The following is a 71,644-nucleotide window of genomic DNA, read 5'->3' on the forward strand; positions in this document are numbered from 1 at the left end:
CCAAACACACACACACAAAGAGTGCTGGCTTTACTTTGGAGCCCACCACTGAAATATATCAGAAGACTGAAGAAAAATGTTGAAAAGTTTGGCAAATCACCTCTACAAGGAGGGCTAAAGGGACTGAGTTTATTTAGCCCCTATGAGGTTGAGGGGAAATGTACTCTATCGTAAATGAAAACCCACTGAATAAGTTGTGGTAAGCAGCTATTCGGCTTCCACTGAAGCTACAAGATACTAGAAGGAAGGGGGCTAAATTTAGGTTCAAATTAGGAAAAAACCTTTTGCTGCTACATCTGATGAAATGCATGCATCTTGGTTGAAAGTGCTAGTCTATGTTTCTGGGATGTTTAACTGCAGTCCTCGCTTAAGAAAAGGGTATGGACTAAATAGCCTTTCAAGTGGTCTTCTGGTCTTTTTAACTGTCTTAAAAGGGGAAACTTAGGAATCTGGACCCAAAAACACAACTAGTCAGCTGTGAGAGCACAATTTAACCTCTTCCATAATTTCATTTTTCTGCTGTGAATGAAGTTTACCTGGGGATTTTTCTTGAATTTCCAAGACAGGTTGTTAAACTGGAGTCTAAACTCTAAAGACTTTAAAATCATCTTAGAAATCTTCTATCAAGCCAACACAAATGTGAGAATAGCTCCCATAGATCAGTATTCACATATTTTTGATATGGGGATGGGTTCTTTCTAGAAGGAAGGGAGGACAGGGAATATATTGGAGGGAAATAAGGTGGTGGGGAAAGAAAGGCAGCATTTCTATTGATGCGTATAAGCTCTAATTCCTCTTTTGTAGTTCCTTTCAGTAGTAGTAGCATAGTATCTATCTATTAAGTAGCTTCTTGTGTACAAAGCACTGTAATGAACACTGGGAAGTAATACACCGGTGAGAATTAGATACCAGCACAGACTTCCAAGGGATTCCCAAAGAATAAAGAGGGGAAAGAGGACTTTTTAATAGTATTTGTTAAAGTGCTTACTATGGGCCAGGTACCGTATTAAGCAAATCTGATTGGTTACGGTCCACGTCCTACATAGGGTTTATGGTCTTAATCCCCATTTTATAGATGAGGCAACTGAAGCACAGAGAAGTTAAGGCACTCGCCCAAGGCCACAAAGCAGACAAGTGATGGAGCCAGAATTAGAACCCAAGTCCTTCTGACTCTCAGGCCTGTGTTCTATCCCCTAAGTCACGCTGTTTCTCAGTGACTGACTACAGACACCTAGGAGATGAAGCAAACACAAAATCAATGTAAAATACAAGGATAAAGACAGAAGAAAAGCAATTGGGAATGGTGGCTAAAGGAACAGGTTCAGGCCCTTCAAAGATGAGAGTCCATTGTCACAAAAGCTCCACAAGCAGCAGCAGCTACGACCATGATTTCCCCCAAATTCTGAAAGTTGAGAAGGCCTCACTGCTTATTTCTCATTCTACCCAAATTAGGGCAGGGGTTGATGGAAAGTCCTGATAGAGGGGAGGCATCTAGAACACTTACTGTGCATGGTGTGTCCAACTTCAACTTGTTCCCCGAGAGTTGCTGGGATCTGGCGTGTTACCATGAAATATATTTTTTGAAGGGGAGAGGGTTATGGAAGAGAGAGACAACACTGGAGTCCTGGTTTGGAAGAGACTTAGGAACTGAATGAATTTTTCCAAAATCTCTAAGGAAAAAAGTAGGCCAAATCCAAGACATATTTTGACATATATGTCTAAGATATATCTAAGACAAGAATTTACCCCAGTGGTAAACTCAAGAAGTGTTATTCATTTTCATTTGCTCTTTTTCATAATTGTGTTATAGGTAGAAATTAGGAATCTCCCAGATCCTGAAAGTAGTTTAATCCTTTAGGAATGATGCCCATGTGTCAGTTTGGGGCATAAATCATACTCTTATTAGCAGCTATTCAACAGACTTTATATTCATTTTTTGGACATAGAATTTATGACATCTGCTTTAAACATATAACTGAAAATTCTTTAATGTCAGAAAGTATAAATAAGAGAAGGAACACTTGTCAAATTGCCTGGCACTTTGAATTTTTATCCCAAGTCTCCAGTTCTGGAAAGAATGCCAAGAATTCTATATTGTGCTTCTAACATTTCAAAAATCTGCCTCATTTAGTTGAGAAGTTCTGAAGAGTGTGTTTTCCTGAATGCTAGTCAGAACTTGTGACTCTAAGCCACTTTGTATCGGTTGCCCCATTACACTGTAAATTCCTCGAAGGCCAAGAGAGTGTTTTCAACTTCCCAAGACTTATTCTTAGTTCTCTATGCACAGCAGATGTTCAATAAATACTACTGACTAAAGGCTTAAAGAAGAAATTTTTCACCAGACGGCACAGAGCCCTCACAGTTGCGAAAGTACTTGTTCCAAAGCAAGCAAGCAAGAGAGAATTATAAAAGGAAATACTTGCATACTTTGAATAAGTTAGATATTTAATATTTTGAATAAGTAGCTATTATACATGTTTTATACCTGGATTTCAGAGCAAATAAGCCCATATTTATGCCTCTATTTTAGCATTTCAAATATATTAACAAGACTCCTTAAGTTATGCCTTTCATTTTTCCCTTTCAAATAGATATTTCAGGTACCTACATTTCCTTTCCAATTTGATTAATTTCATTTAGAAAGGATTTGTAGAAGAATATATTGAGGCACCAAATCAGAGGGCAGATCATGTTACTTATTTATTCATATTAATGCCCATCTCTCGCTCACCTTTAATTGTTATGGGCAGGAAATGTCTACTTCTGTTGTGTTGTAACTTTCCCAAGCACTTAGTACAGTGCTCTGCACATAGTAAGCACTCAGTAAATAACATTGATTTGTGATGCTTCCAGGTTCTACGTGACAGAAGAATCAGAGAAGAGGCATAGGTGATCAGAAATTTTTAAAAAAACCAAAACACAAAACTGGTGGAGGGAGAGGATATAGATTATACCTGGAACCTCACATCAGAGGAGAAAGTAGAACTTTAAAGAGACTCAAATATATTTTGAGTTGTTTCAATTTAAAAAATCAATAATACTTGATTGTTTACCGTGGGCAGAAAGCACTGTTCTAAGGGTTTGGGAGAGTACAACAAAGTAGACACAGTCCCTGCCCTCAAAGACCTTACAAGACACCGATTTCAACTTTACAACTGCAACACAATGTCTTGAGACACAGGCGGTGAGGGAGGCACATGAGAGTTGCAGAGAATTGGAGAAACCATTTAAAAATATGTGCCAGTGTCAGAAAAGGAGAAAAATTTAAAGAGGATGGGCAAGACAGAGTGAGAGAGGCTAGGGTAAGTGTCACTAAGTCTATTTCACTTCTGATTAAGTAAAAATCTGCTGCCCCATTGTGGAACCTCTCTGATCTCATGGAAAATCTTTAATGCAGCTATCTTATCTATAATTGCCCGAGTATATAATGCAAGATAATTTTTGTAAAAAATGATTTATCTGACTTTGGTCCAAGAACCGATCCCCACTTTCTAGAGCTTTAGTTCTTGGAAGAATTAGTTCTGATTTATAACTTGACCTTGGGCAAATAACTTCACTTCGCTGGGCCTCACTTACCTCATCTGTAAAATGGGGATCGAGACTGTGAGCTCCTTATGGCACAGGGACTGTGTCCAACTCAATTTGTTTGCATCCACCCCACCCCTTAGTACAGTGCCTGGCACACAGTAAGTGCTTAACAAATACCATAATAATAATATAATAATAATAATGTTGGTATTTGTTAAGTGCTTACTATGTGCAGGGCACTGTTCTAAGGGCTGGGGTAGATACAAGGTAATGAGATTGTCCCACGTGAGGCTCACAGTTAATCCCCATTTTACAGATGAGGTAACTGAGGCACAGAGAAGTTAAGTGACTTGCCCATATTCACACAGCTGACAAGTGGCAGAGCCGGGATTTGAACACTTGACCCTTTACTCCCAAGCCCGGGCTCTTTCCACTGAGCCACGCTGCGTCTCTAAACACAGTTTTCAGGGAACAATAGTGTTATAAATTCTGTAAATTAGCCCAGAGTCATGGAAAATAATAGATTGGGTATGAGTATGAAAAAAGCATTTTTTATGTTCATGTCATTTGTATATCCTCACTCTACACTCTAAGCTCAATGGGGGCAGGGAACATGTCTACCAACTCTGTTGTACTGTACTCTCCCAAGCACTCGGTTCAGTGTTCTGCACATAGTAAACACTCAAAGAGAAGCAGCATGGCGCAGTGGATAGAGCACGGGCTTTGGAGTCAGGGCTCATGAGTTCGAATCCCAGCTCTGCCACTTGTCAGCTGTGTGACTGTGGGCGAGTCACTTAACTTCTCTGTGCCTCAGTTCCCTCATCTGTAAAATGGGGATGAAGACTGTGAGCCCCACGTGGGACAACCTGATTCCCCTGTGTTTACCCCAGCGCTTAGAACAGTGCTCTGCACATAGTAAGCGCTTAACAAATACCAACATTATTATTAAACACTCAATAAATACCACTGATTGACTTACATACATACACACCTATATACAGCTTACATAGTCACCCTTACAGAAGAACAAGTATTACCCCCAGTTCCCCAACGACATATGCTTTCATTATACATCTTAGATATATATGCAATGGAAGAATTAAGGAACAGTCTTCCTCAAACATGAGTCTGCTCTAACGTAATAATGCCCACAAGTTGGTGCAAGTAGATTTTGCATAAGAAGAAATGGGCCTTGTGGGCATTTTTGTCATTTATTTTCATGTCTCCCCATCTAGAATGTAACTCCTTGTGAGCCAGGAACATGTCTGCGAACTCTGAGCCCAGTGCTCTGCACACAGTTAGTGCTCAATAAATAGAACTGATTGACGTAAAATGTAAAATTTATAGGAGTAAACTGCAAAATGAGTGGCGAGAGTGTAAATCACTTTACTACTGGTGGACATAATATACGCATTTGTATTAAAAATGTCAGTCCTGGTGTTGTCTTGGAATGACTGAATCAGTGGCTACTATGATTTTCCCATTCTTCAAAGTTCCTCAGGACTGTGTTATAGAACACCATCTATTTATTTTAACTTTCAGGGAAACTTCCTGCTGCCATAACAACTTCATGTTTGCAGAGCTATTGCCCCTGGAAAAGAAGAAAATGGAACCCACTTTGGCTCTTAAACTGTGGAATAGTGTTTTTAGTGAGAGAAATAATACAAAATGTGAATATGAGGTCACCCACACCAAATAAATTCACAAGACAAACAAATGACAGGGAGGCCAAATTTAGAAAAGGTCCTAAAATGTGCGTTTTATTTCATATCATTATACAATGTTTACATAGTTATATAATTTTTAAAAACTGCGCAAGAGTGTGTAAAATAAAGTGAGGCAAATATCAATTTTTTTTCTTCTCCCCCAAACAAACATTTTAAATTTTACCCTGCTTATGTAGTGCCCTAAATGGGTTGAATCTTTCATTTTAACATGAAAAACTGAATCAAGTGGATACTCATCTTGAAATGCTGTCCTACAATTTGTAATGAGCTGCAGGTGTGCTGTTAGAAAATGACTGAAGTCATAAAATAGCCGTGTCGCGTACAAATCCTTTTTTCCCTCGAATCAGGGCACAGAAAGTCCAAATTTCTCAATAAAACTCAGATAAAATAAATTACTGTGCTGGAAAGAGTTTTAAGTTGTACAGTAGCAAACAAAAGACAACATCAGTACCTTTTGTTCAGAGTAGCACCAGTCCACACCTGATTGTGTTTCTAACATTAATCTTCTCATTCACTATAGAGTTGGCACTTAAAGTGGAAATCCTTCTGCTTCAGTGAAGTATTCTGGACTGACTAAGCCTTCTGCATTGCTAAACTCTCTACAAAGTGTAGGCAACATTACACAGGGAAATGGCACATTTAAACCATCACCGCCCTAACCCGTGTACGGCTTTTGCCGGTTTTTGGTGGCTCCCCAACCCCTGTTCGGAATATTGCCAATGTTTCCTGTGACAGTGGTGAAACTAAATAAAAAACAAGATTGAAGGGGCTTCATGGCAAGGAGGTGTTTAAAAAAAAAAAAGTGATCGCAGCTAAGGAGGGTTTCACATGTTGTTTAACTCCAGTAAAGTCTGATCCAGCATCTGATGCATACTAAGGTTTTCTTCTTTGGCATGTGCCACTTTCTCTGTTACGGGATTAGAAAATTAAGACATGAATAGTAGCTCTTTAGACACAACTTTTGTCTATATGCTAAAGCATGCAACACCACTCAAACACAAGAAACATTTACATGATTAGCATCAGTCATGCGACCCAAGACATTCATTTATTTATATTTTCCATCTCCCCTTCTAGATTGTAAGTTTATTGTGAGCAGAGAATGTGTCTACCAACTCTGTTGCATTGTACTCTCCCAAGTGCATGCTTAGTACAGTGCTGTGCACACAGTAAGTGCTCAATAAATACCACCGGTCGATTGACACGATTACTTTCCAAATCTGACACGGCCTTAAGAAAGGGCATAGCAACGTTGGGTAGGGATTGTCTCTATTTGTTGTCGATTTGTACTTTCCAAGTGCTTAGTACAGTGCTCTGCACACAGTAAGCGCTCAATAAATACGATTCAATGAACGTCAATAAAAAGAAACTTCGGGCAAAGCAAGTGCTATACGTTGCATCTCCATTTGCAAGACCGAATACGTATAGGTCGATATATTTAAGGATCAGTAATCAAATGCCGTGGGAATCGGAAAACCTACCAACCCAAACCACTGCCAATCCATCACCCCAAATAAAACGGAGACAATGTTAATAATGAGGTACTCGTCTGTTAGCATTTTGCAATTGGCATTAAAACTTAGAACTCAATCTTGCAGAAAACGAGAATGAAATTCACATGACATTTCAAATAAACCATCTCTGCAGTTAAATCTTAAGCAGTTTATCCCCAGTGAAAGAGTTTTATGTTGCATGCAGCCTTATATGACATTCACTTAATACTCAGAGGAAGCACATTACGTAAGCCTGGCATTCTTGGTTTGACACCACCCAATTCCAACGACACTGTAACGCTGAAGCAAACGTTATCGTCAATCAACCAGGGATTTACACCCGGGCTCCGGTTTCCAGGGCTGCTTTATTCTAACCTGGGCCCGTTGTATCAGAACTCTAACAAGGGCACCCGGATCCCAGATATGAACTAACTGGGAATCCCCTGTACTTTTGGCTTCGGTGTTCGGGTGCCGAGAACCCGGCTCTCCTCCTGCAATTACTCCTATAAATTTCGGATCCCAGTTATGGCATCCCTTCAATTAGAGGACTACCTACAATGAGAAGGTGTCCTCAATTCAATTTGGATTATTGTTAGCAAGACTCTACATTTAAAATCGTAGTGAGAGGTTTTTAACGCTCCAAGAGACACCGGAAAAGACAGATAAGACCTGCCTTTTAGCCTCATTTCTCTCACTTTTGTTGCTCCAGAACTGGTCAACTCAACCTCTAATGAAGGTGCCTTATCAAGAATTAATCAGAAAATCAACTAATAGGTTTCTTGCGATTAACACATGGGGCTCCGTTTCTACAATTCAACCTTCGTGGATTGTAGAGTTAAGCTAGAAAGACTAAGCTGTTCATTCCCGCTAGAGTTTAATCCTCATTCAGGGCCAGCTTTAGTTCGTTAGTTAGACGGCGGTTTTGCTCAAGTTGTTGGTAGAGCTGGTCTGCACGGTCAGCAAGCCGTTTAGAGGAAAGAGAGAGGCAGAAGGAACAGAGATTAGCCAGAGAAACAGTTCAGCAGGTGTTAATATAGACAAAGCCATCATACTGCAGACACTTCTGTAGCTAGAAATCCCCAATGGCACCCGTTGTGTGGCTGATGACTAAAAGCCCTACAAAAATCCTTAAGAAGAGTGGGGATGACAAGCTGGAACTAGGCAGAGGGTTAGGACACTGTTTTTCTTTTTGGGGTGTGTGTGTGTGTGTGTGAAACAGGCCAGAAGAATGAACATTCCTTACAGTATCTTAGCAAACCGACTGTACAAGACCAGACAAAGTAATGTTCAGATTCTACAGACATTCCTCTGCTCGCCCAGGTCTCTGCTTTCTCCTCTTTAAGCAGTTTCAGGGAGGTGGAGGTATTCTAATCAGGCCTCTTGGGTTTCCTGTCACTCCTCTAGTTCTTCATCTGCTTAACTCGTCTACTCTCTCAACCTCTCTCCCCTGCTCACTGGGACCACCTCCAGTCCAAGAAGGGCGGACGGGTAGGGGGGTGAGTTGGAGTGGAGGGCAAGAATTATTTGGCTTGGGCTGTCGCATGGGAACCCGAGAGAAGACGGCCCCTCCGACCTTATCTTCCTGAATAATAATTAATAATGGAAATAATTGTGGCCTGTGTTAAATGGCTTACTATGTGCCAGGCACTGTACTGAATGCTGGAGTGGATACAAGCAAATTGGGTTAGACAGAGTCCCTGTACCACATGGGGCTCCCAGCCTCAATCCCCATTTTACAGATGAGGAAGGGAAATGACTTGCCCAAAGTCACACAGCAGACAAGTGGCGGAACCATGATTAGAACTCATGACCTTCTAACTCCCAGGTGCAGGATCTGACCACTAAGCCATGCTGCTTCTCTAAGCTGAAGAAGCAGCTTAGACTGTTGAAGGTTGGCTCACCCACCAGGTAATTATGGCTGTGTGTGACAAAGTCTGGCCCCAAAGCTCATAAGACCATCTACTAGTGGGGGGTGACTGGAAACGACATCAGTTATTCTCCATCCCTCGAAAGACAAATTTAGTTAGAAGCCAATTTTAGTGCTCAATGAATACAGGTAAAACACTGCTGGCAATTCATTGGCTTGAACTGGGGAAGCAGTGTAGCCTAGTGGAAAGAGCACAGACCAGAGAGCCAGAGGGCCTGGTTTCCAACTGCAGCATTGCCATTTGTCTGCTATGTGATCCTGGGCAAGTTACTTAGCTTCTCTGTTGCTTCAGTTCCGTCATTTGTAAAATGAAGATTCAACACCCGATCTTCCTCTTACACAGGCTGTGAGCCCCATGTTGGACAGTGACTACGTCCAACCTGATTATCTGGAATCTACCCCAGTGCTTAGCACAATGTGTGGCACATAAAAGGCACTTATATACCACAATTATTATTATTATTGTTAAAATTAAAGAGGGATTTGGGGGCTCTGGGGATTCTAAAACTGAACATCACAGGGACTTGTAAAGTCTCAAAGAATGCCTCAATAGTAAGATGCAGTAAGCACTCTAAATTCTTCCCAACTGTCTGACTTGAGAATGGGATTTTCTTTACACACCTGAAAAATAAACAAGTTCAAATTCCTGGAACACTCCGAGCTGGTCACTCCCTTTCTGAAATACCTTGCGTTCCCCTCTCCTAAGAACTTATGTATTTGAGTGGGAGTTAAAGGTTGGATAAGGAAGGAGCAGTGACCTTGGCAACAACGGTCAGGCTGAGGTAAGTCTGCCAGAGGTTCAAAGGTCGGCCCCTGAGAGGAGTTCCCGTGCCTGAGAACTGACTCTGCTTTTTGCGCATGAACTCTGAATGCCACTCAATTCCGGAATTTAGTTTTTTTTCCTTACCTACAGTTAGAGATCTCCGAAATTAGTTGTGCCAGTTTTCGGGAAATTTTTAGTCATGAAAATTAGGCTCTCCCTTTTCAAGTGAAAAAATGAAACTTGTTTGCATGAATGGGAGTCCCTCTAGACTGTAAGCTCTTTGTGGGCAGGGAATGCTTCTGTCATTCTGTACTCTCCCAAGCACTTAGTAAACAGCTCTTCACACCTTAAGCACTCAATAAATATGATTGACTGAGCCCGTAGCCTGGCTGTGGGTGTTGGTGGTCTCTGCAATGCTGTTGATCTCTGTACCTTGTGAGTCCAGGGGTCAGGAGAGGTAACAAAAGAGGGTCAGAATTCACTTTCGGCTCCTAGGTGTCCATGAGGGAGGCAACAGAACATCAGGATAAATAGATGCAAATTCCTGACCTGTCACTGGCATCCTATGTGACCGTGGGCAATGGCTTAACCTCTCTGTGATTATAAGCCTCATATGGGACAGGGTCTGATCATCTTGTATCTATCCCAGTGCTGGGTGATCTTATTAAATACCGTAATAAAATCCACCAGAAGTGAGCTCAGTCCAAGCTCAGAGTGGATTCAGCAGCTCCTCCCGGGGAGAAGAATCCACATGGCCTTCTCTGGACACCCTCTGTGAACAGTTACCGTGGCAAGGAAAGGTTCGATATGGTCATCTGTTCATGGCTTCCCAGAAAAATCTGAAATGCCTGTTCTTGTCCAGAGGGACCCTTGGAAACCTACAGTTTCTAAGTGCTTTGGGCAAACTGAACAGCAAGAGTCTTCGGGAACTGTTCTACTTTCTGCTGCCTCAGACTCTGTCTTCACCCCTCAACCTGGAATTTTGGTCCCCAGGAAGTCTGAAGCGTAATGGCAGATAGGGGTGGGTATGGTAGAGGAGTTAAGAAATCCTAAGGAGGGTCCTCTTATTTTTGACAATATTGGGGGCTTGGCACCCAAAAAGAGCTACCCTCTGCTCACTCTAGCAGAGGTACTCAATTAGCTGGTTTAGATTGCTCCTCCGGGCATGGATACAAGGAGCGGACGCCTGGACTGTTCCTCTCCAGGGGGCTGATGCCAAGCCAGGAAAACAATTCAACGTGCTATTTTGGGCTCCACTCATTCTTGGGCTGCCCCCCACATTGGCCACTTCAACTCTTTAGCCTTGCCTCCCCTCCTGGATGCTGAATACTAGAGAACGCTAAGGAGTCTGGGGATCAGCTTCCTAAAAACAGATGCACCCAAGGGCCAGCCTTGACTAAGAGAGACAGCATTCAGGGGATCACGCACAGAGCGTTGGCTAGGGAAGGGTACCATTTACTGACGAGAGGCCCAAAATGGGTTGCTAGAGGTCTAACTGGGGACGCAGGGGGGTAAAGTTAGGGATATCAGATGGTCCCACTGGAAGGGACGCCAGGGAGGAGAACTATCATACCATTCCCCCAAGCATCCAATTGCCACTGTTAGAGACAGAAGAGTGCACTTGGTAGACCACTGTCCCAAGTTAACAACAACGTGGCCTTGTGGAAAGAGCATGGGCCTGGGAGTCAGAGGACCTGGGTTCTAATCCCAACTCCATTTCTTGCCCACTGTGTGACCTTGGGCAAGACACTTGACTTCTCTGTGCTTCAATTTCATCATCTGTAAAATGAGGAGAAAGTAGCTGTTCTCCCTTACCTAAGGCTGTGAGTCCCATATGGGAAAGGGCTGTGTCCAACCTTGATTATCTTGAACCTCTTACTTAATCAATACCATAAGCATTATTACATTGCATAAGGTTGAACATTGTGTGTTGAGAAACTAAATTTTCCTGAACAGATCGCCTTTAAAATTAATATTTGGGGCCCCTAAATTTGAAAAGATATAAAAGCTCTGGATAAAAATGTACTGATTCTACAATTAATAAAAACCTGCAAGAGTATTTTTACACAAATGACTACAAGTTACACTTACAATTCTATAAGGTTTTGCACTTTATCGTCAGCTACCTCATGGATTTCCAAAATTATGCTGCTATTAATGAATTAAAGTAGGATGGAAAGGGATATTTAGATTCATGAAAAAGACAGAAGATTTTTAAAAAGAGTTTTGTTCATGGCAACAGCCTTCTAAAAACAAGTTGGGAAAGAGTTATACTTAGCGGGGTGAGGAAAATTGAAACAGTCGACAATTAATAAGAAGTTTCTTTTTCAAACTGCTAAATTTAATGCGCTGGAAGTTGGGGCAAAAAGATAAAGGAGGATAAGAGTGACTCAACAGTTGCTCATGACGGGGGCGGGGAGGGACATGACAATTTTGTCCCATCTATTTTAATGAGTTTCAATCTAAAAAGTGAGAATCTGGTGTCAATACTTTGAAAAATGCCAAAGTTTGAAATAATGCTAGAGTGAATGTGACCTCCGTTTGAAGACAAAATTCATACTGTATCATCAGTACTGCAGATATCCGCTTAAAATTAATCTTTCTTTTAAGTCAATAACTACATATTTAGAAAAATCAAAGAGTAGGCTCAGTGAGAATATATCCAGCTGCATTTCTCCAACAGTTTTTTTTTTTGCTTTTAAGGAGGAAAAAAAGTTTTTAATTTTTAGGAGAAAAAAATAAATAAATCAGCGTCTAGCCTTGGCCATTGAATTCCTTTGTTGGGACTACTCAAACCTTTGAAGCATGCATTCTTAAACTTTTAGATTTACAGAAAAAGTGGGGCAATGAGCATGCCAGTCACAAACTCTGAGTTTGTGTGAGTTCACCTCTAACTCTGTTGGAGAGTTCCGTGCACCATGTTGAATATAGCCTCCATACTGCTGTTTTTATTCCAAACAAGTTCTGTCTGCTTTCCAGCTCCATACTGGACCACTCCCATCAGCACCGTAATAGTTATGCTCATCCAGATTTTTGTATTTTTGAGGGTTAAATCAAAATGTTCAGGAAAGGGGAAAAAGAAAGCTGGCAGCCAAAAATAAACCCCTTGTAGCAAGAAGCAGATACGTAAATTTATTCAATGTTTCAAATGGTTACTTCAATAAATAGGAGGTAAAGGAATAGCAAAACAGATACAGCTTACACACCAGGGTGTTTATTTTACATCCAGAGAAAGAGCTTCTGTACAATAGAAGGCACGATTAGAGCCAGGCCCTGAGATGGGGTTGCTAAAAGGGGAAAAGGATCAAGGTCAGTCGAAGGACAGGACAATGAACCCAAGAAAAACTGCAGAGCTCAAAAAGGTGGAACACATCCAGCTTGATGAAGGTATCTTGGGAGAGGTGAAGCAAAGAAATTTATCTGCATGAAGATAAAAGGTGGAAAAAAGGAAAGTGGCACAATGGAAAAATATACAGAAGCAGCTACAGCAGCAAAAGAACTCAGCATGCACAATTACTACCAGGCAAATCACCTGCCACTCCTGTGACAGGATTTACATAAATGCCCTAAACCACACCGCCCTTTAGTACAGGGACAGAAGTCGGAAGATCCGTGGAGTTGTTTAATTCCATTCACACAGGACCCACGCCCTGGCTTTTCCAGGTTGATTTTAGAATAAGTGATAAACATAATCAAAACGGACATAATCATTTGACACCGTCATAGAAACATCAACTAGAATAGGTAGGTCCTGTTCCAAATTCTATGGTACTTATAAAGGTAAGGAGCTTATAAAGCACTATGTTATGGTATTGTTAGCCATGATAAGCCTTGGTATTGCTGAAATAAACGTTAAGTACCATAAAACATTGTTAAATCACAGCAAGCCATTGTAGGAATTCCATGAAAATTTGTTAGTAAAAATGAAAACTACTTCTGACTGGCGGCTTTACTCCTCCCCTAAAGAAATAAATACAATCCACATTGGAGGCTCTAACAAAATATGCAAAAGGGGAACAAAAATAGCCCCTTCCAGCAAAACCTCACTGAGGCTGTCATCTAGATGGGGGAGGGAAAGAGAGTTCCTCCAACATCCGAACATCTGACACAAAAAATAGACATGCACAAAAAATAGAATTACAGGAGGCCGGGTGGCTGCAGGTCGATCACTGTCTAGAAATTTTAGTTTACTGAACAGTCGGTCCATAAATTTGTAGCATCACAAGCAAAATCATGTCAGATGATGGCACATCTTTTGCCTCTCGGCAACCTGGCTTTTAACTGACTTCTCTGTTTAGAAGTAGGATTTTTTGTATAGTTTCAGTCTTTAAGAAAGCACCTGCTGATTTGAGATCAGCTTAACCGCTTTAAAAAGATTGTGTTCAAAATGCTAACATCTCCCTTCTGAGGGGGTGAAGAGGTGGGACTAATTGGATCAGTGGCTGTAAAAAATTCCACAGGGAGGAAAATAAATATACGTATAATACATGCATTATAATATTTGTATAATATATGTATCCTAAGATAATATAATATACGTAGGAGATGATATACGTATCCTAAGATAGCAGTTCATCAGCTTTACTGTCTTCTAGACAGTAAGCTCACTGTGGGCAGGGAATGTGTCTGTTAATTGTTGTATTGTACTCTCCCATGCGCTCAGTCCAGTGCTCTGCACACAAAAAGCATTCAATAAATATGACTGACTGACAGGCTTTACTTTTATGGCTAAGGGAGTCGAAAAATCTAACAAGCGGTCTTGCTATGTAAACCAAAGTGATAAAAAGGGTGAAAACTACAAGTACAGTTAGAGGCATCGAGGGATTAAAGCAAACCAGCTGCAGAGTTGGGGAGGAAGGAGAGAGGGGGCCGGGTTTTGTGGATGAGAGGTAAGAGAGCGCGGTGTGTTTATTTGGCAATTTAAAAAGGGCACACAAAGCAAGCAGGCGGAATAGGAGAAGATTTACATTGAAGTCATATCGTTGAGAGCGTGGTCCAGCTCCTCGCTGATGGCTTTGTACTTCAGTTTCTGAGCGTACAACTCATCTGCGACCGTGAAGGAGCCAGAGGCAGGAGTGCATAGGCATGGAGAATGATCAGGAGATGGAGGATGTAGAGGGAGGCATGGATGCCATCCGGAAACAGCAGCAAGAAAGGGAAAATGCAGGAAGTAAATGGAGCAGGTAGCCAGCGCAGATGGAAGAGGAAGTTTATAAACAATAAAACAAACACCAATTAAAGAGAACAAAGAGAGAGAGGAAAATAACTCGGTGTGGAAAAATCATAAATACGGAGTCAGCGAAGCAGGTCAAACCCCAAATGAAAACCAAGGAAAACAGTGTTTTGGGCACCTATGATAGAATTACCCTGAATAAGTCAGAATCCTGCAGCCAGAAGGACCGGTAAAAAGAGAATTCTTAGTCTTATAAGAACTCTTCTAAATGAGGCAGGAAGCTGAATATCTGAATAATAATTGAATGACCAGTTATCAGAATGAAAGCTTAAATAATTGAACAGGCACCTGAGATGTATTTTCACTTAAAATGACCTAAATTAGCTGTTGTCTTAACTGGTTCTTACTGGATTATACAACTTACTTTTTCTAGTCCCATCTTTAAAGCACTAACCCTGTGACTTGCTAGAGGCACAGAAAAAATGCTATTTTTAATACCACATTCTACGTTGGGGGATGTTTTAAAATCATTTGCCATTCTCATCTTCAAGCTCCATCTCTCTGCTGCCTGCTCCATCCTCTCATTTCCTCTTGACAATGAAACAGCATTTTCTATAGCTGGCTCCTCCTAATCCTCATAATTCAGATATACACCTAGAAAAACCTAACTGTTAGAGCCGGTTCTGCAGCAACGTGAATTTTCATTACGCCGCAGAACTCTTTAACAAGATTAGGGAATGCTCTCCCCACGACGTGCCTCTTTTCTGAATGTATCCCGATCCACAGGAGAAATTGTGCGAGAAGAAATGGTTGTGTGTATGCTTGTAACGTCTGTTCAGGCAAGCTACTGCTATGCTTCCCAGCCCCTCTGCCTCAGGTTTACTGTACTGTAGAGTGAGTATTTTGAACTTTACAGCATTTAAAACAGTGAATCAACAATGACTGTCCAGAGTTTCAAGCATTTGGTAACAGAAACATAAGTGTTTGCATAGAAAGATGTCAGTCTTGGTGGGATCTCTGAACCAGCTACACATTAACGCACAAATTTTCTTCATTCAAGTGGCTTTCCACAACATGAGGTTTCCTCAGGTACACAATTTCTAAGTTGGAGCAAGAATGACTACACTCAAACTGAACCTAAAGTAAAGCATCTTTAGAACAAATCTCAAAAGCACAGAGCTCCTGACTCTGTTACAAAAAATTCTTAATAAAGCCATAAAAGATTTGTGGTGCTCTAGATAAGCTATCTGAAGCTATATCCACACACTCTATTACAAACCACAGTCTGAGACAATCAGAGGAAAGGATGTGTGTACATTATACTGTCCTGAGTGCTTAGTACAGTGCTTTGCACACAGCAAGCACTCAATAAATATGATTAATAATAATAGGAAAACACTGCCTAAGAAATACATTATAGTTGATAAATCTGAGTGGGGAAAAGTATTTTTTACCATACTGGCAATCCTCAGGAAGGCTAGAAGTAGAAACAGAGATTTGTAATGGAGTCTTACCTTCTAAGTCATCGATACTCTTCTCCAGTTTGGTTACTGACCTCTCAGCAAACTCAGCTCTGGTCTCAGCCTAGAATGATTAATTTATTCAAGTAAAAAACTGTCCCTGTGAATATGGGGACAGTAGGGACGATAAAAGTCAACATGTACTCAATGACAGCTCCACACAAAAGAAGCTTAAAGTGACCCCCAATGATGTGTATCAGCGATACCTGATATCACAAATGTGGTTCTGTGCACCAGGATAGGGAAACCCAATAAATATTAATGATGATGATCAACCATTTGGGCTCGGCAGTGCCAGATAACCTTAGAATAAATACGTCCATGCCAAAGTTATCTCCATGATTCCTCAATTTAGATTAGTAAAATTGAACTTCTTTGCACGGATGATCTTATTTTACCTCCTTCAGTTTGTCAGAGAGGACCTTGATCTCCTCCTCATATTTGTCTTCCTTCTGTGAGTACTGGAATTAGAAAGCAGATTCCAGATGTCAGGTCAAGGTTCAATGCATGCCCCTGTTTTCCAATATGTCAAAAAAACCCTTACAGACAGATGTTACGGATATACTGGGTACATGAGTAAATTGAGGCTCATATTGAATAGCAGACTCCAGAAATGCTCTCACTTGTTTAGTCAGTGTATTACATGGGGAAACAACTGACAATAACTTTTCCATATGGCTAGTGTTTTAAGTTATATTGCTGAATATAAAACCTAATCCAACACAATATATTCATCTGAGAGAAGCATCGGGTTTCTGGTGGTCACCAAAGTAACAGACTCAAAATGTTACCATTTACTAAAATTCCCACTGAATTGTGGTTTGCTGGAAAGAAATTCAAGACTGGCTGGTTTTCCTTACTCATTTCTCTGTAAAAATGTTTTTTTCTCTAATTGCATTGCATTCTCCCAAGCGCTCAGTACAGTGCTCTGCACAGATTAAGCTCTCAGTAAATACCACTGCCTGATTGATTTTTTTTTTCCCCACATAATGCTTCTGGCCTACCTTCTCAGCCTGAGCCTCCAGTGACTTCAGATTGTTGGTCACAGTTTTCAACTCTTCTTCAAGCTCGGCACATTTGCTATTATTTCGGAACAGAGGCAGGAAGGGTGGGGGCAGGAGACCAAATCAAGCAAAAGAAATGGAAGAGAGAGAAAAAGAAGAGATGAAGAAAAATGAAAACTGAGTTCCAGAGACAAAGAACGGCCTTAAAGGAGCTGAACCATCAAAGATTAAAACGCCAGGCTTCTCCTCAAATGTTGCCCTGGGTTTGCAACAGCAGCAGGGAGGGGCTTCGTTTGAAATGCTCCGAGGGCTTTTAAAGTGTGATCGTTGAGCTCATTTTCGGCCGGACCAAAGATTGTTTGGGAGGGAAACAAAGGATCAAAAGTATCAAGAGGAAGCACTTAAAGCGAGACGTGAAGGAGTGAAGAGTGTAGCGAAGGCCCAGTCATCGTTACCAAATGAACCAGTAGGCGACGGAAGCTGAAAGATTGGTTGGGGTTGCTGTTAAACCTAAAAACCGCACATTAGCTAACAGTAGTACCTTATCCTCTGCAGCCATTAATGCTTTCAAGGTCTGATCCATTATTCTTAACTGTTCTTCCAGCTGTCGGACTTGGCTGTTAGTGGACACATGAAATGCACAAGGCCATTCACAAAATCAGTGTGCGAGTACAGCATGCAGTGACGAGTCAACACGCAGACACCCAACACGCATTCCCTTCGAGTTCCACGCTAGTGGTTCATCCCAGTCAGAGGAGCGAATAGGGAGCTCAGAGCTGCAAACAGGTAAACGTGGGCTGCTGCCAGTAGGTCATGCTGTTTAGTCACTGCTCTGCAGTGGCTCTCACACATACGCGCACACACACACACAAATCATACTCTGTGGCAGGAGCCACTTACCCTTCCGAGAGCTCCGCGCGCTCCTCGGCACGCTCCAGGTCACTTTCAATGATCACCAATTTACGGGCCACCTGCAGCCAAAAGCAAGTTCAAAGCACACGCATTGTTGCATCGGAGATTTCTCGGGGTCTCATTTTTTTTTTTGATGGTATTTGATAAGGATTTATTGTGTGCCAGGCACTGTTCTAAGCACTGAGGTAGATAAGCACTGGGGTAATCAGGTTGGACAAAGTCCACGTCCCACGTGGGGGTCACCGTCCTAATCCCCATTTTATAGATGAGGGAACTGAAACCCAGAGAAGTTAAGTGACGTGCCTAAGGTCATCCAGCAGACAAGTGGTGGACCCGGGACTAGAACCCAGGTCCTTCTGATTCCCAGGCCCGTGGTTCTATGCACTAGACCACGCTGCTTCCTACAAAAGGCGCTGAGGTTCGCAATAAGTCTGATCTTGGGAGAGCGTGGAGAGAAGCGATGCATTTCTACTTGGATTTACCGAGATAAGGGAAAACCACTAGACGCGCACGACGGGGCGAGATATGGTATTCTGAGAGAAGCCTCTGGCTAGAACACTGTTTGCAAACTAAGGACTGTTCATCTGTGGACATGAGCCTCTATGGATCTGACACACCGTGGTGTCACTGGCTCTGTGCGTACACCCTGGGTTTGGTACTGGACACAAGGTGAGTACTACAGCGTGGGCTTTCCATGAACGCAAGCCCCGAGTCCTAGAGGAACTGGTCGTACTCTCAATTTCAGGCCTCTGACACTGATGCAACTTATAATTCTATAGCTACCAGATTCAAAATATGTAGGGTGGGAGGGGCGCCAGAATAAGCCTGCCTGAGAAAGGCAGAAAGGAAGAAACACAGTGCTTGCGAATCATCACACTGAAACATGAGGCCCTTTCTGGTCTTCCCTAAACCTTTGGACAACTTTTATAACAAGTGTCTACAATAGCAGCCAGAACTTCTGGAATGGAGATTCTGTTCTTTTCCCTTTCGATATTGTTAGAGCTTCTCAAAGATGGAGGGTAAGTGCCACTTTTCAGGCACTTTCAACTAAGAGATGGTTAGTCCTTGAAAATGTACTTCACCATTAATAACTGTTATTGGCCTGTTAACCCACAAGGCCGACCTACACAGGTACATAAACCCATTTTTTTTTTTAAAGTTATCTTATTTTCTCCCCTAAGAAAACCGAGAAGAGTCAGGGGATAACAACCAGTTCTGCTATAACATGAGGGGACATTGAGGAAATGTTCATCCCATAAGTTCTGGCACAATCAGACCCACAAGTTCATTTGTTATGGGACGGAGCAGTTGTGTCAATTTGAGTAACATCAACCATGGCACGTTGCGGCTATGCTTCCCAGCCTCGGCCTCAGCCTAGTGCACTTTGTTTTTCTGGGTGGTTTCATAACTTTACAGTAACCACTGCAGTAAACAATAATGAAATGGCAAAGGTGTGATGCTTCGCCCTAGTGATGAACACAAACTAAGACATTTTTGTTGGTATCTTTGAACCTTCAACCCTCTAACCTATTACTTCCCATTAATTATTAGAACATGATTTTGGTGTTTTTTCCCCCCAGAACACATGGTTCTTTAATAACACAACTACAGGGGAGCGCCCGGAACTTTGAAAGAGGTTGACATTTGGCAGCCAGAATTCATACCCTAAATGGCTAAATCTCCTTCAGCATGGCAAGAGGGCCGTGTCAGTAAACAATACTGGTTTTAAAAATGGCAGCTCACACAGCTGGAGGCCAATTATGGTGACACTGTACAACTGTTAAAGGGGAGGCTCCTCCCCTCCCTTCCTTTCCATACCCGTAGGGTCCCATTTCTCCTGGATTTCCTCTAGGGAAAGAGTTGACCTCTTGTCAACTCTAGCTCGACCGGCAGTCAGGCAGTACACAGACGGCAGCCCTGACTGGCAGGGAATCAATCCCACCGATTGATCTTGGAAACTGACCTCTTCATACTTGCGGTCCGCATCCTCAGCAATGTGCTTGGCCTCTTTAAGCTGGATCTCCTGGATTTCCATTTTCTCTTCATCTTTTTGGGCTCTGCTTTCAATGACTTTCATTCCTCTGAGGGAAAAGGCCAGCGGGATACAAAAACAAATTTAGCATCTGGCTCCACCCATCACCCCTCCACTGCCTGGAGAAATAGCCTCAGTCATTGTGCCTCTGATAACCTGCATATGACAACAGGCTGAGCAGAGGGGCGCTTTCATTTGTCAAACTGCGAGGCCTGATGTCGGTGGGCTGAAAAACAAATGCAAGACTTTCAATTTGCTCTGCACGAAAATTGTTCTTTGGATCTGGAGATAAAGCCATAATGATGTCAGATGTAAGTTTCAGCATTCTGCACGAAGCTGTTATGAATAGAGATGGAAAGGCAGTCAGTCAATCAACAGGAATGATTGTACATTGGACCCTGCTGTTGGTATAATAATAATAATACCACTTCTGATACCAGGCACTGTTCTAATTGCTGGCATAGATATAAGTTAGGTTGGAAACAGTCCCTGTCCCACATAGGACTCACACTCTTAATCCGCATTTTATAGATGAGGTTACTGAGGCTCAGAGAAGTGAATTGACTTGCCCAAGGTCAAATAGAGAAGGGGCGTGGCTTAGTGGCAAGAGCCCAGGCTTGGGAGTCAGAGGTCATGAGTTCTAATCCTGGCTCCACCACTTAGCTGGCAAGTCTTCTCTGGGCCTCAGTTACCTCATCTGCAAAATGGGGATTAAGACTGTGAGCCTCATGTGGGACAATCTGATTACCTTGTATCTACCCCAGCGCTTAGAACAGTGCGTGGCACATAGTAAGCGCTTAGTAAATATTATTTAAAAAAAAATATCAGACATGTGGTGGAGCCAGAATAGATTCCGTCACCTTCTGACTCCCAGGCCCGTGCTCTATCCATTAAGCCACAGTTCTTCTCCAGTAGAAAAAAAGTTATGGCTGCAAGAGACAAGTGCAATTTTCAATGAATAATTTATCATAGTGAACTTCAAAAAAACCCAATAAAACAAAATGTAAATACTCTGGACAAGAGAGGTGGCAACTTTTGGTGACAGACATACCGTTCTCTGCTTCCCAACTGTCTTCATGCAACTTTCCAACATAGTGATAAGCATCTCATTTTGCACGGTAGAGATAAAATGCAGCGAGTTTATGTAAATTAGGAGTAGTGGATTCTAGTCCCGGTTCTGCCTGTAGCTGGCTAACAAGGGCAAAACCTGCACGTAGCCCACTGCGACTGAATTCCGTAGCCCAGAGGGAACACGGCTGGGAGGAGAGAGGGCTTGAGAGTGGTGCCATGCAAGCCACAATCAATTCCTCTGCCCGAGCTCAATCATAGAACACACAATCACTTCGGTTCAAACCCAAAACACATCAGTGTCCGTCGTTCCCGATCGGAGATGCCAACGTCGCTGCACGATTCCTTGTACTGGGTCCCCGGGGACAAAAAGACACAGTCCCTTCCGTCAAGGGGTTTACGATCTCGGGGAGGCCGGCTATCTACAAGTGGTGGAGCAGGAGGAAGGGCGAGCAGAGAACAGATGGTAATGTGGATGCCAGGATGAATTGGCTGGAAAAACGGTTCAAATTTATACCCAAACACACACAAGTGCTGAGAATGGGTATAAAAATATGTCCTAAAGGAGGGGATGGGGGAAGAGATATAGCCGTTCTCTTGCTTACTTTTAAGAAAAGCTAGATGCTCAAAGGAAAGATCTTTGACCTTTTCTTTTGGAAGGAAAAAGGTTCTTTCCCCCTACGCCACAAGAGCAGATAGCCTGTGTTCTAATCCAAATTCCAAATCTTTGCGGCAGTGCCAGATACATGCCGGCCTTGAGTCGTAATCGGCCCAGCCTCGCGACAGGAAGAACGTCACAGAATAATATTGATTTTATTTACTGTGCCTGTGGCTGGCAGGCACCGAAATGTTACGGGCGCCTGCTCACCAAATGTTTGTAAGAGACCAAGAGCAATTTTCAAGGAATAATTTACAATCATCATGAAATTAGGAAAAACAATAAAACACAATGTAAATGCCCTGGACAAGAGAGCTGGCAACTTCTGGTGACAGATTAAGCGTTCTCTGCTTCCAAACCTTCTTCATCCAGCTTTCATACATGGTGATAAGCACCATGTTTTGCAGTATAGGGATCATAAACGCAGTGAATTTATGGTGTATGCCAAAGGTCCCTCTGCAACTCGGTGGTAACAAACAGAGCATGGTGGTCTGCACTGCCAATCCACTGTTCTTTCCATGCAGCTGGGGGTCCTTCTCTGTGGTAGTCTCTTTTTTTATAATAATAATAATAATGTTGGAATTTGTTAAGCACTTACTATGTGCAGAGCACTGTTCTAAGCACTGGGGTAGACACAGGGGAATCAGGTTGTCCCATGTGGGGCTCACAGTTTTAACCCCCATTTTACAGATGAGGTAACTGAGGCCCAGTGAAGTGACTTGCCCACAGTCACACAGCTGACAAGTGGCAGAGCTGGGATTCGAACTCATGACCTCTGACTCCAAAGCCCATGCTCTTTCCACCTTTACTTTTTGGTATTTGTTAAGTGCTTATTATGTGTGGACCACTGTTCAAAGTTCTGGGGTAGATACAAGCTAATAAGGTTGGACCCAATCCGGTTCCTACATGGGGCTAAACGTCTTAATTCCCATTTTACAGATAAGGTAACTGAGGACCAGGGAAGTTAAATGATTTACCCAAGGTCACACAGCAGACTTGGGTGGAGCCACAATTAGACCCCAGGTCCTTTGAGTCCCAGGCCTGTGCTCTTTCCACTAGGCTGAGCTGCTTTCTAGTCCTTCTGTTGAGAAGCCTGAGAGTGTATCCGAGAAAATACTTACGCTCTTCTGACAGAACATCCGAGGTCTGGCAGCCCTGCAGGGGATTCTACACTGAAGCTGCGAGACTAAAAAATACAGGAAAACCCCTGCCACAAGTGTCGTACATTAAAATGATTTTAAAATTCATCACTCTATAAACATGAGCACAAAGACTACAATTATTCCATAAATCCATCCCTACGATTTAGCACCCTCCCCTAATCAAGCCTCCAACCCCAGCAACAAAAAGTAGCAAGACCTAGTGGCTTAGAGCACGGGCCTGGCAAACAGAAGGTCATGAGTTCTAATCGTGGTTCTGCTACTTGTCTGCTCTGTGACTTTGGGCAAGTCACTTCCCTTCTGTTACCTCATCTGTAAAATTGGGATTGAGGCTGTGAGCCCCATGGGGGACATGAACTGTATCACACCTGATTAGCCTGTACCTACTCCAGAACTTAGTACGACGCCTGGCACATAGTAAGCATTTAACAAATACCATAACCCCACCCCCCAAACCAGGGCAGTAATTGCTGCAGGAATCCAAAGAATCCCAGGATCTCTGGAGGAAATGGGTTTCCATCTCTGGTTCCAGACTGAGTTGCCCTCAAAGGGTGGGAGAGGACTTGTACAAGAAGGAATGGACTATGAAGGCTTACCTCTCGCTCTCATCTGCTGCCTTCTCTGCCTCCTCCAGCTTCTGAAGTGCAGTGGCTAGACGCTCCTGAGCTCGGTCCAACTCTTCCTCAACCAGCTGGATGCGTCTGTTTAGAGAGGCTACGTCGGCTTCAGCCTAGGCAAAGGATGACAGGAGAGTGACTCGCACGCCAACGCCGAAGAGCACCTCTTCGACAGAGCCGGAAAGGATTTTAAGGGATGAATAATGTCACACGGGTCATCTCATTTTCTCCTCAACATCCCTGAGTGATGGGGAGGTGAGGTTTTTACCCTCCATTTACAGAGGCAGGGAAATTAAGGGCCACAGATTTTAAGTGGCTTGATTTGGTGATACTAACAACTCCATGGTTTAGCTGTTAGAATTGTTGTTATAATTGAAGACGTTCTATTAGTACTCACCACCTCCTTCATGTTCAAGTGAGAACTATTTATAGTAAAGTGATCGGGCAGTCACGTGGACAAAGAGAGGAAATTCGATTGCAGAAGTTCATGTACTTGTTTGTTTTGTTTTTCTTTTATTGCTCTTTGTGTGAAAGTGAAAAAGATTCCCTCAATCCTTGCAGTGTGCAAGAGATTCTTAGTGTGATACTCGCTCATGGACATAATCTTACCAGCATCCGTGTTCTCTTTGAACTGCAGGACAACTTTATGGACTCACACAAGTTTTTCACCTTCACACCAACACTTTCAACCAAACAAGTCTTACATTCGTTTCACCCATGGGGACACCGAGGCTTGAAGGAATATAAGTGACTGAGGCTCAATCACAAAACACATCAGTTGAACTGCCAGAAAGGGACAACTGCGACTGGAAGCAATAGCATCCTAGCGGAATTAGCACTGCGCGGAGTCAGCCCAAGCTCCGACTCTGTATTTTCTGGGGGCAGGGCGGGTGGCCATAGCTAGCCCGCCCAGCCTTTTGGAACCAAATGAGAGCTGGAAGAGGAATCCAGCAGGTCTCCTCCTTGCCTGGCTCCCTACCAGCAATCGGGGCCGGGGCAGGGTCCCTCAACTCCATCTGGCTCTGGGGCTGTAATTTATTTATTTGTATTACTGACCGTCTCCCCCTTCTAGACTGTAAACTCGTTGTGGGCAGGGTATGTGTTCGTTATAGTGTACTCTCCCAAGTGCTTAGAATAGTGCTCTACACACAGCGCTCAATAAATAGGACTGACTGAATCAGTAAGTGTTCAATAAATATGAATGACTGACTGACTGACTCTTGCTTTGGCCTAGGCTGAGACTCCATTACGGGCTTCTCTTGGCTTTACTGGGTTCGAAGGCCGTGGAGGCTGGGAAGAGGCTCCAGGGAGACAAGTGGGTCCTCTCCCCTGGGCCTCAATTAGGGGGTCTTCCAGGGGCCCAGGAGACAAACTGGGGACTTCTCTTGCCCCAACTCGGGTCAGGTTTGGGGGCTCCCTCTGCCCCACCAGTCTTGCTGGCCAGGCTGGGGTCTCCTCTCCTTCTCCCCAGAGTGGGAGAAATTCTGTCAGGTTCTTTCACATAAAGAAAAATGAGAAAATCCATGGATAAAAAGCCCTCTTAAAATAGTGCGTAGCCTTGAGAATTATCATTATCTTCAATATACAATATTTCCTTCTTCGCAATATGCATCACTACAGAGTCTTCTTTCCATTTCTACACCTCTGCAAGAGTCTTGAAACGAAAAGCGTGCATTTCAGTCACTCGGTTTGTGAGCACAGCACAAAAGGTGGAAGGAAAGAGATGAAAACTTTCATTGCAGTAACACTTGCTTCTCACTGCTTTCCCTATATTATCACAGCAATGTCTTTTCAGTGCTTGAATCTTTTAAAATTAGCCTGCCGTTGGTATCGATTTAGGAAACTAAGTTCATTTAAATTACTCCACAACTGTAGACACGGTGACATCTTGTCATCCCAGGACCAGCGGGCCCCACTGGGGAGGAGCACCCGTTTGGAGAGGACTCCTGCCTTCTCGGGGTTTGTGCTGATTGCAGAGAAAGAGGGGACGGATGTTTACCCCCAGTTTCATCGCTGCCTGCCCCCTCCCTTACCCCCTTCTCCACCCTCCCTCCTCTCCGCAAACCCATACAAGCCCCCGAAGCCAGAAAGTCCATCCAAACAACCTCCGCTGCTATGGCTGACACTGCAGCCCCCGCCGATTCCATCACACCCAACCGTCAAAGATCCTCCACTGCCTCCTGAGCCAAGATTTACAATGCACTTAAAATCCGTGGAGAGGCTGAAGAGGCTACCACAGTACAATCTGAACCAGACCAGAAGGGATGAAAACACGGGCAGATATGGACATTTCTTATATTAGGACTAAGAAGACCCCAGCCGAAGTGAGTTTGGAACCATAGTATGTACTTTTTAAAGGTGCATACCTACAGTGAGGTCCAGAACTATTCTGATGGATTAAAAGCACCCTCATCCCCAGTAAAGCACATTTCTGAAGATGTCCACATCCTCTTTTTTCCCCTCCCCCAAGTAAGCTTCTTGAGGGGCTCCTAAGACTTTAAAAAGACCCAAAGAATTCCAGGCTTTGCTTAGTTCAGTGTCATGTGCCCGCCGAAACTCAAACATTTTTTGAAACTGAAGATAAACATCCTTTCTCCAGTTACCACACCAAGTAAGGGAGAAATTTCAACACATTTTTCAGAAACTATGGCAGGCACCAAGATATTACACATGCCCGGGTGTCAGAGGGCAGGATGACGGCTAGAACATTTCTTCGCCCACTGTGTGGAGAGGACCGAGGCTGGAGAGGACCGAGGCTGGAGAGGAATACAAGTCTAGGAGCAAGTTTCACCCTGTGGAGCTTTTCGGGGCGTTGAAAAGGGCCCTCCACAGACCTGAGGCTGAGAAATTGCAGAGCAAGACAATAGACTGGCTCCAGGCTCGTTACTATTACAGTACAGCATTAATATTTAAGATGTTAGTCATTGTACAAGACAGACAAAAAAAACCCAACACAGCTTCTGCTCTCCTGAAACTTTCACGGGCCATAGAGCTATGCTATAAAGGATCCTGGTCAGTGCGGGGGCGAGCACCCCTTAAATGCAGAATGTCTAATGGGGGGAAAGGGATGAGGGGAGCTCCAACACTGACCCACTAGAAAATGGGGTCTCTGAAGGAACTGGGTCTTCCCCGCTTCCACGCTGTTACTGCTGGAGGGAGGCGGGGAGAGGGGCACAAAGGGATTTATCTCAACATATGTGGCTGAATGCATATACACCCGAGGTCACCTGCCAACTCCCAGACAAAGCAACTCCTAGAAGTTTCTCACCGACAAATCCGGCCTTGGCTACGGCATTTCCAACAGATCTGACTATTTTTGACTGAGAGCTTCGTTTCTCTCTACTTTTCTTCTTGTAGGTTGCTTCATTGCTCATACTTGGCATACCTCCCTCTCACCTTTAGAAATACCTAAACGTGCACGTCAAAATAAAAAGCCTATAAAGTTCTCTTTAATCCCCAAATGCTCTCAAATATCAACTGCAGCCCTAGCAACACTGCATTCCTACAGGTTTGTTTTAACGATAAATTCAAAGGGAAGTGTAAAGATTTGAAAATGCAAGCTATTTTCAGACGAGCAAATGACCCAAAGTTTTACTGGGTTAAACTGCTTTTTAACCATGAGAGAGTGCAATTGGGGTGTTGGCTAAGCCTTCCAGTTTATTTTATTTGAAAAGTGTCATTGTAAAGCACCTTAAATTGAAATGCTTTGAAAAATAATTGCTGATTTAGTAAAAGCTTCTAGAATTACATCTGTTTCAGTGTTGCATTCCGTTGATTTGTTAATGCCTCCTGGCATTAACAGATATGTCATTTCATCTGCATAAGCCCCCCCCCCCCCAATATCCAAAGGTTTACAAGATGAACAAAATTTAGAGTTAAGTGGAATGGGGAAAAAAAAATCATAAGGCCCTGGATTTTGATTAAAGCCAGATGTTACAGGAAAAAAACCACACACACACACACACACACACACTCTCACAAAACACCCCAGCAGACATTAACTTTAAAAACAAGTTTTCTAGTAAAACCCCCAGCAGAAGCTACTCATGAAAATAAACAGTTAAGAAGACAGTACTCAAAGCTCATAATAATCCCTTTGAAAGGGGGTACTGAACTGGAGAAGGAGGAGAGAGCAGGATGATGAGAGGTTGAATCTCTATCCCCTGCCTTAAAGATGGTTAACACTGGGAGGAGGGCTTCCCTCAGCTTGCTGTATGTGGCCTAAGTGACTCTGCAGCCAAGCAAAACTTCTGCCCTTATATGGTAAGGAAAGGGGAAAAAATACTGATGACATGAAGGGGCACTCCCATGGATAATAGATAAACACAACCTTCTACATCTGTGCCAGAACCTTTCCATTTATGAGGCATATTTGTATAATGAGAGAAATGACATGAACGAGCTGCAGTAATGCCTTTGCCTCGCTTTACCCATTAAAAAAGGAAAGGAAATAAAGTTCACACATTGCGGGGAGAGCTACACTGACAGTGCAGAATGCAGGAAGGGTAAGAGCTTGGAAGCTGCGCAAAAGAAATGTAAACTCCAGAAGGAAAAATGATAACTGGGAATTTGAAGAAACTAGTTTCCATGACAAAAAGCCAGTGAGTTTTGTGAAGTCAGAGAGGTATTAAAATGGTGATGCTTTCTGGCTGCAGAACTTCAGCTTTTCTTATTTAGAGAACATTTGAAATAAGGATGGTTCTCCCTTTAGTCCAGCAGAAAAGTGGATGTTAAGACCTACCTATAGGAAAAATTAATGTATTCACCCAAACTTCCCGTTGGGCTGCATAGCGAAAACCCAAGTCAGCAGAAAAGTAGGGTACAGACCCCACATCTACAAGTAATCTATATTAGAATTACATTTAGACCAGTCTAAGCCAATCAGAACTTTACCCTACAGAAAACTCCATCGCTGTTAGAATTGTTATGGTATTTGTTAAGCACTTACTATGTGTCTAGCACTGTTCTAAGCGATGGAGGAAATACAAGTTAATCAGGCCAATCCTCGTCCCCCATGGGGCTTGCAGTCTAGGAGGGAAGAACAGGTACTAAATCCCTGTTTTACAGATGACAAAACTGAGGCACCAAAAAGTTATGTGATTAAGTCAAGGTCATATAGCAGACAAGTAGCAGAGTGGGGATTAGAACCCAGGTCCTCTGTCTCCCAGGCCCCTGTTCTTCCCAATAGGTCACGCTGTTCCTGTTGTCAAGGAAACAATATTTGCACCCCTCACCTGCATCTCTGCAGTTCAGGATAGGTCATGAAATCACTGTGGTATCTTCAATTAGTAGTCTTAGTGATTGTAACTCTGTATATCCTCATGATCAATGCTATTTGGGCTTCGAGTTTCAACTTCAGGGGGTTCATTCACTGCAATGCCCTTTTACGGCTGTCAGATTTACCCAAATTCCAGATTTACCCAAATTCCCCGACCTTTAGGGCCCTGGGCCAAAGACTTTCTCAGATCAGCACGTTCAGAAAGACAGAGTTGGGGCTGATGCTACTTTAAGGTACTTAAGATTCCTTTTTGTAATCTGGACACTTTTGAAGGTGAGTGTTCAATCAATTGATCAGTTGGATTTATTGAGCACTTACAGTGTACAGAGCACTGTACTAAGCATTTGAGAGAATACAATATAACAGACTTGGTAGACACTTTCCCTGCCCACCCTACGGTTAAAGAGCAGCGTGGCTCAATGGAAAGAGCCTGGGCTTGGGTGTCAGAGGTCATGGGTTTGAATCCCAGCCCTGCCACTTGTCAGCTGTGTGACTGTGGGCAAGTCACTTAACTTCTCTGTGACTCAGTTACCTCATCTGTAAAATGGGGATTAACTGTGAGCTCACGTGGGACGACCTGATTACCCTGTACCTACCCCAGCGCTTAGAACAGTGCTCTGCACATAGTAAGTGCTTAAATAATATTATTATTAAATGATGTAGGACGGTACATCTACAATAAATCTACCTACAGAAGCGGGGTACCTAGTGGAAAGAACACAAGTCTATACTGGGTCTGTCTAATCCTGGCTCCATCCCTTGCCTGTGTGACCTCGGGCACGTCGCTTCACATCTCTATGTGCCTCAGTTTCCTCATCTGTAAAATGGGGATTAAATACCTGTTCCTCCTTCCCATTAGACTACGAGCCTCACCTGGGACGGGGATTACGCATGATCTGACTGTTCTGAATGTATTCAGTGGTTAGCACATGGTAAGTACTTAAAAAATACCACAGATATTGCTATTAGGCTTACTTAGCAGCCAATACTCTTCTCCCCTTCTCCATCCCCATCTGCCCAATTTACTTTAGGCCCATGGGGATGGGGAAATGTGGGATCCACCCAGCCCCAGGGCAAAGCTCTCAATTAGCAAGCACCCGTAGTGCTTGCAGGATGAAGTCACTCCATCTCCAAAATGCAAAACAGCATCCCTTAATCGGTTCATGCCCTCCTCCCTCCCCATCTAGACCTTGAAAGAGGAATTCCCAATTAAACAGGACCATCAAAAGATGAGCCAATTAGTGAACCTGGCACCATTCCTTAAACCTCACTTGCAAAGGAAAAAAAAAAATGCAATGGAAATGGCTTTGAAGGGAACAAAGTGAAGTTTAAGAAGTTCTGATGAGCTGTATAATCCCCATTTTGAGGTTTAAGTATTGAAGACGAGGTCGTGTGAGGCAAAGGCGTCATGAACCAGAGCATGCTTTGTTTGTGGTCAACACAAGCCTACAGAGCTGAAATCGCACATCCTTCACCTAGGTGAAAGTCAAGATCAGTGGGCCATGACTGTGGAAAAGACCTCCAGAACTCTGAGATGGGATGGGAAGAAATGCAAGCAGAATTTCTCTCTCTCCCTCCCCCCGGGAGCAAAGGGGCAGTTTTAAAAGATCCTGGGTTTTCTCTGTTGAGCTCCTTTTTCTCTGCCTTTCACCTAACAATTCCTCCACCTGTAAGTTTTTAGAGATAACTCATTATTACGTACAAGACACTCTTCCTTTAAAGCTCCTCCGCTCGGTCACTCATTCGACAAGAACCGTTCACTTTATGCAGAATTAGAAAACCATAGACTTTTACCACAAACCTCCCATTTACCCTAGTCGACACGTTTCCAAAGATATATCAAATCTCCCATTTTTTTTTTTTGAAAAGAGGAAGCATGCAGTCGGTAAATTCAAATCACCTCCATTGCCACTGAGGCCCTTCTCCTGTTTGCTAGATGCTGTTTGCTTTGGGAGAAAAGAATGAGGCCTGGTGTTCCACTCAAAGGGGGCGGGGGGAATGCACCTAATAATTGCTGGCACTTATCACAAGTTACCCAACTCGTCAGGTCTCCGTAACAATGAGATATCTGTGTAAGAGGATTTCGTGGGGAGGGGGGAGGGAGCCAGGAGGAAGCAGGAGAGGAAGGGGGAAGAGGGGCTTATTGAAATGGTCTCAGCGGGATTGCTGGCTGCACATCCCTGGTCCAAAACCCCTCGGGCCAAGGTGCAGGGTGCAGGGTGCAGGGTACAGGGTAGGGGCGGCTAAAGGGGGGTGGGCTCGGCTGGAGACCCTTTCCCAGAGAGCTTCCCCGTTGGGTCCTCCCATCCCCGTTCTCCTTTCCAGAGAATGAGCTTTCCAAAAGGAAGGGATATCCTGCTCCACCCGGCCAGCAGAATAAACACGGGAGGCTGCCCAAGCCCACACCCGAGGGGCCTGAGGCCCAGGGAAGGAGAGGGGGGACGATGGGGGGACGATGGGGTGGGGAAGCCGCTTGCCCCCTAGGCCAAGCTGTCCAGTGCCAACTGGCCCTAGAGGCCAAAGGGCCTTCCAGAACCTTCACCTCCTCCCCTGCAAAGGCACTCCCTGCCCGAGGAGGCAGGAGGGAGGGGCGAGGGGAGAGCCTGGGGGGCTGGAGGGGAGAAGGGGGACAGCCTGGGGGGCTGAGGGGAAGAGCCTGGAGGGCTGGTGGGGAGGGGAGAACCTAGGGGGCTAGGGGAGAGGGAAGGAAGGGAGAGCCTGGAAGGGGGCAGAGCCCGGAGGGCTGGTGGGGAGGGCAGAACCTGGGGGGCTGGGAAGGAGGGGAGAGACTGGGGGCTGTAGGGGGAGAGACTGGGGTAGGGGGAAGGGCTGGGGGGTTGGTGGGGAAGGGAGAGTCTAGGGGGCTGGGGCAGGAGGGGAGAGCCTGGAGGAGTTGGGGGGAGGGGAGAGCCTGGGAGGCTGGGGAAAAGAGGACCGCCTGGGGGGCTGGAGAGGAGGAGAGAACCCGGGAGGCTGGGGAGGAGGGGAAGGCCCGGAGGCTGGGAAAGTGGGAGAGCCTGGAGGGCTGGGGAAAAGGGGAGAGCTGGAAGGCTGGGCAAAAGAGGAGAGCTGGAGGGCTGGGGGAGGAGGGGAGAGCCTGGAAGGCTGGGGAAAAGGGGAAAGCCTGGGAGGCTGGGGGAGGAGGAGAGAACCTGGGGGGCTGGGGAAAAGGGGAGAGTCTGAGGGGCCCTACGGGGGGAAGGGAGAACCTGGGGGGCTGGGGAAGAAGCGGACAACTGGGGGGCTAGAAAAGAGGGGAGAGCCTGAGGGGCTGTAGGGGGGAAAGGGAGAGCCGGGGGGGGGGGGCAGCCTGGAGGGCTGGGCAGGGGAGGGGAGAATCTGGGGGGCTGGAGAAGAGGGGAGAGACTGGGGTGGAGGGAAGGGCTGGGGGGTTGGGGAGAGCCTGGAGGGCTTGGGGGTGGGGTGGGGGAGGAGGTCTTCTGCCCCTGACAGGAGGGAGGAGAGAGGAGTCCAAGGCGGGGATGCAGGGTTGCAGGGATGCAGGGTTGCAGGGTTGCAGCTCGGGGGCGGAGCCAGGTGGGCGGCGGGGGGGATGGCTTCGTCCGCGGGATGCGGGGGCCGGTGCAGGGGAGATGGAGGAGGGTTTGGGGGAGAGGAGGGGTCGGTGCAGGGAAGAGGAAGGACCGGTGGGGAAGGGAGGAGAGGGGGGCGAGGGGAAGGAGGGTGTCCGGCTCCTTACGTTTTCCCTCAATTTCCTCTCGTGGTCCAGCTCCCGCTGCAGGCTGCCCGCCCGCTCCTCGGCCGAGTCGGCCTGCTCCTGCAGACTCTTGATCTTCCTCCTCACCGCCTCCAGCGAGCTCAGCCCCGCCATCGCGTCCCGACGAGGACGGGACGGGGCCGACCACAGCCGAACCGAGCCGAGCCGGGGCCGAACCGAGCCGAGCCGGGGCCGAACCGAGCCGAGCCGGGGCCGAAGCCTGCCGAGCCGGGGCCGAGCGGGGCCGAACCCGGGCCGAGCGGAGCCGAACCCCAGCCGAGCGGAGCCGAACCCGAGCCGAGCGGGGCCGAACCCCAGCGGAGCCGACGCCGAGCCGCAGCCGAACCGAGCCGAGCGGAGCCGAGCAGCCCCGCGTCGTAGGCGGCCGGTTGGGCTCGCTCTGCACCGCCGCTGCTGCAGCCTCAGCCTCCCTCCTCCTCCTCCTCCTCCTCCTGCTCTTCGTCCTCTCCCCCTCCCTGCGCCTCAACCCCGGAAGTCCCTCCGCCTCCCCTGGCCCTGCCCACCCCCTGCCCAGCCTCTGCTCACCCTCTGCCCACCCCTTGCCCAGCCCCTACCCAGCCCCTGTCCAGTCCCTGCCCAGCCTCTGCCCACCTCTTGCCCAGCCTCTGCCCGGCTTCTGCCCACCCCTTGCCCAGCCCCTGCCCACCCTCTGCCCAGTCCCTGTCCAGCCTCTGTCCAGTCCCTGCCCAGACTCGGCCCACCTATTGCCCAGCCCTGCCCAGCCTCTGCCCAGCCTCTCCCCAGCCCCTGCCCACCCCTTGCCCAGTCCCTGCCCACCCTCTGCCCATCCCCTGTCCAGCCTCTGCCCAGCCCCTGTCCAGTCCCTGCCCAGCCTCTGCCCAGCCCCTGTCCAGTCCCTGCCCAGCCTCTCCCCAGCCCCTGTCCAGCCTCTGCCCAGCTTCTGCCCACCCCTTGCCCAGCCTCTGCCCACCCCTGTCCAGCCTCTGCCCACCCTCTGCCCATCCCCTGCCCAGTCTCTGCCCTGCCCCTGCCCAGCCTCTGCCCACCCCCTACCCAGCCCTGCAGTGTGCCCAGCGCTGCCCCAGGGCCGGGGTGCAGGCAGGTGTCTGCCAACCCCGAGGACCCCCACCCCACCCCCGGTGCACAGTGCTCAGTGCAGTGCTCTGCACACGGTAATAATAATAATAATAATGGCATTTGCTAAGCGCTTACTATGTGCAGAGCAGTGTTCTAAGCCCTGGGGTAGATACAGGGTCATCACGTTGTCCCACATGGGGCTCACAGTCTTAATCCCCCTTTTACAGATAAGGTCACTGAGGCACAGAAAAGTTAAGTGACTTGACTAAAGTCACACAGCTGACAAGTGGAGGAGCCAGGATTAGAACCTATGGCCTCTGACTCCTAAACCCGGGCCCTTTCCACTAAGCCACATAGTGGCACTCAATAAATATGATTAAGTTGAATAATAATAACGATGGCATTTAAGCGCTTACTATGTGCCAAGGACTGTTCTAAGCACCGGAGAGGATATAAGGTGATCAGAGTTGTCCCACGTGGGGCTCCTGGTCTACATCCCCATTTGACAGATGAGGGAACTGAGGCCCAGAGAAGTGAAATGACTTGCCCAAGGACACACAGCTGACAAGCGGCGGAGCCGGGATCGAATGCATGCATTCCCCACGCCGCGGCGCCCGGCCGGGCCACGGCGACACAAGGGACCGACACGGACGATGAAATAATAACCTTAATAATCATGATATTTGTTAAGCGCTTACTATGTGCAAAGCACTGTTCTAAGCGTTGGGGGGGATTACAAGGTCAGGTGGTCCCACGTGGGGCTCCCGGTCTTCATCCCCATTTTACAGATGAGGGAACTGAGGCCCAGAAAAGTGAAGTGACTTGCCCAAAGTCACACAGCTGACAAGTGGCGGAGCCGGGATTAATAATAATAATAATAATGTTGGTATTTGTTAAGTGCTTACTATGTGCAGAGCACTGATCTAAGCGCTGGAGTAGATACAAGGTAATCAAGTTGTCCCACGTGAGGTTCACAGTCTTAATCCCCATTTTAATAATAATAATAATGATAGTAATGTTGGTATTTGTTAAGCGCTTACTATGTGCACAGCACTGTTCTAAGTGCTGGGGGAGATACAGGGTCATCAGGTTGTCCCCCGTAAGGCTCACAGTCTTCACCCGCATTTTACAAGTGAGGTAACTGAGGCCCAGAGAAGTGAAGTGACTTGCCCACAGTCACACAGCTGATGAATGGCAGAGCCGGGATTGGAACCCATGACCTCCGACTCCCAAGCCTGAGCTCTTTCCACTGAGCCACGCTGCTTCTCTGATGTAACAAATGGGCCACGACGCACAGTGCGATAAATTGGGCACGGATGGTCTCTATCTGTTGCCGAAGTGTCCATTCCAAGTGCTCAGTACAGTGCTCTGCACATAGGAAGCGCTCAATAAACACGATTGAATGAATGAAGGCATGAATAAATAAATATACGGCTGCAACGGCACAGTGTCGGAGGAGGCGGAGGACAGTGCGGGCGGCTGAACCGTCCCACGTCCCTCTCGGATACAAAAGCGGTGTGGCTCAGTGAAAAGAGCCCGGGCTTGGGAGTCAGAGGCCATGGGTTCAGATCCCAGCTCTGCCACTTGTCAGCTGTGTGACTGTGGGCAAGTCACGACTTCTCTGGGCCTCAGTTCCCTCATCTGTAAAATGGGGATTAAGACCGTGAGCCCCACGTGGGACAACCTGATGACCCTGTATCTCCCCCAGCGCTTAGAACAGTGCTGGGCACATAGTAAGCCCTTAACAAATACCAACATTACTATTATTATTAAAATGGAGATGAAGATTGTGAGCCTCACGTGGGATAACCTGATTCCCCTGTGTCTCCCCCAGCGCTTAGAACAGTGCTCTGCACATAGTAAGCGCTTAACAAATACCAATATTATTATTATTATTATTGTTAAAATGGGGATGAAGACTGTGAGCCTCACGTGGGACAACCTGATGACCCTGTGTCTCCCCCAGCGCTTAGAACAGTGCTCTGCACATAGTAAGCGTTTAACAAATGCCAACATTAGTATTTTCCGGTCCTGATCCCAATCCCAATCCCAATCCCGGGAGCCGGAGCGACCAGAGGAGAAGGGATCCCGAGTGCCAAGGGCAAGCGCGCCGCCTGGTGGCCGGCCGGGGATACGCCGCCTCTGCGGAACGAAGCCCCCCCTTCCCCAGCAAACTGCCCTGGTCACTTAGCGTTTAGCATAATAATAATAATAATGTTGGCATTTGTTAAGCGCTTACTATGTGCAGAGCACTGTTCTAAGCGCTGGGGGAGACACAGGGGAATCAGGTTGTCCCACGTGGGGCTCACAGTCTTCATCTCCATTTTACAGATGAGGTAACCGAGGCACAGAGAAGTGAAGTGACTTGCCCAGAGTCACACAGCTGACAAGTGGCAGAGCCGGGATTCGAACCCATGACCTCTGACTCCAAAGCCCGTGCTCTTTCCACTGAGCCACGCTCCTTGAAGCCCACAAAAAGAATCCCGACGCGAGTACGGCCACCATTAGAAAACCCTCCGCCTCTCTCAGCATGGCTCAGTGGACTTTCCACTTTTCCAAGACTTTTCCAAGCCTGGGCTTGGGAGTCATAGCTAATGGGTTCGAATCCCCGCTCCAACGCTTGTCAGCCGTGTGACCTTGGGGAAGTCACTTCACTTCTCTGTGCCTCAGTTACCTCATCTGTAAAATGGGGATTAAGATTGTGAGCCTCACGTGGGACAACCTCATGACCCTGTATCTCCCCCAGCGCTTAGAACAGTGCTCTGCACATAGTAAGCGCTTAACAAACACCAACATTAGTATTATCATTAGCTTTCTCTTTCTACCCTGATCTCCCCTGCCACGGCTGACTTGTCTGTATTTTTATTCCCCTATTTATTTTAATGAGGTTTCCATCCCCTTGATTCTATTTATTGTGATTAAGTTGTCTTGTTTTTGTCCATCTGCCCCCTTCCCCCCCCACGATTAGACTGTAAGCCCGTCGATGGGCAGGGATGGTCTCTATCTGTTGCCGACTTGTACATTCCACACGCTTAGTACAGTGCTCAGTTACCTCATCTGTAAAATGGGGATTAACTGTGAGCCCCACGGGGGACAACCTGATTACCCTGTATCTACCCCAGTGCTTAGAACAGTGCTCTGCACATAGTAAGCACTCAATAATAATAATGTTGGTATTTGTTAAGCGCTTACTATGTGCAGAGCACCGTTTTAAGCACTGGGGTGGTTACAGGGTAATCAGGTTGTCCCACATGAGGCTCACAGTTTATCCCCATTGTACAGATGAGGTAGCTGAGGCACAGAGAAGTGACTTGCCCACAGTCACACAGCTGACAAGTGGCAGAGCCGGGAGTCGAACGCATGACCTCTGACTCTGAAGCCCAGGCTCTTTCCACTGAGCCACGCCGCTTCCCGGCCACACTGTTTCTCATTACGATGCATTATTCTCACTAAGGCGCATTTCTGAGACTGCTACTGTGTGCTGAAAAATAACAAATCTGAGATCCGGTAGATGCCACCTAATTTAAGTCCTCCTGCAGCTGCCCAAGTCAAACTTCTGGAAAAGACCGCTTGCTTTCTGCCCTTAGCAGAGGCCCCTTTCCCAAATCTCCCTTCCCGATAGTTCTCTCATCGGAGCCATTCAAATGATTCACGTCGGAAACGGCATAGCCTAGTGGATAGAGCTGGAGCCTGGGAGTCGGAAGGACCCGGGTTCTAATCCCGCTCCGCCTCTTGGCTGCTGTGTGACCTTGGGCAAGTCACTTCACTTCTCTGTGTCTGTTACTTCATCTGTAAAATAGGGATGAAGACTGTGAACCCCATGAGGGACACGGACTGTAAGTCCAATCTGATCATCTTTGTATGTAGCCCAGCGTTTACAATAGCGCCTAGCGCATACTAAGCACTTAAATACCATCAATGCCATGTTGGGTCTGGAGTAGAAATGAGGAGAGTGGTGGAAACCTAAAAGGAAGATCGTTGCCTTTCTCTTACCTAAACTGTTAACTGTGGAAAACTTGGACACATTTCAGAAAGTTCCTAGTCTACAAAAGAAGGAGTGTCTGGGAATTCAGGCCCTAAAAGTCCCCTCTCTCTCTCACTTTGTTCTCTATTCATCTGCTCAGATTCCGCAGGATTCCAACTCCGCCCCTAAACACACATCCGACCTCACAAGCACACTTCGGGCCCCTTTAATGTAAACTATCTGCCTCAAAGAAGCGACTGAGAAAGACTTCGGGGAAACAGCTGGGCTGGACATTTACGTTTATAAATACCTAGGAGTTAAGTTGGCGCTTCCCCGATTCTCCACATAAGCGAGGACGGCAACCCATAAAAACCTTTCACAGTCAAGTTGGTTTTTTTTTTTTCAAGTTTGTTTCTACCTTGGGCTTCGGTGAGCAATGGACCGGCAAGTAAACAGTCAGCACCGAATAATCAGACTCCAACAGGACTCCTGGGAAAGGAGAGGGGAGGCTTCAACCTTTCTCTTTTAGATGAAGTTTTCTAAGAAAAATGGTGAGGGAGGGAGGGAGGGAGGGAGGGAGAGAGATGTCAGGCTAGCAGACAAATGGGGAGTGATGGGAACTTAAGGCCTTTTTAGGCTATTATTTATGCAGTCCAGTGGGACTGGGGAAAAACAGGCTACACGCTGAAATGTGGGTAATGATAATGTTGGTATTTGTTAAGCGCTTACTATGTGCAGAGCACTGTTCTAAGCGCTGGGGGAGATACAGGGTAATCAGGTTGTCTCACGTGAGGCTCACAGTTAATCCCCATTTTACAGATGAGGGAACTGAGGCACAGAGAAGTTAAGTGACTTGCCCACAGTCACACAGCTGACAAGCGGCAGAGGTGGGAGTCGAACCCATGACCTCTGACTCCGAAGCCCAGGCTCTTTCCACTGAGCGTAGAAGGTAAGTGGGGAGATGACCGGCAATCTGTTCAATCATTGGTATTTACTGAACACTTACTGTGTCCAGAGCACTGTAACTAAACACTTAGGAACGTACAACAGAGTCGGTAAACACTTCCTTGCCCACGAGAAGCAGCGTGGCCTAGTGGATAGAGCATGGCCCGAGAGGCAGAAGGACCTGGATTCGAATTCTGGCTCTGCCACTTGTCTGCTGTGTGACCTTTGGCAAGTCACTTAACCTCTCTTTGCCTCAATTACCTCATCTGTAAAATGAGGATTAGGACTGTGAGCCCTCTGCGGGACAGGGACTGTGTCCAAACTGATTAGCTTGTATCCATCCCAGCACTTAGTACAGTGCCTGATTCATAGTAAGTGCTTAACAAATACCATTAAAAAAAGGAGCTTACAGTTAGTTGTATTTATGGAGTGCTTACTGTGTGCAGAGCACTGTAGACTGAAAGCTCCTTGTGGGCAGGGGAACGTGTCTACCAATTCTCTGACATCGTACTCTCCCAAGCGCCCAGTATAGCACTCTGCACAGAGAAAGCGCTCAAAGCGTATGATTGATCAATTGTACCAGTAGAGAAGATCCCTGACCTCAAGTAGCTCATATTCTAGCTGGGGAGACAGACACTAAAATAAATTACAGGTAGGAGGTCTAAAACCACAATTTCCAGAATGAATCTTGCACTGGTGAGTAACATCTTTGAAATGTCCTAATCCCACACTGTAATATGATTCCTCTCCAGGGAGCTGACCTTCCCTCTGCCCACCTCCTCTCCTTCTCTGTACTGACATATGTCCCTTCCTCTGAATTGGGAAATTATTTTCTCTAGTGGGAGAAATGCTAATTATTTACTCTCAGCTCTTCCTCCAGCTTTCCCTGAGTCCCGAAACAACTCTATAGGATTGTGGGGAAAAAAGAAAAATCAGCCATCTGGGGAAAAAGCAGATTTTGAGGGGAAAACAATGACATTTGACAGGCCATCGCTGCCCGGATTGATTATCCTGCTTCTCTCCCGCCCAACACTGGTCCTTACTCGGCCTTATAAATTAGGCTTTTCAATAAAGAAATAACATGCCAGAAGCAGTAGTTATAACAACTGCCGTCTGCTTTTTTTTCAATGAGAAATCTAGTAGCATTTTTCCTCTTCTGCCTTCAGCCTGAGTGAGCTATTTCCAAATACTCCACATACTTTTCCTTATAAGGAATATCTCCCCTGGATCTATAAGCGGCTCCTTTGAAAGGGCTAAATAAACGTTCCACTGGAGAACTCAGGGTAGACGTGCATCCATCCATTTAGCCAAACCCAAAGAAAGACATCTGATCTGCATTATGCACACGCGCGTGCACGCGCGCACACACACACACACACACACACACAGAGTTTTAAGGGCATACTGGTATATTTTTATATTTCTATTTTTCTAAAATTAGACAGTACACAGCTTGATTTCTATGCTCTAATTGTAACGATTTTTTTTTCCCCCAAACCTCAAATTTCAGAGTTGGGAAGTTGTTATTGTCAGAGATCAACTTTGCTCTATCTGGATTTTCCATCTGAAAAGTCCAGCCCTGGAAAAAAAAATAAAGAATCCAGGACTTTCATTTTACAAATGGACTCTTTCTGATTCCACTATAGATCCCCATTCCCGCATCGTGTTCTCCCTCGAACAGAATTCCATCTTGCTAATCGACTGTTCACCCGACAAGTGCATTTTCCTTCTGCTTTCAAAGGCTTGGCGCCAGTACGAATGTCTCGAGGAACTCCTTCCTAATTAAGCATCTCTAAGTTTTAACCGCCCTCGGAACTGAAATCGCCCTGTAAGAAAATGAAATCAGTGTTTTGGAAGTCCTCTACCTGCCTTGATAATGGAAAGAAGGAGAGAGAGCTTCCATTATAAAGGGAATTGAAACCTGTAAGAGTGTCCAGAGGGACCTGGATGCAAACTTGTCTGAGCTTTAGAAATGTTAGCTGTTGGGGTGTGAGACTTTGTAATGCTTGTCCCAGAGCTGACAGGTGCGGGGGGCGGGAGGGGGGGGTGCAGGATGTGAGGTGGGTGGGGAAGTAAGGAGAGAGCAGGGGTGCCTATCTTGCTCTATACCATATAAAGAGCTGAGCTATATATAACCCCCAGCTTACTCTCTGGATCTAACTTCTACAGACTGCCGACCCAAGCAAGTATCGTCTTCCAACTTCAAGCTGGTTGTTGAGTCGTCGTGGGGGGTGGGAGGGTTGGAGGGTGGAGCAAGGAGGATGAAGAAGCCTAAAAGAGGAGCTTCTAACCAAAAGCCCCAGTCAGTGGTACAGAGCATCAAACACCGCACGGCCGGGGCGGCCTTAGACTTTTTCAGACCCACAGAGGGAGCCTGTGTGCCGATCAAAAACCAAAAAAAAAAAAAATCACACCTCAAGTCAAAGGACACACACTCACCCACTCACAGTCCATTTCCCCGGAATCGGCCTCGGCCTTTGGCCGCCTCCCTCCCCCTCCCCGCTGCCCCGTCCCCACCTCCCCACCTTCCCGGCCCCAGAGGCAGAAAGAGATTTGGACAGATAAATGAACGTGTGCCGAATGAGCGGGAGACGCTGGGTGGGCGTGAGCCTCATGCAACGGGAAGGTGCGAGGGGAGGACCGTTCCGACGACCTCTCCCGGGGGCCGGCCGACCCCGGCCCCCTTCGGGCGGGCGGACGCGGCTTGGGCCGGAGCTCCGGGACGGGGCGGCTGGCCGGTCGGCTGCTGGGCTCTCCGTGTATGATGTGTGTGGGTGGCGGCGGTGGGGGGGTGTCCACTTACATCCATGGCCTTTTTCTCCGCCACCTCCAGCTTCTCCTGGGCATCTTTGAGGGCCTCGGAGTACTTGTCCAGCTCATCCTCCGTGCCCTTGAGCTTCTTTTGCAGGGAGACCAGCTCGTCCTCCAGCTGGGAGCGTGGGGGCGGGGAGGTGGTCGAGGGCAGGGGAGGGCAGTGTGCAGCAGGCAGCGTGACCGTGCACGGGATGGGTGGGGGGTGCCCGGAGACAGACCAGGAGGAGGACAGAGGGACAGAGGGACAGACAGAGAGGGAGGGGAGGAGGAGAGAGACAGAGAGAGAGAGAAGGGGAGAGAGTTAGGCATCAGCAGGCGGGCGCGTCGGCCTCGGGCCTACCTTGGCGGCCGTGTCGTCCGCCGCCAGCAGACTGTCCTCGGCCTTGTGCAGGTCCTCCAGCACCCGGTCCCGCTCGTCCTCCGACCCCCGCAGCAGCTTCTCCTTGGCCACGATGTCGTCCTCCAGCTGCGGGCGCGGGGGGGATGCGGGGGCCGCCGGGGCACAGGCCCCCACACACAAGCACACACATACAGGGCCCGGCAGGGTCGGCATCGGGGCAGGTCGCAGGCCCTCCCGGAGGCCAGCCTGGAGCCGGCGGCCTACCCGTCGAGGGCAAGGCCCTCCCTAGTGCCCTCCCCGCCCCGATTCCCCCGTCTCCCCCGTCTTTGCTCTTTCAGCGCTTAGTACGGTGCCCGGCACATAGTAAGAGCTTAACCAATACCACCATCATCGTTATTATTGGATGTTTTTAAAGGAAAATAAACAGGACGGGGCGCCCTCCCGCTCCTCCCGAACTGTCCAACTGCAAAGTCCGGGCCTTTGACCCTCCCCTCGCCCCATTTTCTCGGGGTGGCATTAAAGACCCTCGGGGGGGTCCGACCCCCCCCGCCCCCGGGAGAGAAGGGGGGCCCCGGTGGCAGGGCCCGTGCTCTGCCCGACAGCCCCCACCCCGGGGCCGGTCCTGAATTGGGGGTCTGGGGAGTTTGGGGGTGCCGAGGCCGGGGAGGGGGTGGGGGCCTGGGGAGGGGGGGAGGGGGGCTCAGACCTGCTTGCTCCGGTCCTCGGCTGCCTTCTTGTCGGCCTCGGCCTGCTCGGCGCGGTCCAAGGCGTTCTCCTTGTCCAGCTTCAGCATCTGCATCTTCTTCTTGATGGCGTCCATGGTGGCGGGGGGCTGGGGGCGCGGGCCTCACCGACGGGACGGGACGGGACGGGACCGGACCGGGGGAGCCGGACGAGGAAGAGGAGGAGGAGGAGCAGCGGGAGGAGGAGAAGGAGGAGGAGGAGAAGGAGGAGGAGGAGAAGGAGGAGGAGGAGGAGGAGAGCGTGGCGCGCTGGTCCGGCCGCCGGAGCCGGAGTGGGAGCGCAGGGCCGCCAGCTGCTCGCAGATATGTACTTTCCCAAGGGGGCGACCGCATTCCTCCACCCAGCCAATACTTTTTTGGAAAAGTTTTTTTTTTTCCCTTCTTCCCTCCCCCTCCTCTCTGTTCCTTCCCCCTCCCTCCTTCCCCCCCGGCCCCTCCCCCTTGGCGGCGGCCGTGACTATGTATGGGCCGGGCCTCGGAACGGCCCCCTCTCCACCCCCCCCTCCATCCCCCTCCCCATCCCCCCCCAGGCCCCCCCCAGGGGGGAGGGGGGACCCGCAAGGTGGTGCGACCCGCAGCCCACAGGGCAGGGGGACCCGGGGGTCGGGGGGATTCGGGGGACCCGGGGGTCGAGGGGTTGGGGAGAGCAGGGTCGGGAGGTCCGGGGATCCGGGGGGATCTGGGGGTCAAGGGGTTGGGGCGGGGGGACTTGGGGGACCCGGGGGTCGAGGGGTTGGGGAGAGCAGGGTCGGGGGGTCCGGGGGGATCTGGGGGTCAAGGGATTGGGGCGTGGGGGGAGTTGGGGGGTGGGGGGAGTTGGGGGGTCGGGGGGACCTGGGGTCGGGGAGCACTGGGAGTCAGGGGGAACCCTGGGGTCGGGGGGATTCGGGGGACCCGGGGGTCGAGGGGTTGGGGAGACCCGGGTCGGGAGGTCGGGGGGATCTGGGGGTCAGGGGGTTGCGGCGGGGGGACTTGGGGGGGTGGGGGAGTTGGGGGGTCGGGGGCGCTGGGAGTCAGGGGACCCGGGGGGTCGGGTGGGGGACACCAGGAGACCCGGGGGTCGAGGGGTCGGGGGGCGTCAGGGGACCAGGGGATCGGAGGGGCGGGCTGTCATTTATTCAGTGGGATTTATTGAGCGCCCACTCTGTGCGGAGCACTGGGCTCCGGGCTTGGAACGGACAACTGGGCAACAGAGAGAGACCAGTCCCGCCCGACGACGGGCTCGCAGGCTAGAAGGGGGACCCCAGGGTCGGAGGGTCCTGGGGCGGGGGGCGATGGGGGGAGCGGGGCGGTCGGAGGGGGGGGGCGGGGGGGTCCCGGGGGTGAGGGGCGGGATGAGGCGGGGGGCAGCGGCAGCCCGCGGAGGAGCCCGCACGGACACCCGCTCCCGTCCACATCCACATCCCAGCCCGTCCCACCCTCCGGACCCCCGGGATCGGCACACGGCCGGAGGAGGGGCTCCCGGCGGCGGGGATCGCACACTCCTCCTTGCCCACACAAGTGCTTTGCTCCAGGGGCAGGGGCAGGACGGGGGCGGGGGCAGGACAGGAGCAGGGGCGGGATAGGGGCAGGGGCAGGACAGGGACGGGGCAGGGGGGGGACAGGAACAGGGGCAGGGGCAGGACGGGGCAGGGACAGGACAGGAGCAGGGACGGAGCAGGGGCAGGGGCAGGACAGGAGCAGGGACAGGACAGGGGCAGGGGCAGGACAGGAGCAGGGACAGGACAGGGGCAGGGACAGGACAGGGGCAGGGACGGGGCAGGACAGGAGCAGGGGCAGGACGGGGCAGGGACAGGACAGGGATGGGGCAGGGGGAGGACAGGAGCAGGGACAGGGGCAGGACAGAGGCAGGGGCAGGACAGAGGCAGGGGCAGGACAGGGACGGGACAGGGGGAGGACAGGAGCAGGGGCAGGACAGGGACAGGGGCAGGGGCAGGGGTGGGGCAGGGGCAGGACAGGGGCAGGAGCAGGACAGGGACGGGGCAGGGGGAGGACAGGAGCAGGGGCAGGACGGGAGCAGGGGAAGGACGGGGCAGGGGTAGGACAGGGGCAGGACAGGAGCAAAGGAAGAACAGAGACGGGACAGGACAGGAGCAGGGGAGGGACAGAGACAGGGACGGGACAGGGACAGGGGCAGGGCGGGGCAGGGGTAGGACAGGGGCAGGGGCAGGACAAGGGTAAGGGTAGGGGCAGAGGCAGGACAGGGGCAGGGCTGAGGGAATTGTACTTTCCAAGTGAATTGTACTTTCCAAGGGCTTAGTACAGTGCTTCTAATGAATGGGAACCCGAGCGGCCGCCTACACTGCCGGGCCCTTCCGGGATGGAAACTCCATCTGAACTCATCATCTTGGGGGATCTCTCTACCCCAGCGCTTGGTACAGTGCTTGGCGCAGAGCGAGCACTTAACCAATACCACAGTTCTTGTTCTCTTTTCCTTCTCTGTCTCCACCTTCTCATTCATTCATTCGATCGTATTTATTGAGCGCTTACTGTGTGCAGAACACTGTACTAAGCGCTTGGGAAAGTACGATGCGGCAATAAAGTGAGACGATCCCTGCCCACCACGAGCTCACATTGTCCTCTTATTGTTATAAAAAACAAGGACATGCCAGCCTTGGAGAAATGGGCAGTTCACCTACCAGCACCGTCGGAGTGGCAGAGGCAGAAATGGGAGCTGGAGGGCGAGGGGCATACTTTTTAACATCTTTTTCTTTTAAAGGCAAGGACGTGGTTCCCTCCCACACTTCCGAGAGAGAAACTAGTCGGCTCTGGACGTTCTTGAAGACTTCCTGGAGTGTGGAATTGGCTGGGCCGCTGGAAGAGAGAGGGACACCTCTGTTAACCGTCCATCGCTGTGGAAGAACTCCCAGCTAGGCCTATAGGACATCACAGGGAGATTAGGTTGGGCAAACCACTTGGAAGTCCAAGGGTGAAAAGGAGCATGGCGTGGATAGAGCACCGGCCTGGGGGTGAGAAGGTGGTGAGTTCTAATCCCAGCTCTGCCACGTGTCTGCTGTGTGACTTGGGACAAGTCACTTCCCTGCTCAGTTACCTCATCTGTAAAATGGGGATTCAGACTGTGAGCCCCATGTGTCCAATCTGATTTACTTTGTATCCACCCCAGTGCTTAGTATAGTGATGATAATGATGATGATGTTGATGATGGTATTTGTTAAGCACTTACTATGTGCCAAGCACTGTTCTAAGCGCTGGGGGAGATACAAGGTCATCACGTTGTCCCACGTCGAGCTCACAGTCTTCGTCCCCATTTTACAGGTGAGGTAACTGAGGCACAGAGAAGTAAAGTGACTTACCCAAAATCACACAACTGCTAAGTGGCAGAGCTGGGATTAGAACCCAGGACCTGTGACTCTCAAGCCCAGGCTCTTTCCACTGAGCCATGCTGCTCCCAGTGCCTGGCACATAGTTAAGTGTTTAACAATACCGCAGTTATTATTATATTTCCCATCCAGGGCTTCCTACAGTGCTCTACACATAGTAAATGCTCAATAAATACCGTGGACTGATTAAGGCAGGGAAAAAATATCCTCTCACCTCCCCCCCAACCTCCTCTGCACACACACATACATGAAAGGCATTCTTCTTAACCGCATCTCTTGACAAAATATTATACATCCCTAATCTCCAGGATCACAGGACTGGGAGACAGGAGACCTGGGTTCCAGTCCCGGCTCTACTACTTGAGTACTGTGTGACATTGCTCAAGTCACTTAACCTCTCTGGGCCTTGGTTTTCTCATTTGAAAATGGGGATGTTAGACTGTGAACCCCATGTGGGGCAGAGATTGTGTTTCATTTCAAAACCTAATTACCCCAGTGCTTAGCACATAGTAACCACTTATTAAATACATAATTTATTAGGTGTCTACCATGTGCAGAGCACTGTACTAAGTGCTTGGGAGAGTAAGAGAGAGGTAGAAGACACAATCTCCGTCCAAAATCTAATGAGGAGTTTACAATCTATCATGAGGCGTTTACGATCTATCGGAAGACTTGGAGAACCTGTGAAATTTAACAGTGGAAATGATGGAGCTTCACAGAAATGCAGAAAGCCACTTTAATCTTCGGGGACCAGCTGCCCTGGACATACCTTCCTGGGTCCACCCGAAAGCTGATCTGGCATTATCACCATCATCAGTATTTATTGGGCCCCTACTGTGTACAGAGCACTAAACTAACCTCTTTGGAGCACACAAAAAGAAGAAAACGTGGTCTCGGCCCTTGTGGAGTAATGAGAGAGTCAGGCAGATACAAATGAGAAAATATAAGGTCAACTAGTAACAGGGAATTAGGCGGAAAATAGAATAAATAAGTGCAATAAATGGAGATACACATAACTTAGTTCTATGGGCGAGTAATCAGATGAACTCATCAGGGAGTTGGGGAGTAATTGGGTAATCGAATCTTCTGGAGGAGGAGGTTTTATAGAAGGGCTCTGAAAGGGTGGTGATGCGGGGGGTGCAGTTTGCTGGTTTTGAGACAAGAGGGAGTCCCAGGCAGGCAGAAGACTACGTTGACTATGGCCCTGCTTTTTCAGGGAGCATAGTGCATGCCTGCATTAATATGGGTGCTGTATGCTTTCCATGGAGGGAGGGAGTGGGGCAGGAAGGAAGGAATGAATGAATGAATGGCATTTGTTATATGCTTACTTTGTGCCAAGCACTGTTTTAAGTGCTGGGGGGATACAAGGTAATCAGGTTGCCCCACAATGGGGCTCATAGTCCTAATCCCCATTTTCCAGATGGCAACTGAGACACAGAGCAGTTAAGTGACTTGCCCAAAGTCACACAGTTGACCTGTGGCAGAGGCTGGATTAGAATCCATGACTTCTGACTCCCCCAAGCCTGTGCTCTTTCCACTGAGCCAGGAAGGGGTGAAGTGGGAAGATAATCTTGGAGCTGGGGCCTCCTCAGAATTCCACCACACCATCAGTCAGAGGCTTAAACTGTCAGGTTCCTACAGTTCATCATTTCTCATTCCATGGCAGGTTGTAGATTTCCCCCGTTGTAGATCATGACTCACAGTAGGAAGAAACACAAGTTCGTGAGAGCAATTATGAACTACTCTCAGTTAAAGAAAGGAAGACCTTTAGATTGGAAGCCCCTAGAGGACAGGGATGGGGTATTTTGCTACTGGAGTACTCTTCCAAAACATTTTTAATACAGAGCTCAGCACACAGTAGGTGCTTAGTAAATACCATTGATTGATTAATGTCCTGATTGTCTGAAAATGACCCGAGACCATGAAATCTTTCTTGCAACCCATTGTGCTGGGTTGAGTGTCATTCTTCCATGGGCTGTTCTCCCCAAGGGTGCAGTTTCTGTGGGAAAAACACCCCCCAACTATTTGGGAATTCATTTTTGCTTTCCTTAGCTGTAAAAAACAGTGGTCGCCACATAGTAAGCGCTTAACAAATACCATCATCATAAGTAGGGGAAGGAAGCTCTTCTCTCTAGACTGTAAGCTCACTGTTGGGCAGCGAATGCGTCTGTTATATTGATGTGCTGTACTCTCCCAAGTGCTTAATACAGTTCTCTGCACACAGTAAGCGCTCAATAAATATGAGTGATTGATGGAAGGACACAGACAGGTAAGGGATTTAGTAGGACCAATTAGATTGTAATACCGTGTGTGGAACTTTCTTGACTTGTAGGAGGAAGATAAGCTACTCTGGCATTAAAAGGCAAATTATTCAAGGCTTCAATAGGTTGGTGTGTTGCAAAATCTGGTTGCTTGGAGTTATTATTATTATATTTGTTAAGGGCTTACTCTGGGTCAAGCACTATTTTAAACACTGGGGTAGATAAAAGTTAATCAGGTTGGCCACAGTCCCTATCCCATATGGGATTCACAGTCTGAGCAGGAGAGAAAGCAGGTATTGAATCCTTATTTTACAGTTGAGGAAATTGGAGCGGGAACTTAAATGACTTGCCCAGAGTCACACAGAAGGCAAATGGAGGAGCTGGGATTAGAACCTAGGTCCTCTCACTCCCAGGCCCATGCTCTTTCCACTAAGCTACTTCCTATTTTTTACTTACCTTATTTAAATTTGAAATCTTTGGTAAGGAGAGTGACCCAAGCAATTAAGGAAAAGCCAAGAATCTAGAATTCAAATGAATGTTCCCAACTTCTTCCATTGAGGTAGGGTTTCTTTGGACTGTGAAATGAAACAGGATTAGGCTTGTGGCTCAGGGTCACAGAAAACATGTTATGGTATGATTTCCCTAAAACTGAAGGAGGTTTTTTTTCCTTTTTTCTATTCTGTACAACAGCTAGGCACCCATAGAAAATGTCTGCCACTGAACTAGAAGAATTGGAGTTGAAAGGGAGAGTTCTGCAGAGCAAGGGAAATCCCTTTTTCATCTTTTTGATATGGGAATTAACATTTACTTTAAATGCTGCTCAAAGAAACTCAGATGCGAAATGTTGTTCATAAACCCACTTGCATGACAAACTGCTTTATTGGGATTCTGTACTAACCTAGACCTTGTCCACTCTCAAAAGTTTCTGTTTTTTAATGGTATTTTTGAAACACTGTGCCACGTACTGTACTAAGCACTGGGGTAGATACAAGTTTATCAGATTGGACACAGCCCATGTCCCACAATATCCCTCTACAATATCGCCAAGATCCACCCTTTCCTCTCCACCCAAACGGCTACCTTACTGCTAGAGAAGCAGCGTGGCGCAGTGGAAAGAGCACGGGCTTTGGAGTCAGGGCTCATGAGTTCGAATCCCAGCTCTGCCACTTGTCAGCTGTGTGACTGTGGGCAAGTCACTTAACTTCTCTGTGCCTCAGTTCCCTCATCTGTAAAATGGGGATTAAGACTGTGAGCCCCACGTGGGACAACCTGATTCCCTTGTGTCTACCCCAGCGCTTAGAACAGTGCTCTGCACATAGTAAGCGCTTAACAAATACCAACATTATTAGAGGCTCTCGTTATATCCCGGCTAGACTACTGTGTCAGCCTTCTCTCTGACCTCCCTTCCTCCTCTCTTGCCCCGCTCCGGTCTATTCTTCACTCCGCTGCCCGGCTCATCTTCCTGCAGAAACGATCTGGGCATGTCACTCCCCTTCTTAAATAACTCCAGTGGTTGCCTATCAACCTCCTCTCCAAACGAAAGCTCCTCACTCTAGGCTTCAAGGCTCTCCATCACCTTGCCCCTTCCTACCTCTCCTCCCTTCTCTCTTTCTACTGCCCACCCCGCACGCTCTGCTCCTCTGCCGCCCACCTCCTCGCCGTCCCTCGGTCTCGCCTATCCCGCCGTCGACCCCCGGGCCACGTCCTCCCGCGGTCCTGGAACGCCCTCCCTCCTCACCTCCGCCAAACTGATTCTCTTCCCCTCTTCAAAACCCTACTTAAAACTCACCTTCTCCAAGAGGCCTTCCCAAACTGAGCTCCCTTCTCCCTCTACTCCCTCTAACACCCCCCCTCACCTCTCCGCAGCTAAACCCTCTTTTCCCCCTTTCCCTCTGCTCCTCCACCTCTCCCTTCCCCTCCCCACAGCACTGTACTCGTCCGCTCAACTGTATATATTTCCATTACCCTATTTATTTTGTTAATGAATTGTACATCGCCTTGATTCTATTTAGTTGCCATTGTTTTTACGAGATGTTCTTCCCCTCGACTCTATTTATTGCCATTGTTCTTGTCTGTCCGTCTCCCCCGATTAGACCGTAAGCCCGTCAAACGGCAGGGACTGTCTCTATCTGTTGCCGACCTGTTCATCCCAAGCACTTAGTACAGTGCTCTACACATAGTAAGCGCTCAATAAATACTATTGAATGAATGAATGAACATGGGGCTCCCAGTCTTAATCCCTAGTATATGCATAAAGTGACTGAGACACAGAGAAGTGAAGTGACTGGCCCAAGGTCACACAGCAGACAAGTGACCCGGAGCTGGGATTAGAATCCAGGCCCTTCTGAGTCCCAGCCCTGGGCTCTGTCCACTAGGCCAATACTGTTTCTTTTACTCTGTAGACCTTCTGTATCTTTTTGTTTATTTCAAAAACATAGGTTTCTGTTTAACCTACGGCTGAGTCTGTATAGGAAAAACACAAAAAATACCCATAAATTTCCTAATGGCAGACACATTTACAGCCTTGTTCTCAGTGTATTGGAGCGGGAATAAGCTGTGGGAGATTTTGCCAGGAGTTTCCATGGATGGCAAAAAATATATTTGTTTGACCATGGTGTAGTGACCAGACAAGAAATCCCCTCCCTCCCGATTTCCTCTCAAAGCTTGGCCAGAGACCCCCAAGTCCCTCAATTCTGTGACCTTTCTACTCTGTAACCTGGGGACCCACCCTTCTTGTCTCTGAGGTAAGGTTCCCGCTTTTCTCACTCTGAACTCTCCCTAGGGGATTTTCCACAACTGACGCCCAGACAAATCATCTCCCAGTGGGAGTTTCTTAGCTGTACCCTTGTTTCCTGATTCAAGCTTCCCCTCTAGATCCTCTTCTTTCTGATGACGTCTGCTGCTGCTGCTGCTAGTACTAAAACACACAGACACACACACACACACACACACACACACACTCTCCTCAAACTATATACCATGATGTTGTTGCTGACAGAGTTGTTAGCGAATGAAACATTCTCCAAATTCAACTACCTGAGCAGTGCTCAGAGCAATAATGCATTTATAGACAACAAAGAAAGGAGTAGGGCGGAGAAGACTGGTGTGCTTTTCAACTGGCTGGAAGTCAGAGTATGATGTCATCGCTACACTGAGCTTCTGATTTCGTTGAAGGCCCTCTGAGTGGTTAAAGAGCTAATCCCTGTAGGCAAAATTTGAATTTCCCACGGATTTCACATCTGGATTTGTGAAAGATTTTCATCAATCCCATCCCCCATCCCCATCATCTCACTTCATTCACTCCTCCCCTTCTCCTGTCACCTCTACTAGATTCCAGTGTTCTTTGAATTCTGGGTTTTTTTATTGCAGACTAGGGTTCCCTCCTGAGATCCAGATCAGAAAATGAATAGCCACCCTCACATCCAGGGAAATATCTCAGATACTTCCGGAGCAGCAATAAGTGTCCATTATACCGCTACGGAAAGTCGACCAATGGACGACGGCAGTGACTTGTTCAAGCACTAGGATAGACTGTCCCCAGATTGCCATTTGAGTCCGGAGCCAAAAACTCAGAGCTTATGCTCCACCCCTGATAGCAACCTCACTTGCTCAGTCATGCATGCCACTTACGCAGTCAACAGAATTAAAGAGTATCTACTGTTTACAAATGTTGCTGATTTGTACATTCCAAGCGCTTAGTACAGTGCTCTGCGCATAGTAAGTGCTCAATAAATACTATTGAATGAATGAGGAAAGCATTGTGTCAGGCTTTGGCTTGGTTTATCTATTAAAAGCCTGGGTCCTTGCCTTCAAATTGCATTTTCAAACCTTCCTCTCTCTTTTGTCAAAACAGTACCCACCAACTCCTTCCCCGCCCCCATCCTCCCCTCCCCACCCCAAGCTGGTCCTTAGGAGAAGATGCTTTTCTCCTCAGGACTTCATTCCAGATTCTCAGGGCTCTCATGATGAAACTTCACTCCTGGCCCCCTCTGCCACCTCCTTTCCTTCCACAACACGCAGGGGTGTTTCTCCAGAGATCACCTTCTACTTGTGAGAGTGCCTGAGTGTAGACAACCAGCCCAGGCAGTCCTTCCTGCACTTTTATAATCCAAGCTGAGGACAGACACTATTCTTGTTCAAAATTCTGTCGTCAAGGAAGCAGACGGCCCCTTGTGCACCCAGCTCCAGAAGGGTGAGAGTATTTATAGCACTGTCTTCTGCATATCACGGCACCTGCCCCGATCTATAACCCAAGGGTCTGCTCAGATGCCACGTTAAAGACTGGAGGACAAGACAGCTTGAGCTCATGTCCTAAAATATCTCCAGGAGAGATTTTCCTTGGGAGAACCCTGCCATTACACTGCTCTTCTTATTCCTTCCTCAGGTGTGGGTGAATATTTGGTACTTTTCTCACCCAGAAAAACTCTGAGAGCTGGAGTACAATAAGCCGGCCTGGTGGCTAGATGGAAAACATCTCGGGATTTATAAGAAGGTTCAGCAGCCCACGACGTTTACACTGACTTCACCAAAAGTTTGCCAATGTCTCTTCTCTTCTCTCTTTTGTCTTTCCTCCCCTTCCACTCATCAATGGGACAGAAACACATTTACCTTCACCCAAGACACCCAGATTTCCATGAAAACCTAAGCAAAAAGGTAATAGAAATGACAGGAATGCTTTTTAAAATTCATTTTCAAATTTGTGGCCTTTAGGTTGGAGTCAGGTGGATTTAGGAAGCTTTCCCAGACTAATCTCACATCTCTCCATCCTATTTTTCCTCTTTCCTGATTCACCAGTGCAGTGAGTCGGTTCCCCCTAAGCCCCAGCCCCTCTCTGCTCCCTTCCCAGCACATACTTTTATGCTCTGTTCCTTCCCTAATAATTTATTTTAAAGTCAGCCTCCCCCACTAGATTGTAACACCCTTGAGGGTAGACAGGGAAGCAGCATGACCTAGTGGTGAGAGCATGGGCCTGGGAGTCAGAAGGATCTGGGTTCTAATTATGGCTCTGCCACTGGTCTGCTATGTGACCTTGGGCAAGTCACTTCACTTGTCTGTGCCTCAGATAAGTGACCTCCTCTGTAAAATGTGGATTAAGACTATGAGCCTCATGTGGGAAAGGGAATGTGTCCAACCTGATTTGCTTGTATCTACTTCAGCGCTTAGAACAGTGCTCGACACGTACTAAATGCCCAACCAATACCATTATCCTTATTATTATTACTATTATCCTGCCTCCAGCAACAGCTGAGTCACGGTTGGAGGAACAGAACAGCTACTACCTCCCTGCACGCTGGTCCTGGCCATGAGATACTTTGACACCTGACAGCGGACAAATGGCAGAACCAGAATTAGAGCCCAGGTCTTCTGACTCCCTAAATCAAATTGATTTAGGGTCATTTGCTTAGTTGCTCTAAATTCTCTAAAACACCGAAGAACAATAATACCGAAAAAGTTCACCACCCAACACTTTGCAGATGTGAAGCTTCAGCATGGGTGTGCGTTTCCCCACCATCTTCCTTTATTTATATTTATTTTTCACTGTTTCTATTGAATTTTCTTTAACCTGCAGTCACTGACTCATAGACCTCAAGAGGTCATTTGGTCTGCACCCCTTCCTATAGGCATTTGGCCTCAGCCGTGCGGGGCAAAAAATTTTAACAATGAATGAGGCCTTCTCCTTATATGTGGGTCTTTGCTCTTGGTGTTTGTTCACATCGGGGAGGTCATTACTCACATCCTCTTTCCCAACCAGGGGGAAAACAACTGGCTTTTTCTCATGCCGTCTCCTTCTACCAGTTACATTTCTCTAAAGGTAGAAGGAATGCTTACAAAGTTTCCCTGGTTCCTGTACAGCAAGGTGAAAAAATATGCCCGTTCCTCAACTGCAGATACAATGTAAGGAAAGGCTGCTGAAGTGCCACGTTCTTTCTTCCATTGAATTCAGAGCATTTTACTCCAGTGACTCATCCGATCCAATGAGGTGACACATTGTATCATTTTTGTTTCAGAGATGAAGGAATGGTAGCTCCAGAAAAACATTCACATTTCAGTGAAGCAGAGAAGCAGCATGACCTAGTGAATAGAGCAGGGGCCTGGGAGTCAGAGGTCCTAGGTTCTAATCCTGGCTCTGCCACTTGTCTGCTGAGTGACCGTGGGCAACTCGTTTAACTTCTCTTTGACTCAGTTATCTCATCTGTAAAATGAGGATTAAGAACTGTGAACCTCACAGTTGACTGTGCCCAACTTGATTATCTCATATCTACCCCAGTGCTTAGTACAGTGCCTGGCGTATAGTAAGTGCTTAACAAATACCATTAAAGAATAAAATGAAGGGCAGCTAAATGGTGTTGGACCCAGAAGAGAGAACTGAGCTTAATACAGTGCTTGGCATACAGTAAACACTTCACAAATATTATTATTGTTACTATTATTATTATTATATGTTAGTATAGTAACAATAGTAACTGAGAATTACCTCTCTGAACCCCTTACCAAAAATCTGTCTCCCAGTCCACCTCTGAGTGAATATACAGTTACACGTGCTATCGTGACTGAGGAAGCTGTGGTATTTTTTCCTTCAAAAAATCATTCAAAGAGTTTGGCTGGATGTTTTCAGAACAACTTGGAAAAATTCAGGGATAAGAGCTCTGTCCCCTTCATTCATTCATTCAATTGTATTTATTGAGTGCACACTGTATGCAAAGTACTATACTGAGCACTTGGGAGAGTACAATATAACAACAAACAGAGACGTTCCTGCTCACAATGAGGTCACAGTCCAGTCCCCCTCCACGGATTAATCAATCCATCAATTTATTGAAGACTTACTGTGGGCAGGGCATTGTACTAAGAACTTTTAAAAATAGTATTTGCTAAGCACTTACTATATACCAGACACTGTACTAAGTGCTGTGGTTGATAGAAGCCCTAATCAAATTGGACACAGTCCACATCTAACATGGGGCTCACAGTCTTATATTTTATATTTTACATTTCATAGATGTAACTGAGGCACAGAGGAGTGAAGTGACTTGCCCAAGATCACACAGCAGACAACTGGTAGAGCTGGAATTAGGAACAAGGTCCTTCTGACTTCCAGGTGACATTTTAGGGGTGGGGTTTTTCCTACCCTCAGTCATTCCTCTACCTCAGATCCAGATTCCATGTCTGATCCTTTTATACTTGTGCTATTAGCATCCATCAATCCATCATCGAGTATCTGCATGAAAGAGTCAAAAGCAGCTGTTAGATCACTGTGAACGTTGGAAGAGAGAATTTAATCACAAAAGGCCTCCAGTTGGAGGTGGGCTTTCAGGAGGGCTTTGCAGATGGGGAGAGCTGTGATCAGGGGGATTCAAAAGGGGAGGGAATTCTAGGCAGCAGATAGAGCTAGAGGTTGGAGGTGGGAGAGTTGAGAGGAGGCAAAATAAAAAAGGTTCACCTGGGAGGAATGAAGAGCTGAGGTAGTGGGGAAAAAAGAGCTGGTACCCAAGAGGGAGAGAGTTAATGGAAGGCCTTAAAGACAGTGATCAGGAGTTTCAGCTTGGGACAGGGGCTGTGTCCAACCCAATTTACTTGTACTTACCCCAGCACTTAACAAATACCAGAATTATTATTATTATTATTATTAATACTGGGCAGCCAATGGAGGCTTCTGAGGCGGGGAGAGCGTGGGCACTACGTAGAACAAATGATCTCCTCTACAAGGCTGGCTCCAGGCTTGTCCAGGCTTGGCTACAGTCAGTCGTATTTACTGAGCGCTTACTGTGTGCAGAGCACTGTACTAAGGGCTTGGGAGAGTACGGTACGACATTAAACAGACACATTCCCTGCCCACAATGAGCTTACAGTCTAAAGAGGGAAAGAAACATTAATATAAGTAAATTACAGATATGTACATGTGGGGCTGGGAGGGGAAATTAATAAAGGGAGCCAGTCAGGGCAACACAGAAGGGAGTGGGAGAATAGGAAAGGAGGGCTTAGTCAGGGAAGGCCTCATGGAGGAGATGTGCCTGAATGGGTCTGTTTATTGGTGTATTGTACTCTCCCAAGCGCTTAGTATAGTGTTCAGCCCACAGTAAGCTTTCAATAAACACGATTGAATGAATGAATGAATGAAAAAGACTTTGAAGGTGGGGAGGGTAATTGTTGGATATGAGGAGGAAGAGCATTCCAGGCCAGAGGCAGGATGTGGGCGAGAGATTGGCAGCGAGATAGATGAGAATGAGGTACAGTGAGAAGATTGGCATTAGAGGAGTGAAGTTTGTGGGCTGGGTTTGTAGTAGGAGAGAAGCGAGGTGAGGTAAGAGGGGGCAAGATGTTAGAGAAGCAGCGTGGCTCAGTGGAAAGAGCCTGGGTTTGGGAGTCAGAGGTCATGGGTTCAAATCCCGGCTCTGCCACTTGGCAGCTGTGTGACTGTGGGCAAGTCACTTAACTTCCCTGCGCCTCAGTTACCTCATCTGTAAAATGGGGATGAAGACTGTGAGCCCCACGTGGGATAACCTGATTACCCTGTATCTACCCCAGCGCTTAGAACAGTGCTCTGCACATAGTAAGCGCTTAACAAATACCAACATTATTATTATTGAGTGCTTTAAAGCCAATGATAAGGAGTTTCTCTTTGATGTAGAGGTGAATAGGCAGCCATTGGAGGCTCTTGAGGAGTAGGAAACAGACAATATGATCTGAGGCAGCCTGAGGGTTGGGAGTGTTTGAAAATTTGAAAAACTGTGGTATTTGTTAAGTGCTTTCTATGTGCCAAGCACTCTACTAATAGTGATTTAGATACATGCTAATCAGATCCAACACGGGGCTCATAGCCTAAGTACAAGAGAGAACAGGTATTGAATCCCCGTTTTGCAGATGAGGGAACTGAGACAGAGAAGTTAAGCTACTTGCCCAAGGTCACTTAGCAGGTATGTGGAAAGGACTCAGCCTCCCTCCACTTGAGAGGCATCTGGGTGAATGGGGCATGTGTTTATGGGGGTGCTGAGGAGCGGGGAAACACAATCACTCTTGCAGTAAGGGGGTGGGGTTAGGGAAATGTTCTAGGTTTGGGAATTTGTTGGGGGAACGAGGTGGACTATGTCATGGCATCATTATATCACGCCGAGGGTCCGGCACAGCCCACACCACGGCCACCCTAAGGAGTGGGAAGCATTCCTTACCTACCTCAGGACAGATGAGTGTCTAAGCTGATCTCATGGGCAACAGAGGGAAAGATGTCCTGGAAATCAATTAATTGATCAACCAGTGGCATTTACTGAGCGCTTACTCTGTGCAGAACACTGTATTAAATGCTTGGGAGGGTATAACACAACAGCCTTTTGGTAGACACGGGCCTATCCACCAGGAGCTTACAGTCTAGAGGGAGAGACAGACTTTAAATTACAGATATTGTATAATAGTGCTCTGGGCCTGAGGGTGGGGTGAGTATCAAGTGGTTAAAGGATTCAGATCCAAGAACATAAGCACGTAGAAGGAGAGGGAGTAGGGGAAATGAGGGCTTCATCCAGGAAGGCCTCATGGAGAAGATATGATTTTAGTAAGGCTTTGAAAATGAGGAGAAAATGTGAAGGGAGAAGGAACTCCAGCCCAGAGGGAGCTTGTGGACAAGGAGTCGGCAACGAGATAGATGAGACTGAGGTACAGAGAGTAGGTTGGCATTAGAGGAGCCAAGTGAATATGCTGGTTTAGGGCTAGAGATCAGCAATATAAGAAAGGAGGGGAAGAGCTGATTGAATGCTTTTAAGGCAATGGTAAGGAGTTTCTGTTTGTTGCAGAAGTGAGGAGTGGGGAGGTGTGAACTGAATGGTTTTTATAGAAAGATAATCAAGGCAATAGAGTGAAATATACCCTGGAGTGGGGAGTCACAGGAGGCAGGGAGGTCAGCGAGGAGGCTGATGCAATAATCAAGGCAGGATAGATTAGAAGAAGTGCTTGGATCAATAGCAGTTTGGATAGAGAGAAAAGGACAGTTTTGAGCAACGTTATGAAGGTAGAACCAACAGGATTTAGTCAAAGATTGAATATACGGGTTGAATGAGATGAGTTGAGGATAATGGCAAGGTTACTGGCCTCTGAGGTAGGGAGAATAGTGGTGTTGTCTACAGTGATGTGAAAGGTAGTAGGAGGCCAGGGTTTGGGTGGGAATATGATTTGTTCATTCAATCATATTTATTGAGCATTTACTGACTGCAGAGCACTGTACTAAGCGCTTGGGAGAATGAGTTCTGTTTAGGACTTAAGTTTGACGTGTCGGTGGGACATCCAAATAGAGATGTCCCAAAAGCAGGAGGAAATGCGAGACTTCAGAGAAGGAGAGAGGTCAGGGCTGGAGCGGTCGATTTGGGTATCGTCTATGTAGAAATGATAGTTGAAGGGGTGGGAGCGAATGAGTTTTTCAAAAGTTGGAGACAGAGTAAAGTGAAGAGGAGGCTGATCCAGTAAGTAGTATTTGATTCTTATGAAATCTCCAGAGGAGAATGGTGTGTAGCTTCTCCCCACTAGGCTGTAAGCTCATCACTGGGAGGGAATGTGTCTACCAACCCTGCAGTACCATATTCTCCCAAGTGCTTAGTACATTGCCCTGCACACGGTAAGTACTCAGTGAATACCACTGTCGATGATAATGTTGATGATAGATTCACTTGGTAGTCCTCACTCAACTGACTCCCCACTGACACTTCTAACTGAACTGATGACTTGGACCTCTTAGCCACGTGAACATCATTGCTCCAAGGCAGTCTGCCTGACCCTAGAGCTGCAGGTTGTCTAACCAAGCCTCTTTTATAGCCCAGGTGTCATGGCCAGACACTGGCCCTCTCAGTTTTCTGTTCACTACTTTTAATAGGTAGAGGAAAAGCATATTAACATTTGAACCATTTCAAATTTCCCATCTCCGTCGACCTGAAATATCTGACAGTCGCTCTTTCCACCTTCAAGGCCTTACTGAAAACACATCTCCTCTAAGAGGCCTTCCCCAACTAAGCCCTCAATTCCTCTTCTCCCACTCCTTTCTGAGTCACCCTTGCACTTGCACTTCAACCCTCCCTCAACCCCATGACACTTAAGTAGCATAGTGGATAGAGCACCAGCCTGGGAGTCAGAAGGTCATGGGTTCTAATCTAGGCTCCACCACTTGTCTGCTGTTCGACCTCGGCAAGTCCCTTCACCTCTCTAGGCCTCAGTTCCCTCAGTTGGACTGTGTCCGACCCCACGTGCTTGTATCCACCCCAGAGCTTAGCACAGTGCCTGGAACATGGTAAGCACTTAACAAATACCAGAGTTGTCATTATTATTATTACTTACATAGGCATAATTTATTGATTTGTATTAATAGCTGTCTCCCCCGCTAGACTGTAAGCTCACTGTAGGCAGGAAAACTTGTCTATCAACTCTGTTATAATGTGCTCTCCCAAGTACAGTGACCCACACACAGGAAGTGATCAATAAATATGATTGATTGACCTTAGACTCCATTTGAACAGTAAAATGGTGCATCTCTCTTCTTTAAGAGGTTGTTACACTGCATATCCAATGAGACCAGGATTTACGTTAAGAGTCTTTGCTCTGAAGGGCACAAGTTGCAGAACCCAGACCTATTGGGATTATTTCAGAGGGTCTCAGGAAAGGTGGAACCTAGATGGATAGGTTATCGCCTGGGCCCTGCTATGATGCAGCTTAAGGGATCCCTTCTCATGATTGTGTTTCAGGTTGAACAGCACAGGAGAGGACTCCTGTTCACCAACCTATATGGGGCCAGGAATTCCCTTCCCTCAGTGCTAATAATAATAATAATGTTGGTATTTGTTAAGCACTTACTATGTGCAGAGCACTGTTCTAAGCGCTGGGGTAGACACAGGGGAATCAGGTTGTCCCACGTGGGGCTCACAGTCTTAATCCCCATTTTACAGATGAGGGAACTGAGGCACAGAGAAGTTAAGTGACTCACCCACAGTCACACAGCTGACAAGTGGCAGAGCTGGGATTCGAACTCATGAGCCCTGACTCCAAAGCCCGTGCTCTTTCCACTGCGCCACGCTGCTTCCCTGTGCTGTGCTTCCAGTGCTTCCAATGCCAGCCTTCCAGTGCTGGCATTAGACTGAGAGTTTGGGAATTCCCTTTCCATGAGGTCCGCTCTAGGCCAAAGATTGACTAGGGAGTTGATGTCAGCCTTGCAGAAAGATAAAAAAACACCTCTGGGCCCCTAAGAGTGTTCACTAAACATGTCGTAGCCAGGCTATTGGCCGCTCTCGATTGGCTCAAGTTGGGGAAAGGGGCAAGGTCACAGAAATTCACGATAATGCCCATGCCTCACTTTAACATATGGTTATCACAACTTCTTCCCCAAGCCTCCTCCCACTGCAAACAGCACATTGGTTAGTCTGAGTTTCATCTCTCTTTATTTCCCTTGACCACTTACTGCATGAGAAGCATCAGATGCCCCAAATTCAGGAAGCAGAAGGAAGGATGATGGAGGAGTCAAAGGTATAAACTGAATAATCAGTTCCTGAACACTTGAGAGTTAATCACGCTTCCTAGGGGGAGGGGAAGCCTGGAAAAAAATGGGTGAGAAGCCTGACGTAGAGCTTCAGCTCATCTAAATCTTGACGCTTCATTGGGATTGCACTTCACCTGCAGGTATGTGTGTGGGCAAACACAGTAAGCGTTCAATAAATATCATTGATTGATTGATCTATTGTCCCTTGTCAGAGAGGAGGAATTACCCCATTCTAGTCTGATTCATTGCAGGGTCCAAACCCTCTTCCCCTGGGGAGAGCCAAATTGTGGAGGCACCAGATGGGCAGGAGTCTTGCTTTTAAATGTATTGAGTTGCTCGGTGGTGTTCGGTTTAATCATCACTATTTTGGTGGTTCATGATTGACAGGGAAGGTGGTGCGAATAGGTTTGGTGTTTATGGACTGAGAGATTGCAGGCTTCCTCAGAGACCTGGGAGCCGGGAAAATGGACTCTGACCCACTTTTTTTATGGTATTTGTTGAGCACTTACTATGTGCCAGTCACTGTTCTAAGCTTTGGGGAATCAGAGAATACAGAGGAATCAGGTTGGACACAGGCCATGTCCCACAGTGGGCTCACGGACTTAATCCTCATTTTACAGATGAGGGAACTGAGGCCCAGAGAAGTGAAAAGACTTACCCACAGTCACACAGCAGACAAGTGGTGGAGCTGGGTTTAGAACCGAAGTTCTGGCTCCCGGGGCTGTGTTCTATCCACCAGGCCACACCGATTCTCTGGGAGCAGCAAGGGCACCATTCGAGCAGCCAGCTCCCGGGCCGATTATACCTGCTTACCATCTCCCTCAGTCAAGTCTTCAGGCCAGCAAACACACCTTGAACAGGCCCTGCTCGGTCCCAAACAAATATGGGGAAAAAGCTTTTCAGACCACAAATGATGAGCATATGGAATTTGTTATCACAGGAAATTGGGCAGCCAGAAAATATCAAGAGTTTCAAGACAGGGGAGGAGAAACTAATGGATGAGAGGTTCACGATGGGCTATTAGAGGGAAAATTTAAGAATATCAGACAGGTCCACATAACACCCTGAGCCTTTTGTACCACAGATGGAGATAGAATAAGGGGCTGGATGAACACCTGGTCCGACTCAGTATCACATGTCTTATGATCCGACATTTCAAGGAGAGGAATTTCCATTAGAAGAAAAGAACTAGCCACCAGTTAATTTCCTGTGACCCAAGACCAGTCAGCCCTCCTACAACATGTGTTTTCATTACACGATTCGGATACAACACAATGGAAGAATTACAGATTGTTCCTCCCACAACTTGAGTGCTCAGGCTATAACGCAATCCACAGGTTGGTACGAGGAGATCTGTTGAAGGAAGAAATAGCTGTGCACATCTCCTCTCTAGATTATTAGGTTTTTGCTAGACTGTAAGCTCCTTGAAGGCAGGGATCAAGTCTTCTGACTTTATTGTACTCTCCCAAGCACTGAGTCATATAGTAGGCACTCAACAAATACTATTGATTGATACTGGAGTCTCTTACTCCATCGTACCCTCTCAAACACTTAGGACAGTGCTCTGCACACAGTAGGCACTCAATAAATTCCTTTTGGTGATGAAGATGTTGATTCACGTGGCTATGATCGAGACGTGATTCTCCCACGCTTCCCAGCCACTGCTTCAACCTTACTGTACAACGCAGTACTTTCACGTTTCTTTGTTTTTTAGAACTTTATGGGGTTTAACACTGTAAAATAACAAGTGACAAGAGAGTAAAGCATTCTGTTCATGGTGGACATAATAAAAACAAAGACATTTGATTCAAAAAATGGTCAGCTCTGGTGATGTTGAGTTGATTTTTTTTTTAATGGTATTTGCTAGACACTTACTCTGTCCCGGGCACTGTATTGTGCTAGAGTGGAAACTAGATAATCAGGTTGGACTTAGTCCCTGTTCCACATGGGGCTCAACATCTAAGTCGGAGGGAGAAGGGTTTAATCCCCATTTTACAGATGAGGTAACTGAGGCCCAGAGAATAACAACAACAACGATCATATTTAATTGCTTACTATGTGCCAGGCACTGTACTAAGCACTGGGGTGGATACAAGCAAATCAGGTTGAACACAGTCCCTGTCCCATGTGGGACTCCCAGTCTCAATCCCCATTTTACAGATGAGGTATCTGAGGCCCAGAGAAGTTAAGTGACTTGCCCAAGATCACACAGCAGACAAGTGGTGGAGCTGAGATTAGAACCCATGACCTTCTGACTCCCAGACCCACGCTCTATCCATTACACCATGCAAGGTCACAGAGCAGGCAAGCGGCAGAACTGGGATTAGAAGCTAGGTTCTCTGATTCCCGGGCCTGTGCTATTTCCACAAGTCTATGTTGCTTTCCCATGCTACTGGAGTCTATAATGCCACTTTCTCACAATATGAGGTTTTTCGAGACCACAGGCATCATGTCTAAGAAGTAATGACTGTTGGGCCCCTTTAAATAATGGGAAAAAGAGTCAGCTTTATGGGCCTCTGTCCTGCCCAGCATGGGCAGGACTTTGAGGGGAAGGAGCAAGTGGGACATGGCTCAGTAATCAATCAAACAGTGGTTTCTATTGAGTGTTTACTGTATGCAAAACACTGTACTAAGGACTTGGGAGAATACAGTAGAGTTGGTAGACGGATCCCTACTCCCAAGGAGTTCGCAGACTGAGGAGACAGACATTAAAATAAGTCACTAATAAGGCAAGCAACCGAGTAAAGGATATGTGCCACGGGGGTTGAGATGTTGGGGCAGTGCCTAAGTATCTGGGTAGCCACAGACAACCTCTGCAAGTCTAATGGCTCTGAAAGCATGGAGGTCCTTTAGGCTCTGCAAGCTCTCGAAACTTGTTGGATAAACAAAACCGGGGGTCGAGTCCAAAGAGCCGTGAGGATTTATCTTCCCTGCCACCACACGCAGATGGAAACCAGAGGGGTAACAACCCTCATCGTTCTCTAAGCAGGGGGAAGCTTCACTGGCCCAAAACAACAGAGCAGTAATCTTGTCCTGGGCACCTGGCTCAATTTCTTACTTCTGAAAGCCCCAGGGGTCCAATGTTCAGCTGTTTATAGCCTTGGTTTCCCCTTCACCCCACTGAGACAGTGCTCTCCAAGGTCACCAACGATCTCCTTCTTGCCAAATCTAAAAGACTTTAGTGCATCGGAATCCTATTTGTCCAATCAGCTCTCTTCAACACTATACACTACCCACTTCTCCGGGAAACATTAATTAACTATGGTTTTTGTGATTCAGTTCTCTCTTGGTTCTCTTCTAAGCCTTCTCAGTTTCTTTCACTGGTTCTTCCTCTAGCTCCCACTCACGAACTGTGGGTGTCCAAGTCTCTGCTTTTGGACCCCTTCTCTTCTCAGACTATACTCACTATTTTAGGGCACTGGTTTCAACTTACTTGTAAGCTTGTTGTGAGCTGAGAACGTGTCTACCAGTTCATTTGTAGTGTACTCTCCCTAGAGCTTAGTATAGCGCTCTGTACACAGTAAGTACTCAATAAATAGCACTGATTGGTTGATTGATTGATCTCTTTGCAGGTAATCTTCAAATCTACCTCACTACCTCTCTTCTCTGCAATCTCTTATTTCCCTCTGCCTCCAGGTTACTCTGTCTGATGTCCTGCTGGCACCTCAAGCTCAATATATCCAAAATGGAGTGCCTCATCTTTCTTCCCAAATCCTTCAAATATACTCTTCCCAGATGAAAAATCCAAAGTCCTTCCTTTCTTTCAAGCCCATAACCTTGGCATTATCCTTCACGTCTCCCTTTATTTTAACCTCAGCCTGGTCTAGTGGACAGAGCACGGGCCTGGGAGTCAGAAGGACCTGGGTTCTAGTCCCGGTTCCACCAGTGGTCTGCTGTATGACCCTTGACAAGTCTCTTAACTTCTCTGTGCCTCTGTTACCTCATCTATAAAATGAGGATTAAGACTGTGAACTCCACGTGGGACAGGGACTGTGTCCAACCTGATGACCCAGTATCTACCCCAGCGCTTAGAACAATACCAGGCACATAATAAGTGCTTAACAAATACCATAAAAAAATGTATTGTGTTCCCCGATTTTTCTTCTCAAAGCTTTCCAGGATCCGCCCCTTTCTCTCCATCCAAATAACAATTACACGATCCAGGTGCTCATCAAATCTTTTCTTGACTACTGCATCAAACTTCTTCCTGATCTCCTTGCCTCCGGTCTCTCTCTCTCCTTTCCAATCCTGCTGCCCAGAGCTGGTCTCCAGATCATGGATAGAGCACGGGCCTAGGAGTCAGAAGGTCATGGGCTCTAATTTCATCTCTACCACCTTTCTGCTGTGTGGCCTTGGGCAAATCACTTCACTTCTCTGTGCCTCAGTTGCCTCAACTGTAAAGTGGGGATTGAGACTGTGAGTCCCACGTGGGACAGGGACTGTATCCAACCTGATTTGCTCGTATCTACCCCAGGGCTTAATAGAGTGCCTGGTACATAGTAAGCACTTAACAAATACCACAATTATTTATTATCATATTTGTACATGATATTTATTATCATCTTTGTACATGTCATTCCTTATCTTTTGCCAAATTGTACATTCCATGCACTTAGTACAGTGCTCTGCACATAGTAAGTGCTCAATAAATACTATTGAATGAATTCCACAAGTCGGCCCACTCCTCAAAAACCTCTAGTAGTTGCCCGTTCCTCTCCACACTCGACCCTTGACTTTGTAGCACTCCATCAGCTCTTTCCCCACTACTGATCCATCCTCTTCTCCCACAACACCTCAGCTTGCCCACTTCGTTCCCCTCAAGCCAACCTACTCACTGTGCTTAGCTCTAGTTTATTTAGCCAATTTCTTGCTCAAACCCTTTCCCCTGCCTGGGACTGTCTCTCCCTTACTGTCTGACAGACCACAGCTCTCCCCATTTTCAAAACCCTTCTGAAATCATACCTTTTTCAGAGGACCATTCTGGATTGATTTCTAATTTTCCCACTTTACTTCCTCATCTTGTCCCCTAAACATCGGCCATTCCCACCCTTTTGAAGCACTTATGTACATATCTATACACTGCCCTACTTCCTCCAAGTTGTAATTTATTGAGTGCGATCTCCCCATCCAGATTGGAAGTCTCCTGAGCGCAGAGATCTCGTTTATCAATTCTACTGTGCTCTCCCAAGCTCTCGGTAAAGTGCTCTGCACACAATAGGTGTTCAAAATACTTTTGATTGATGGATTTATACTCCAGCCAAAGGGTTGGTTGCGGCTAAGTTTGTGAGGCTCACGCTGCTAGTAAGGAAGCCAAGGAAGGTTCCCAAATGAGCATCAATAAAATGTTTATAAGTACTTCTTGGAACAAAGCTTTGCACTCGGGAAGTGTCAGGTCCAGGCTGGTTAGGGACCGAGTGACAGGACAGGGGAGGACAGTGTGGAACAGGTAGCGTGTGATTCACATGATTAATAGAGACAGGTGATGTTGCTGCCATCAATTTTGCAGGAGACAAGTCACCAAAGTAGTGCTTTTTTATGGTATTTGGTAAGCGCTCACTATGTGTCAAACACTGTTCTAAGCATTGGAGTAGACATAAGTTAATCACTTTGGACATAGTCCCTGTTCCACAGGGTCCTCACAGTCTCAATCTCCATTTTACAGATGAGATAACTGAGGCCCAGAGAAGTGAACTGACTTGACCAAGGTCACACAGCAGACACGAGGCTGAGTCGTGATTAGAATCCAGGTCCTTCCAACTCCCAGGCCTGTGCTCTACCCACAATGCCAAGCTGCTTGCCCGTTCAGTCGATCAATCATTCACTTACTGTGTGCAGAGCACTGTACTGAGTGCTTGGGAGAGTTCAATAGAGTTGGTGGTCCCAATCCCTGTTTACTAGGAGTTTACAATCCGGAGGGTGAGACAGACATTAAAATAAATTACAGACAGGGGAAATGGTAGAGTGTAAGGTTATGGACATAAGTGCTGTAGGACTGAGGGTGGGGTGAATATCAACTGCTCGAGGGGTACAAACTCAAGTGCATCAACAATGCAGAAGGGACAGCAGGAAGGGGCAGTGAGGGCTTAGTCAGGGAAAGCCTGTTGGAAGAGTTGTGATTTTCAAAAGGTTCTGAAGGAGGGAAGAGTGTGGACTGTTGGATGTGAAGGAGGAGGGAATTTCAGGTCAGAGGGAGGATGTGGGTAAGGGGTGGGTGGAAGGATAGATAAAATTGAGGTACAGTAGGTTGGCATTAGAGTAGCAGAGTGTGCGGGTTGAATTGCTAGTAGAAGATCAGTGAGGTAAGAGCTCTGCTTTGCTCCTGAATCACATACTGAAGAATTCTAACTGCCTCTGTATTTGAAATCCCTGGAGAAGCTGTGAGATTGCAGCTGGAATAAACATTAATTGAACAAAATTTGGAAATAAGTCTGTAATTGCCCTATATTTTTCAAATTATAATGTCAGAGGGCATTAAGCAGCCTTGCAAGAAGGAATGAATAATCCTGGCAAGATCCCAACCTCTTTTTGGACACCCTATATTTTACTTTGATTTTTATTTTTCTGTTTAGTTGATGCTGAGTTTTTGGAGCTGACAAAATCCTTTTAGCATCAGCGGGGCTCGGTGCACCTAACCGATTAAAGAAGGGAAAAAAACCCCCACAGATGCAGCTGGGAGTGACAGGCAAGGAAATGCAGCTGGAGCCAAACTTTTGATGGAGCATGAATGCGCTATTGTGCATGTGGCTACTTGAACTGCCCTGACAGTCCCATCCAGGCTGAAAGGAACTTGGGTTTTTGGAAGTCTGGATTCCATTTTGTAGACTGATCTTGGAAATGAATATGTTCCAGTCACCTGTGGGGAAAAATATCCCTACCCGTGTTTCACCCAACTAAATTAGTCTCCTTCTCTGTTCCCATGCCTGTATCCTTCTGTTGGCTTGGGTTGCTGGCGAGAGGATGGGCCGATGGTATCCAGAAGCAGCGGTCTCAGCTGCTCCCGACAGCCATTAGCGAGACTTTCTGCACACCCACAGGTGTTGGGAGGGTAGAGCGGCCTTCCTCATTAGGGCTCATCCCAGGCATGAGCTGGCGGGGTGGGGGGCTGGAGTAGGCTTTCAGAATGCCGGGTCACTGTGATTCTCCTGCCCAACTCCTGATGGTGCCTTCTCTGTGGTCCTCCTTGTTGTTAATGTCATTTGTTAAGCACCTATTATGTGCCAGGCACTGTACCAAATGCTGGGATAGATACAAGCTAATCAGGTTGGACACAGTCCATGTCCCACATGAGGCTCACATTCTTCATCCCCCTTTGACAGATGAGGGAACTAAGATGCCGGGAAGAGAAATGAGATGCCCAAGGTCACACAGCAGATGAGGGGAGGAACCAGAATTGGAACCCAGGTCCTTCTGAGTTCCAGGCCCGGGCTCTATCCACTAGGTCACACTGCTTTCCTTTCCTTGTCCTAGGGGCTACGAACACTGCTTGAACCAAAGGCCAGAGGGTCTTACCAGGCTCCTTTCACCCCAACCCACCACTTCCTTCCTCCCCCTACCCTTCCCCATCCCCCTCGCTTCCAACTCTTGGAGATGTCAGGGAGAGAGAGAGAGAGAATGAGAGAGAGAGAGAGAGGCAGACTCCATGACAGCTGTAACATTGGTTGGGTGGACACAGCACTGGTGTATTTCTGAACTGAGAGCATGTCTCCTGTGGAAGCAATTTCTGACAAGACAATCTCATTCTCTCGAGCACCTTCTGCCTGATCATTTTAATGTAAGAGAAAGAGGAATTCCATTCTCAATTATTCACTGTCAGATTATCTAGTCTGGGGATCATCCAAGCCCTTTGCTTCTTGTTCTCCTTTTTCTTGTTGCCCATTTGGTGGCTACAGGAAGTTATCAACAAAAGAATACTAATCGGGCTACTTCAAGCTGGAGAGCGTTTTTATTTTTCTAATCAACACCACATTAGCTCTCTCATGTTCTCCTATTTGTGTGAGATTTGGGAGAGGCTGTGAGTTTTATCCCCATTTTACAGATGAAAAATCGAAAGTAGAGGGAGGTTCAGTGACTTGCTCAAGGTCACACAGCAGAGCTGCAGCAGAAATGGGATTAGGATCCTGATCTCCTGACTCAATCTGTCGGTTCTACCTCCACAACAATGCTAAAATCTGCCCCTGTCTCTCCATCCAAACTGCTACTATACTGACCTCTTGCTCACATCCTCCCGTCTTCCTGAAATTCCCTCCTCTTTCACATCCAGCCAATGATTGCTCTCCCCATCTTCAAAGCCCCTCTAAAATGATGCTTCCCCCAGGAGGCCTTCCCTGATCAATCTCTCATCTCCCCATGCAATTTCCCCACCTGCTGCTTCTTCCACTCTTCTGCGTCTCTTAAGCATTTGAGTACTCACCCCAACCCGGTGACATTTATGTACATATCCATTCATTCATTCAATCGTATTTATTGAGAGCTTACTGTGTGCAAAGCCTTGTACTAAGCACTTGGGAGAGTACAAAACAGCAACAAACAGACACATTCCCTGCCCACAACGAGCTCACGGTCTAGAGGGGGAGAGAGACATTATTATACATACATAAATAAATCACACACATATACTATGTACTGTGAGATACATATGTGCTGCGGGATATTCTCGAACTCTGTTGCTTCCTTTAACTGTAATTCATGTTAGTGCCCATCTCCCTGCTTGACTGTAAGCTCCTTGAGAGCAGGGATCGAATCTACTCCCACTATTCCGTTGTAATCTGGCAACCACTTAGTACAGTGCTCTGCACACAGTATTCAGTCGATCAATGGTATTCATTGAGTGCTCACTGAATGCAGAGCACTTTACTAAGCACTTGGGACAGTTCATTCATTCATTCGATAGTATTTATTGAGTGCTTACTATGTGCAGAGCACTGTACTAAGCGCTTGGAATGGACAAGTCGGCAGTTCAATTCAACAGAGTAGGTAGATAAGTTCCCTGCCCGCAACGAGCTTACAGTCTAGAGGACTTATAGTAGGCGCTCAATAAATACCATTGATTGATTAACTTGGCTCCAGCTCAGGAAGAGCCCATCATACGCTGGAAGCTTCCTAGAGCCCAGAGGATGCAAATGCATCAGTCCAGGGAATATTTCATTAGGCTACCAGTGGGGGATGCCGAAGATAATAAGGGCAATAAGCCCAGAATACTGAAGCATTGTAACATGAAAAGCTAGTAGTAGGGATGAAGGGGCTGGAAATTTCTTTTGGAAATTGGTTTATTTTGCACATTCATTCAATCATTTATTCAGTGCTTACTGTGTGCAGAGCACTGGACTAAGTGCTTGGGAGAGTACAATATAACAATAAACAGACACATTCCCTACCCACAAAGAGCTACAGTCTAGAGAAGTGGTATTTGTTAAGTGCTGAAGCACTAGGGTAGATACAAGGTGATTGGGTTGAATGCAGTACCTGTCTCACACAGGACACACAGTCTTAACCCCATTTTATAGATGAGGGAACTGAGGCAAAGATAAGTCAAGTGACTTGCCCAAGATCACACAGCAGACAAGTGGTGGAGCCGGGAATAAAACCCAGGTCCTTCTGACTCTCAGGCTGGTGCTCTTTCCACTAAACCATGCTGCTTCTCTATCAGGAGGTGAGTCTCTTTTAAATATTTTAGATTTACGTATTTATGTTAATGTCTACCTTCTCCTCTAGAGTATCAGATCCTTGAGGGTAGGAAGCAGAGTGGCCTTGTACATAGAGCTCAGGCCTGGGAATCAAAAGGACCTTGGTTCTAATCCCATCTTCTCCACTTGTCAGCTATGTGACCTTGGACATGTCACTTAATTTTTCGGTTCCTCAGTTACCTCATCTGTAAAATGAGGGTTAAATCCTACTTCCTCCTACTTAGACTTGGATCTTTCCCTTCGAGACTCTGCTTGTTATGGGCAGAGATTGCGTCTGCTAATTCCATGGTATTGTACTCTCTCGAGAGCTCAGTACAGAGCTCTGCATATAGTAAGTGCTCAAAAAATACCGATTGATTGGAACGTATCTACCAACTCTGTTATAGTATACTCTCCCAAGAGCTTAGAAGAGTGCTCTACATGCAGTAAGTGCCCAATAAATATCACTGATTGATTAACTGATTAAGCCTTAAGGTCCTCGTGAGCAGGGAACATGGGGAAACGTAGGCCACGCCGCTTCTCCAGTCGCCCCTCTAACGCGACAAGGATCGATCCATATACTAGGGGAGGGTAAGTCAGTCTCACAACACTGGTCTTTTTGCCTCCTTCTCCTGCCAGGGTAAAATCTCACCATCATTAGCATCATCTTTGACTAGAAAGCACCGCTTTACACTCCAGAGGACAGGGAAGGGTGTGTGCTTACTCGGCAGAAGACAGGAGGTCAGAAACTCCAGCCCGGGCACCATGGCGCTTCCACTTCCCAGAGTTTGGCCCTGACCTCATGGGCACGCTAGCGCTTGTCAGCCCTGACTCCACTTTGGGCCTTGGTCTGATCTGCTCTGGAGCCGATCTCTTGGGCTGGGTCAGACAGCTGACCAAGGACTCCACACCCAGACTGAGCTTTGCTCTTCCACATTCCTGGATAGAAAACCTATCGGGTATCTTTAAATGTGTGCCCACTCTAAAGATGATGACGATGATAATAATAGTAGTAATAATGATAATATTTGTTAAGCACCGTGCTGAGAGCTGGGGTAGACATAAGACATAGAGAAGCGGAGTGGCTCAGTGGAAGGAGCAAGGGCTTGGGAGTCAGAGGTCATGGGTTCGAATCCCAGCTCTGCCACTTGTCAGCTGTGTGACTGTGGGCAAGTCACTTCACTTCTCTGTGCCTCAGTTACCTCATCTGTAAAATGGGGATTAATACCGTGAGCCTCACGTGGGACAATCTGATCACCCTGTATCCACCCCAGCACTTAGAACAGTGCTTTGCACATAGTAAGCACTTAACAAATACCAACCTTATTATAATCAGGTGGGGCACCGTTCCTGTCCACATGAGGCTCACTATTTAAGTATTTTACAGTCAACTAAGGGTCTCCCCAGGTTCCCACCATTCCCCGAATGAGAAGAG

The 71,644-nt window shown here is 47.1% G+C and overlaps 1 protein-coding gene across 17 annotated transcripts; it reads right to left on the reverse strand.

Moving 5' to 3' along the window:
• Nucleotides 1-5,261: 5,261 nt before the first annotated feature.
• On the reverse strand, nucleotides 5,262-42,623 carry TPM1 (tropomyosin 1). 17 transcript variants are annotated; one of them, XM_029064559.1, is made up of 10 exons: nucleotides 42,407-42,599; nucleotides 41,701-41,826; nucleotides 41,350-41,475; nucleotides 23,562-23,695; nucleotides 20,011-20,128; nucleotides 18,036-18,106; nucleotides 17,136-17,211; nucleotides 16,530-16,592; nucleotides 16,126-16,195; nucleotides 5,262-6,162 (listed from the first exon to the last, which is right to left on the reverse strand). In XM_029064559.1, exons 1-10 carry the CDS (start codon nucleotides 42,518-42,520, stop codon nucleotides 6,080-6,082), a joined length of 981 nt encoding a protein of 326 aa, XP_028920392.1. In that variant the 5' UTR covers nucleotides 42,521-42,599; the 3' UTR covers nucleotides 5,262-6,079. The 17 variants fall into 17 exon arrangements, with proteins under 17 accessions (XP_028920392.1, XP_028920377.1, XP_028920383.1 ...); XM_029064542.2 differs by lacking the exons at nucleotides 5,262-6,162; nucleotides 41,701-41,826 and adding exons at nucleotides 12,552-12,858; nucleotides 14,406-14,484 and having other exon boundaries at nucleotides 42,407-42,623; XM_029064545.2 differs by lacking the exons at nucleotides 5,262-6,162; nucleotides 17,136-17,211; nucleotides 41,701-41,826 and adding exons at nucleotides 12,552-12,858; nucleotides 14,406-14,484; nucleotides 17,677-17,752 and having other exon boundaries at nucleotides 42,407-42,623.
• Nucleotides 42,624-71,644: the final 29,021 nt, after the last annotated feature.

Source organism: Ornithorhynchus anatinus, chromosome 5 (genome assembly GCF_004115215.2).
Source record: "Ornithorhynchus anatinus isolate Pmale09 chromosome 5, mOrnAna1.pri.v4, whole genome shotgun sequence".
NCBI classification, from domain to species: domain Eukaryota; kingdom Metazoa; phylum Chordata; class Mammalia; order Monotremata; family Ornithorhynchidae; genus Ornithorhynchus; species Ornithorhynchus anatinus.

Excerpts from the sequence above, each read along its gene's own strand:
- TPM1 (XM_029064559.1), bottom strand. The coding sequence starts at position 42,520 with ATGGACGCCATCAAGAAGAAGATGCAGATGCTGAAGCTGGACAAGGAG. Across the intron at positions 41,827-42,406 it reads CCGAGGACCGGAGCAAGCAG|CTGGAGGACGACATCGTGGC; the intron begins GTCTGAGCCCCC and ends CCGCGCCCGCAG. Across the intron at positions 6,163-16,125 it reads GAGTATCGATGACTTAGAAG|AGAAAGTGGCACATGCCAAA; the intron begins GTAAGACTCCAT and ends ATCCCGTAACAG.